The 72,089-nt window shown below is 41.1% G+C and overlaps 1 protein-coding gene and 1 long non-coding RNA gene across 5 annotated transcripts; one reads left to right on the top strand and one right to left on the bottom strand.

Moving 5' to 3' along the window:
• Positions 1–44,017: 44,017 nt before the first annotated feature.
• On the bottom strand, positions 44,018–49,200 carry LOC114297508 (uncharacterized). 4 transcript variants are annotated; one of them, XR_014336153.1, is made up of 5 exons: positions 47,720–47,891; positions 47,025–47,643; positions 45,984–46,074; positions 44,663–44,758; positions 44,018–44,441 (listed from the first exon to the last, which is right to left on the bottom strand). It is a non-coding gene; the product is annotated as an uncharacterized LOC114297508 (long non-coding RNA). The 4 variants fall into 4 exon arrangements; XR_014336154.1 differs by lacking the exon at positions 45,984–46,074; XR_014336155.1 differs by lacking the exon at positions 45,984–46,074 and having other exon boundaries at positions 47,025–47,638.
• Positions 49,201–52,170: 2,970 nt separating this feature from the next.
• Positions 52,171–54,161, top strand: LOC114294394 (DGCR14-like protein). The gene has a single exon (XM_028238524.2). It carries the CDS (start codon positions 52,506–52,508, stop codon positions 54,009–54,011), a length of 1,506 nt encoding a protein of 501 aa, XP_028094325.2. The 5' UTR covers positions 52,171–52,505; the 3' UTR covers positions 54,012–54,161.
• Positions 54,162–72,089: the final 17,928 nt, after the last annotated feature.

Genomic DNA, 72,089 nt, shown 5'->3' with positions numbered 1-72,089 from the left:
CAATATAACACACTAAAAACTCATTGGTGTATTTTTTCCAAACTTAACAATGTAGCACTAAAAAAAACTCTTTGGTGTACTTTTCCTAAACATAACGCTCCAATGTAACCCAAAAAAAAAAAATCTTAATGTATTTTTTTCAAATGTAACACTCCAATCAGTGTAATCCCAAACGTAACACTCTAATGTAACACGCAAAAACACTAAAAAAAAACTTATTAGTGTACTTTTTCCAACGTAATACTCACAATTTGAAATTATACATTTATCCAAACTTACTAAGGAATATTTGTACTCCTTTTGGAATGGTTTGAAGAATCTCACATTTTTTTTTATAGTGTTACATTGGAGTGTTACGTTTAGATAAAATATACTCTCTTTTTTTTTGTGTGTGTTACATTAAAACATTGTATTTGAAAAAAGTACACCAAAGAGTTTTTTTTGTGTGTTACATTAAAGTGTTACACTAAAATTTTTTTTTGGAGTATTATATTAAAGTGTTACGTTTAGATAGGGCATTAAATGAACTGAGCTATTCATGAACAAACTCGGTTTGGCTCGTTAAGGGCTTGGCTCGTTTAGTAAATGAGCCGAGCTTTAGCTTAACTATTTGACTCGTTTCGTAAACGAGCTGAGCTCGAACTCGTATAAGCTCGGCTCGTTTATCTTTATTTAAATTATATAATAAATATATTATTCATATCTTAATAATATTTTTTATTTAAATAATATAAATAATATTAAAAAAATTATCAAGCTAAGCCAAGTCGAGTTGAGTCGAGCTCGAGTTTCATTAATGCTAATAAGTCGAGCCGAGCCAAACTCGAGCACAATTTCTTATTGAGCTGAGCTCGAGCTCAATAAGTAAACGTGCTGAGTTCGAGCTAAGTAAAGCTCGGCTCGGTTCGTTTGTAGCCCTACATATGGAAAAAGTACACTAAAGAGTTTTTTGTGTGTTACATTATAATGTTACACTAAGGCGTTTTTGTATGTTACATTAGAGTGTTACACTAAGAAATTTTTTTAGAATATTATACTAGAGTGTTATATTTGAAAAAAATACATTAAGAAATTTTTTTGTGTGTTATATTAGAGTGTTACATTAAGAAATTTTTGTGTGTATTACATTAGAGTATTACACTGAGAAACTTTTTTGGAGTATTATATTAGAGTGTTACGCTTGAAAAAAATACACTAAATTTTTTTTTTGTGTATTGCATTAGAGTGTTACAATAAGAAATTTTTTTGTGTGTTATATTCGAGTGTTACACTAAGGAGTTTTTTTGAAGTGTTACATTTGAAAAAAGTACAATAAAGAGCTTTTTTATGTGTTACATTAGGATATTACACTAAGATTTTTTTTATTTTTTTTTAATGTTACATTAGAATGTTACGTTTGAGTGTTACATTGGAATATTACAGTTTGAAAATTTACAAAATAGTTTTTGTACTACTTTTGAAATGTTTGAAAAATCCCACATCCTTTTGAAACGTTTGAAGAATCCATATTTTAAATCATTTTTTGTATTCCTTTTGAAATGTTTTTCCAAATAAAAAGGATTTTTGTATAAAAATTCATTCCAAATTTAAATCTCATATATTGTGTACCTTACCTTTCTGGCACAGAAGAAAAAAAGAGAAGGAACATAATAGGAATAAGGGTATAATCATAAATCTAATTTTTAAATAATATATTAAATATACTTTTTCAAAATCAATGGAACTATTTAGTCTATAAGAAAATCCTTAGTACGAAATGGATCATTATTTCTCAAGATGAGATTTATAAGTTAATTTTCCTTTCATCCAAGGAAATTACAAAAGAAAAGAAAAAAATTTAGAAAGTTGTTAGCGTTACAAAATGTGTAAAAATATATATATAATTATTTTGAGATATTGTAAAGTGTATTGAGATTATTACTATTATTTTTTTGATATTTTTTTGTTTCCTATTAACCACGCTTAGGTTCGTTTAGAGAATTGATTTTTGGGAGTTTTTTGATAAATCCACTTTTTAAGAGCTTTATTCCATCCAACCCATATTCTTTTTGACTATTCCATTAGGTCCTATTTGAGATAAGATGACCAAAATATCATTTTCATCTACTTATGTTCCATTTAGTTCACATTATTTTCTTATGTTTCAATAAGTCCTATGGGTGACATAATTACCAAAATACCCTTAATGTGAATGTTCACACCGTCAATGTGAATGTTCATATCGTCAATGTGTAGGGGCCCGGCCCATGTCGATCCTCGTGGGTGCCCAGAAAAATTCGAGTCGGGCCGGGGCGGGCCCGCCCTGTTGACAATGTGAATATTCACATTGACATGTTAACATTCACATTAATAGGAGTGTAAAATTGGCCCGCGTCTCGTGGCGGCGCGAAACCCACCCGCGGCCCATGGCGGCCCGGGGCAGACCCGGTCCGGTCCGTTGACAATGTGAATATTTACATTGACATGTTAACATTCACATGGATAAGAGTACAAAATTGGCCAGCGGCCCGGGGCGGGCCCGGCCCGGCCCGTTAACAATGTGAATATTCACATTGACATGTTAATATTCACATTGATAGGAGTGTAAAATTAGCCCGCGCCTTGTGGCTGCCCGAAACCCGCCCATGGCCCGTGGACGACCCGGGGCGGGCCCGACCTGGCCTGTTGACAATATGAATATTCACATTGACATGTTAACATTCACATTGATAAGAGTATAAAATTGGCCAGTGGCCCAGGGCGGGCCCGACCCGGCCCGTTGATAATGCGAATATTCATATTGACATGTTAACATTCACATTGATAAGAGTGTAAAATTGGCCCGCAACCCGTGGGCGGCCCGAAGCCCGACCGTAGCCCGAGGCGGGCTTGGCCCGACCCGTGACAATGTGAATATTCACATTGACATGTTAACATTAACATTGATAGGAGTATAAAATTTGCCTGCTGCCCGAAGCTTGCCCGCGGCCCGGGGTAGGCCCGGCCCGGCCCGTTAACAATGTGAATATTCACATTGACATGTTAACATGCACATTGATAGGAATGTAGAATTGGTCCGCGGCCCTTGGACTGCCCGAAGCCCGCCCGCCCAAGCCCGACCTAAGCTCGAGGCTAAGCCCAGGCCCACCGGCCCGACCCGAGGCTCGATCCATCGGCCCGTCTAAAGCCTGAATACCCTTGTGCTAGGGCTTAGGCCTGGGCCTAATTTTTTGGCCCGGGGGCCGTGTCGGGCCGGCTCGGATTTTTTCGGACACCTACGAGGCTCGATGTGGGCTGGCCCGAGCCTCTACGCATTGATGATATGAACATTCACATTGACGATGTGAACATTTACATTATGGGTTTTTTGGTAATTATGTCTCCCATAGGACTTATTGAAACATAAGAAAATAATGTGGACTAAATAAAATATAAGTAGATGAAAATGGTATTTTGGTTTTCTTATCTCAAATAGGACTTAATGGAATAGTAAAAAAGAACGTAAGCTGCCCGAAGCCCGCCCGTGGCTTGAGAAAGGCTCGTTTGGACCCGGGCTCGAGCCTAGTCCGAGACCCTAGGCTAGGGCCCGGGCCATCACTTTGAAGCCCAGCCCGACCCATTGGCCCGGTTAAGGCCCATTCAAGGCTCAGTCCGAGGCCCGGCCCTCGCCGAGGCGTAGTGTCTTTTTTTGTGAAAAATAATAAAATTTTGGTAGAAAAAATTAAAAAGAATTAAAAGAAATGGCCAGGCCCGCCCAAGCCCGACCCAAGCCTAAGGCTAGGCTCAGGCCCATCGGCCCGACCCGAGGCTCGACCCACCGGCTCAGGCCCGGACCCAAACGAGCTTGTCCCGGGCTGTGGGCAAGCTTCGGGCAACCCACGGGCCGCGCGCCAATTCTACATTCCTATCAATGTGCATGTTAACATGTCAATATGAATATTCACATTGTCAACGGGCCCCGGGCCGCGGGCAAGCTTTGGGAAGCGGGCAAATTTTACACTCCTATCAATGTTAATGTTAACATGTCAATGTGAATATTCACAATGTCACCGGTCGGGCTACGGTCGGGCTTCGGGCCGCCCATGGGTTGCGGGCCAATTTTACACTCTTATCAATGTGAATGTTAACATGTCAATGTGAATATTCATATTGTCAATGGGCCGGGTCGGGCCCGCCCTGGGCTACTGGCCAATTTTATACTCTTATCAATGTGAATGTTAACATGTCAATGTGAATATTCACATTGTTAACAGGCTGGGCCAGGCCCGCCCCGGGCCATCTACAAGCCGTGGGTAAGTTTCGAGTAGCCACGGGGCGCGGGCTAATTTTACACTCTTATCAATGTGAATGTTAATATGTCAATGTGAATATTCACATTGTCAACGGGCCAGGCCGGGCCCGCCTTGGGCCGCCGGGGGGGGCTTTTGGCTGCCCATGGGCCGCGGGCCAATTTTATACTCTTATCAATGTGAATGTTAACATGTCAACGTGAATATTCACATTGTCAACGGGCCGGACCGGGCCCGCCCCATGCCGCCCATGGGCCGCCAGCGGGTTTCGCGCCGCCACGGGACGCGGGTCAATTTTATACTCCTATTAATGTGAATGTTAACATGTCAATGTCAATATTCACATTGTCAACGGGTCGGGCCCGCCCCGGCTCGCGAGCGGGTTTTGGGCCACCCACAGACCAATTTTACATTCCTACCAATGTGAATTTTAAAATATAAATGTTCACATTATAAAATTGCTAACCATTCAAAAAATATTTATAAGGGTATCAAAATCAAATATAAGGGTATAAGTATCCAAGAAAATAGTGTAAATCAAGAAAAAGGACTTTATGGAATAAAACTATACATACATGGGACTAAATAGGTTAAAAAATTCCTTCATGGACTTCTTGGGTTAAAACATTTCTAAATGGGATTTATCAATAAAAATCCCTTGATTTTTTTAATATGTTTACACATTTTTATTAAAAAACAGATCAAAAAAATATAAATAATTAATTAAATTTTTAACTAATTTAACTGGTTCTCAAACATAAATTTATAACTATCATTAGCAGGAACCAACTATAAACATAGTATATAAAATCTTTAAAATTTTAAAATATTTTTGGAAGAAAATAATTTTGTCATCTAATATGTATATATATTACTTATATATCAGGAAAATTCTATAATATACCTCCCTTTTGGGATGTAAATCATATGTTCCAATTATGATTTATTGTGAAATTAGTTATAATTAAATAATTTTTTAAATAAAGCTTTATGCAAGTCTAAAAAACTAAAAGATTATTCAGTCCTATTTTATTCCATTCCATTTCTGAGAGGGTAATTTGTGAACAAATTGGGCCGAGCTAGGACGAGTGTTCTTTGGAAGTTGGACCGCACAATGGGCCAAGGAGGTATTTTGTATTTCAGCTTTGGGCCGAGGTAAGTACCAGGACGGTTGAATGTGTTGCTGGAGTTGGGACCTATTTACCTTTTGACCGAGATTAGTAACAGGGCGATGGGCCAAACTGGGTATAGCTCGGCATGATGCCGACCTGTGACAGGGTTATCACGGCTCGCCCATGTTGAGCACAGAGCTGAAGTAACTTGGTTGACCGCAGTGTTAGTCGAGGTAAAGGGTTCAGCCATCTCATTTGGTTTGTAGTGATGAGGGTGTTATCCTTGGAAATGTGATTCCTAGAAAGACTTTTATAAGGAGAGTTTGAGTCCTACTAGGATTGTACTAGGTGAAATCTATAAAAGCTCATGACAGGACCTATGTACAGGCATCACAATTTTTACCCTCAAAGACACAGAGCTTTTTGTCTATTGTCTATTTTGCTGACTTAGGCATCAGAGAGGTATCCGGCACACACCCGCCGGCTAGCTTACATTTGTGTTTTCAGAAAATAAAGCGACGACATTTAGAGGAGTGCAAACTTGATCAATAGGATTATACGAGAAGATTATTTTGTCCTCATACAATTGGCGCCGTCTGTGGAAAAACAAAAAGAACAAAACCTTTTGATCGAGTTTTCCTCCTTAGTTGAAATCGATGGCGCACAATGAAGATTTGCTGCAATCTGCTATTGATGGGCAAACCTCGAAGGGGGGTGGGAGACGCAAAGTGTAGACACCCCATTTTTGACCGTCCTCAAGACTAAGACGTCATCGTTTGAACACTCGATGATCATCCATGTTCATGTTCGTTTTGAGTTCTCGAAGGTCTCGGTCGCGCGTCTTGCCTCAAGATCTCTTAACTTGCCTGTTCTGTGCTTGGTTTTGCACCAAGGACTTGTGTTTTGTACTTCTGAGGGTGGGAAGAGGCATGTTAGCTGTCCCTGAAACCCACCGACCGTGGCATGATGCCACCAGCCTTGCCATTTTGCTACCAACCAAATGTTTGGTCGGTCGGCACTTATGTTGGTGTATCGGCTCTTTGTGTGGGTCGACCAACCATTTATTTGGCCGATTGACTCCTTTTCTGGCCGATACCTCTTTTTTGCCTCTTTGAGGCATGGTGCATGCCAGCTATGCCAGCTGGAGTGCACGGACTTATCCTCCATACATGTATGGAGGAATTTGCACCCTTTGCACCCTTTTGGTCTAGCTTCTTGGGGAAGCTTGGACCTTTGTCTTAGCTTTCTCAAGAAACTTGGACACCTGTCTCAACTTCCTAAGGAAGCCTTGGCCCCTTTGCCTTGGCTTCTTTAGGAAGCCTTGACCCCTTTTGATAGCTTCTCTTGGAAGCTTAAGCCTCTATCTTGCTCTATATAAGGAGACCTTCCCTCTCCTTTGTGAGGTTGAACAAAAAAACTAGACCTAATACATATATATCTGATATATACACCTTCTCTCTCTATATCTCTCTCTCTCTTCATTTGTGTGTGTTAGAGAGCCAAAAAGTGTAGTTTGTTCTTAGTTTTGCACTAGAACACCTACTATTACACCATACTTTGACTTGGGAGGTGTTGAGAGGTTGTTATTGGAGTTTTGAGCTGGTTTTGATCATAAGGAAGAGGCTAAGGTTGCTGTTCTTCAAGGGTAACATTATTTGTTTTATATTCCTCAATCTTGCACTAGTTTTTAACCCACTTTGCATGCTGTTTTAGACTTTGTGTATAACTTGGAAAAGTCTTATATTTGCATGCTTAAGATCTTTCAGTAAGGTCATTTTGTTGTTTGGGGTCGACCTCTCCCTCTTAGGCCTTGTTTGGCTCTTTTTGTGCTCTCTTTGTTAAGTTTTGAATACTATTGTGTTTTGACCTTCTCACCACTGAAATCCAGTGGATTTTCAGTGGTGATGAAGAGGGTTTGAGGTCTTGCATAGGGGAGGGACACCCCTCTCTCTTTGTCTCTCTTTTGTTTGTATTTTTGGCTCATAAGGGTAGCATGCATGCTTAGTTACTTTTGGCTTCATTTCAAAGGTTTTTGGGTGGTATTGGGTCATATTACATCTCTATTTTTGGTTGGATTTATGCCCCTTTGCATGCATAATATACTTGATTTGCATTCCTCCTCTTTGCCTAGAAATGCATCTTGCCTTTAAGACCATCATGCATGCATGTTCTTGCCTAACTTTGTGAAGTTCTTGGTCATATTTCATCATGCTTGAGGTCTGTTAGGCACTGATTTGATCATATTTGCCATGTTTGGTATAACCACTTTGCATTTTGGCTTGTGAGCCTTTAGTGTGTGAGCCATGAGCATGCTTGAGTCGGGTTGTTTTAGTGATTTGGAATCATTTCTCATGCCATTTTAGTCCCTAATCCATGCTTGTATGCTTGCATTCATCATCCCTTTCATGCCTTGAAGTGTTGTTCTTTTATGCCTTGAAATAGGCCTTAAATGCATGCCTCTTGGTTTGTGTCCCTTAGTTGTCATATCAGTGGGTTTTGGAGGTCCTTTTTGCATGCTAAAACTTTGTTTTGTATTGAAAAGTTCATGCCATGTTTGCTTGGGGTAGGCGTTGAGTAATGCCCTCTTTCGTGCCCTTGAATGCCTTCTATCTTACACCCATCCTCTAGCATGTTTTGGCATCATTCTTCACATGCTTTTCAGAGTTTAACATGAGCGTTTAATGTCCATGTATATCACCTTTGAGTGTTCTTGAGAGTAGCCTTCCATGCTTGGGTTTTTGGCTCATTAGTGTGCATGTTTGCATGAGCACTTGTCCATCATTTTCGGCACTTTTGGCCACTGTCTTGGGGTGTGGCTAAGGCCTCCCATTTCAGTTTAAGACCACCCTTGTATATAGTTGCATACTTAGCATGTTACATGTTGCATTCCATTAGTTGCATGCTTGCATTATGTCTTGTTTGCATGTTTGCATATTGTTTAGTTAGTTGCATCACAGTCTTGTTGCATGCTTGATACGTTCATGTTTAGCTTGCATGAATAGGTAGCATGGCATTGCATTAGGTGCATTACTTTGCATTGTATATGGCATACATCGCATTATATTTTGCTTGGTTTGGGGTGTCAAACCAAGTACGAGGATTGAGAAGTGTTCGTACTTGAAGTGACGAAACGCTTTTCAATCCTCGGTCGCCAATGCCCTTGATCTCAACATGATAGGGCATTGGCACTCATTTGTTTTGTTGCATGCATTTACATTGATTGGCAAACTTGGTGTCTTAGGCCATCATGCATTGGAATGCGTGATTAGTGGCTCGAGTACCAAGGACCACACTCCCTTGAATCCATAACATGATTGGAAGAGTGGCCATGCACACATTTGCTTGAAAATTCCATGCCATACACTGCTTGCCCTCTGCTGCTGTCAACTGCAGGATTCTGCAGGAATAAATGGCCGACTGGCCATCTCTAGTGCCGACCGGCCAGCAGTGTCCAGCCGATGACACCATCTTTGGTCGATAAGCCTGTTCCCATGGCCGATGACCTTTTGTTCTGGCCGATGGCATTCCACAGCACTCAGAAGGAAGCTCAAGGCAGTTCTGGGGACTTTCATAATTTTCAGAGGGGTGAGGCAATGTAAACAGAGGCAACAGTGGCATGGTACCGGGTTTTCGGGCAAGGCGGAGCATACATCATCCACGCATCCCGAGGCAGGGCTGCGGCCACCTTCTTTCTGCATTTAATTTGTTAAATAATTACAAGTTCTGTAATAATTAATTTAGTAGTATTCCTTTGGTTGTGTAATATTTATTCAGACCCTCCGAGCGAGGGCAATTGTGTAATAAGTGTATGTGAGTGTGTGTATGTTTTCCAACCCCCACTTCTTTCTTCCCTTTTATTTACTAGCTTTCGATGGTTAGTATTAGGACATATTTAAATTAGCATACCTTATGTTATGCATGCGTGCATTCATACATTTGTCTTGCATGCACTGGGCTCGGCGTATCATGCTAACTGCATTGTATTTCAATTCCAAATTGAATACGTGTTATCTGTTGCGTTTCTGTAGACGTCCCCGAATGTCCCGGGAGGAAATCTCCCGTTTTGTTCATTGGGCTCACTACAGTTTAGGACTCAAAGTCACGGTCCTGTATCTAATCTCGCAGAGTGCAATGCAAGACCGATGAATCATCAAAGAGTCTAAATCTGACCAATCGTTTTTGAAAACAGATTTTTTGAAAGAAGTGCCAAACATGGACTGCTTTGCCAGATACATAGTCGTCACCTAAATGTTTTGTTTTGAGAAATTTAGGAAACCCTGACTCGTTTGCCTAAGGCCACGTGTCCGTTATCACCAAAGTTGCCTTGGCTCGGGAACTTGGGTATGATTGGAGAAGGTCACTTCGTGAGCACCCCCGCTCTCCCGATCAAAAATCGGCCTCTACTAACCATGATATCTAGTTTTGAAAACATTATGCGTTCTTATTCCGGTTATTAGCCTAGATTTACTATGTGATGCGCACAGTATACAAGTATAGACTGGATCGCCTGAATTGGAACAAAACATTTCATGTTTGTTTCGAAAAACGGTTTGTTACTCGCAAGTAGGCTAAAATGTGGATTTGCCACCCTCAGGTGGGCTTAGAAAACATGATGATTTGCCACTCCCAAGTGGGCTTAAAACTCACAATTGATGAATTGTTCCAATCCAAATAACCCAACCTTCACCCACAGGCATTCAGGCAGTTATATCACATAAGCAGTTAGCCTCATGGCGAGCATGCTATCATGGCAGTTACTCATACGCATGCAAGGATGCTAAAGCATAAGTACTTACCGAGTACTCCAAGCCAAAACAGAAGCTATGTTAGAAATCCATGTATGATCCTAACTATACAGAAATGCCTATGCAACACATGCAAAAATGCAACTACAATAAGCTCGGCTATTCTAAAATGACATGTGAAATGCTACAGCTAACAAGTATTTAACTCGGAATTGAGATACAAATGCAGTTAGTATGATGCGCCGAGCCCGGTGCATGCAAAACAGATGAATGATGTAAACATGCAAGCATAAGTATGCTAATTGAAACATGCCTTAATCTAACCATCATAAGCTGGTAAATAAAAGGGAGAAAGACGTGGGGTTGGAAGACATACATCACATGCACACACACTTATTACAGTTGTGCCCTTCATCGGAGGGTCCAAATGAATAATTACAGTCCGAATAAGTACAAAATCCTAATTAATTAACAACTTAACTAGGAAAGCGGATAAATTAGCATGCAAGCTATGGACCGCCTCAGCTCTGTTTCGAATGATGAATGATGCATGTTCGAGTTGCCTTGCGCGGAAATCCATTGTGATGCCCCGATTCGCCTCTGTTTACACTTAATCCCGGAATGCTGTGCGAATCTCCAGAAGGCTGTTGATTTCTGATTTGCTGCAACAGAGAGCAAGAAAGGGGCATGGCAAAGTATTTTTACATATGTATGCATGACTACTCTGCAGGGAGTGTAGTCCTCGATCCTCGTGCCACCAATCACGTATCTCGATGCATGATGGCCGAGGAGTCGAATTGCACTACTCGATGTGAAATGAATGCACATGAAACACAACAAGACCTAAACTCCATCATGGGTAATCCGGAGCGTCGGCGACCGGGAATTGAGACACGTTCCGTCACTCGGAGCATGAAACGTCCCTCGTTTTCCGTGCTTGGGCTAACTCCTATCCCAAACACGATGCAAATGAGATGGCATACACAATGCGACTAACATACAACCTAGCATACGCAATACTATGAAATGGCATACACAATGCATGATGGACTTACACCAACATGAGTGGACCTCAGCCACACTCACATTAGTGGCCATTAGATGAAAATGAGACAACCGAAATGTGTGCACACATGCACGAATACTAAGGACCGAACCTAAGGCATCAAATGCCACTCTACCAAAGCTTGGCAAGGGATGAAAGATGGCATACAAACATGTAATTTCCAGCACTGAAATATGATGTGCAATGGTACCGAATCATGGAAATATGGCACCCAATGCAAGCTAAGGGGCCCGGGTACCGAAACTAGTGAAGTGTGTTACACTAAAGGTACCCAAAGCAATGCACCAAAGGCAAAACCAACCCAAAAAATACCCTAGGCAGGTCTGAAACAGTGGGAAATTGACCTAAAATGATGACTCGGAATGCAACGAAATGGAGCTCATTCAATGGTCGGTAAATGGGGTATACAAGCCCGACTCTCAAACGCATTTAAAGAGATGAAAACATGGCAACATGGCATTCCAACAAGCTCTAAAATATGATGAATAATAGGCTTAAAACATGAACACACCTCAGTATATGCATGGAATGAATCTCAAAACTCAAAGCTAAGCATGGACCTTGAACTACAAGCATGCAAAACTAACATCATTCGACCACAAGACCCAAAAAAAGAGCTAGGGCAGTCCAAAATAAGCACATTATCAGTTTAAGGCATAGCCAAAATATGCTAGAATCAATGGCCTATAAAGCATGCAAAGAAAGCTAGTGAACCATGAGTTGTTCTACAACTATATGAAGCATATGAGGGCTCATCCAACCAGCTAAAAACAAAAGTATATCATGCCAAAATATGCCCAAATAACCACTGAAACACAGTCAATGCATGCAAAAATGATGAGCTCATTTAGAAGGCCATGCAAAGGGTTGCTCTACACCTATATGATGGACACATAAAAGGTCAAAACCACCTCTGTAAATGAGTTATGACAACCTTAAAACTCACCAAATAGGCCCTGGAATTGGTCTAGGAAGCATGAAATGAAAGGTCCCTTTGAAAGATCTTGAATAGGATTGCTCTACACATGCATCATAGACATAAAATATGGAAAAATGGGCTTCGGGCAGAGCTAATGCAGACCATAAAACTCACAAAATAAGTCCTGGAATGTGACTTCACAACATAAAAAATGGAGCTCCTTTGGAAGGCCAACAATGCTAGTAAAGAGAATGAGAGGTGAGAGGGTCACCCCTCTATGATTTTGGAGCTCAAAGACACATCAAAGCCACTGAAAATCCACTGGATTTCAGTGGCTAACAGGCCAAAACAAGGCCGATGCAAATGCTCAAAGCATGAGGAAATGAAGAATACAAGGAAGAAGATGACTCCAAACAGAAAAGTGACCTCAATCAAACTTAAAGATGAGGTCAAAACAAGACTTTCTTCAGTTTAGGTCGAAGTCCAAAAATGCTCACAAATAGGGCTAAGATAGGAAGCAAAATAATGTAAAAAATGGGGAAATAGAGACTCACCCTTGTAGACAATGACTCCAGCAGCTTCTGGACCAAGATAGTGAGCCTTCAACCTCTAGAAATGAGCTCAAATATGCTTGAATGGATGGTGGAGGTGGTAGGCTATGAGGTGTAGTACAAATGGTGCAAGAATATTAGGGTTTGGAGCTTTGGAGAAGAAGGCTATGGAGGGTGGAGTGTATATCCCTTGGCTAAGTTTTTCTAACCCTTGCAAATGGAGATGGAGAGTTAGTTTTATAGAGGAGATGAGCCAAGGCTTCTTGGAGAAGCCTTAAGAAGGGTGCAAGCTTCTAAAGGAAGCTAACCAAAAGGGTCAAGTTTCTTGAGGAAGCTAGACCAAAAAGGGTCAAACTTCCTCAAGAAGCTTGGCCAAAGGGTCAAGCTTCTCTTAAAAGCTAAGCAAAGGGACCAAAGCTTGCTTAAGAAGAGAAACAAAGGGCTCAAAACTCGGACAGTGGGTCAAATGCTTCATAGCTGGCACAGTTGTGTTGCACTTGAGAAGAGCAAAAAGCAGAAAGCTGGCCGGCCAGCTAAGGTGGCCGGTCGGCCACTCCCCCTGGTCGGCCGACCAGGGATCAAAAGGGTCAATGAGAAATGTTGGCCGGCCACCCCAGAAAGGTGGCTCCTAGGTGAGTGCAACACAGCTGTATGGTGGAAAACCAGAAAATGTGACCCAAGAGAGAGAAAAACCAGCTTTTTAGTAAGGTTTAAAAGGGTCAAGAAGAATTACTGGTCGGCCTACCCATATTGGTGGCCTCCCAGATGAGTACAACACAATGGTGGTATGAAAAGCCAGAAATTGTGGCTCAAAAGTGAGAAAAACCAGCTTTCTGTCAGAAAAACTGGCTTTAGGAGAGAGAAAAAAGAGAAAGCTGGTTTCCAAGGGGAAAAGATGGCCTCCCACCATACTACCACCTCCCTAACAATGAAAATAGGGTCCTTACCAAAAATGGACCAAGATGGATGCAAAACGAAGGTTCGGGGGCCAAAACGCGTGGTCCGAGACCCCGAAAATAGGCTGCTAGGCACCGGAAGTGGCGTATGACCACGAAGGTGGTCTCTCGGGCCACAGTGTCTCTCAAAAGAGAGGAAACAAGGTGTGTGCCAAAAACCGGAGCAAACGAAGGTAGTTAAGCGGTCCCGAACCGAGGCACACGGCCGACGGCTCTCAAAACCGGAAACTGGGCTCCAAACGGGAAAAATGGCCTACGACCACGAAGCGTAGCCTACGGCCACTGAGAGATGGTCTACGAGACCCCTCCCTCCTTTCGGGAAGAGAAAACAGAGAAAACAAGACTCGGTTCGCAAACCGAGGCAAAGCATAAAGGAGCCCTGAAGTTCGGAGGCAAGGCTCACAGCCGAGACTCCGCAACCTCAGAACGAGCACAATATGCAACATCACCGAGCGCTCAATTGGTGACGTCTGAGTCTTAAGGTCGGTCAAAAATGGGGTGTCTACAGTTTCACATGCCATGTTTAGGATAGCTGAGCCTGTCTAGATTGCATCTTTGCATATGTTGCATTAGCCATTTTAAACATGAACTAGGATCATGCATATGATTACTAACTAGTTTCTGTTTTGGCTTGGAGTACTTGGTAAGCATTTATGTTTTAGCATCCTTGCATAAGTGTGAGTGTTGCCATGATATCATGCTTACCATGAGGCTATATTCTTACGTGTTATAACTGCCTGAATGCCTGTGGGTGAAGGTTGGGTTATTTAAATTGGAACAATGCATTGAATACAAGTTTTAAGCCCACTTGAGAGTGGTAAAATTATATTTTCTAAGCCCACTTGAGGGTGGCAAAATTCATGTCTTAAGCCTACTTGCGGGTAGCACCATCAAACCATTTTCAAATAAACAAACATGACATGTTTCATTCTAATTTAGGCGACTTAGTCTATACTTGTTTGCTGTGCGCATCACGTAGTAAATCTAGGCTAATAACCGGAATAAGAATGCATACTGTTTTCAAAACTAGATATCATGGTTAGTAGAGGCTGATCTTCGGATCGGGCGAAAGGGGGTGCTCATAGCTGACCTTCCCCAATCGTACCCAAGTTCTCGAGCCGAGGCAACTTTGGTGATGATGGACACGTGGCCTTAGGCAAACGAGTCAGGATTTCCTAAATTCTCCCAAAATAAAATATTTCGGTGGCGACTCTGTATCTGGCAAAGCAGTTCATGTTTGGCACTTCTTTACAAAAATCTGTTTTCCAAAACGATTTGCCGGATTTGGACTCTTTGGTGATTTATCAATCTTACATTGCACATTGTGAGATCAGATTAAGAACTGACACAAATCGAGTCCGAACTGTAGCATGAGGCCCAAGGGCGCGTCTACACAAAGGCTTACCTTTTATCCCACCCATGGCAGAGTTAGACCCCCAGCGACGGAACTGCCGGAGGGACACACGGGAGAGACGGGGCTCCAGTCCTCATCGATCCCAAAGTCCTGAAAGGCAGAGGCGGAGGTTGGATCCTCAGGTTTTGGAGGATTATGTGAGGGAGCAAGACGAATTGATAAGGAGGATGGTGATAGACATAGAGACTATGAAGCGCCAGATAAATGGCAAAGGGGCGGCGGAAAAAGAGGTGGGCAAGAGTAGGGCTCACCCTCACCACTCAGAAGATCGTGACATGCAAGTCATACCGTCTCAGATGGAAAGTAGATGCCCAAGGACAAGCGATACACAATCACGAACCTTTAGGACTCATTACTCCAGGTCTGAGAGAATGAGAACTAAGAGGTCGTATACGGAGGGAAACAGTTATCGGCCCTCACACACGTACCAAACGACATCTAGGCACACGGAGTTGCCTAGGTCAACAGACCTGCGAACAGTGCTAGAGAAGAGGGCCCAATGGAAGGAGGACAACAGGGCTCGCGACCCTCGTAGAGTTTTAGCTCTACAGCGATTGGCACTTAGAACACATGAGAGTGTCGAGGTAGGGATGTCAATGCTGGGCCTTGCTTACGAACCAGCAGATAAAGTGTTAGCAAGGTTACAAAGCTCCCCGTTCGTTCCGACAATTGAGAACGCACTGCTACCCTCAGGCTTCCACCAATCCAAATTCACTACTTATGAGGAGAAGTCATACCTCTACATGCACTTAAGCCACTTTCGCCAAGTTATGGCTGTGTATTGACGAAACGAGGCCCTAATGTGTATCTTGTTTCCTTCCAGCCTTGGTGACCTGGGTTTAACATGGTTTGAAAGGTTGCCAGAAGGTAGCATAACCTCATGGGCGCAGTTGGCGGAGGCATTTGTGACCAGATTTAGAACAAACACCAAGACACCAGTGAAGATTAACCTGCTACTCTCCATTGACATGGGCGAGAAAGAAACGTTGAGGTCTTACAACAGTCGATATTAAGAGACTTTCAATCAGATTGGAGATTGCCCCACAAACCTCGCCATTGCACAGTACAAACGAGGTTTACCGGCCGGTAACAAGTTGAGGGATTCAATGACGATGATGCCACCCCTTACAATGGAGGCCCTAATGGAGAGAGTGCATCAGCACATCCGGGTAGAAGAAGATAGTGCCCGCGTTAAAGCAAAATCTAGCACAACAGCGATGCCAGATAGAATGACCGCCGCAAAAGTCAACACGGTTGAACAACTAAGCAAAAATGGGCGAGGTAGACGAGCCAACATGGAGGACTCCTAATCAAGGAAGTTCGGAGTCCGCACTGCCATCACTACGGTATTCAATAAACCTATCTACTAGATTCTTAGCAAGATACGCGATGAACCCTTCGTTCGACGGCCAACCAAGTTGGGAGAAACGCAGAGAGCCTACGATGAGAGGTACCGTTGCACCTTCCATGATGAAAAGGGGCACCGAACTGAAAACTGTATACCATTACAGCAATATCTGGAGGAGCTAGTGGCTGCAGGCCACCTGGACCAGTATATTGAAGGGAGAAAACAGCCAGCCCCCAGGACCGCAATAGGCCGAATGGGATGTCGGTCGATAGCCCGCCCCAAGGAATAATCAATGTAATACATGGGATCGTTGAACCTGAGCGGGTATGTGAACTCAGATGGATGATCAAAAAGGCTGAGCACATGAGGGAGGTACTAAGTGCACAACCTACCATCAAAAGGGAAAAAATGGAGGCAACCAACGTTATCTCCTTTTTTGACAAGGACTTAGCAAGGTTACAATGCCCTCACAATGACGCACTAGTAGTTACTTTGAGCGTCAAGAACTTCGACATCAAGCGGATCCTAATTGACAAAGGAAGCTCCTACAAGATAATGTATTACGTGACCTTCAAGCAACTAAAATTTGAGGACAGAGACTTGGCACCCGCAACATCCCCCTTAGTCGGCTTCAACTCAATGCCAGAATGGCCGGTGGGCAAGATAATTCTGCCAGTTAAGGCAGGAACGATGACGAAGCAGGTGGAGTTTTGGGTATTGAAAGTCCCATCTACTTACAACATAATCTTGGGAAGAGCATGGTTGCACGCCATGCGATCAGTGGCATCAACCTACCATCAGGTGTTACGGTTCCCCAACGAAATCGGTGTGATTGAAGAGGTCTTAGGAGACCAAATCATGTCGAAACAGTGCTTTGTCATGGTAAATGGTAGCCAGGCTGCAAAAGGGTTTGTACAAATGGTAGAAGAACCAGAAAGCAACGAGCTGTTTGTAGACGTCGGCAAGGCAGCTAAATAGAAGGTAGTAAAATACTTGGTAGAGGTAAGACTAGATGAAAAGAACCCAGAAAAGTTCTTTTTGCTCGGCTTGTCTTTGTCCAGCACTGAAAGAATAAAGATCATGGAATTTTTGACCTCTAATATTGACGTGTTTGCCTGGACATCGTATGACATGCCTGACATTGACCCTAACTTCATCTTTCATCAACTTAATGTCCACCCAACTGCCAGACCAGTGATACAACGAACTCGCCGATCGGCACTTCACCACGCAGAGATAGTAGCAGAGGAAATGAGAAACTTGCTGGAGGCAAGAGTAATCAGAGACGTACACTATCCCAAGTGGATCTCCAACACTATAGTAGTGCCAAAAAATAACGGCAAATGGCACGTTTGTGTGGACTACAAAACAGTTAACAACGCATGCCCAAAGGACAGTTTTCCCCTACCACGGATAAACCAACTGGTGGACCTGACAGTAGGGTATAACCGACTTAGCTTCCTTGATGCGTATCGTGGTTACCATCAGGTCACTATGTATGAACCGGACCAGGAGTTCACGTCATTTACAACACCCAGAAGACTATATTGTTGCAAGGTCATGCCCTTTGGCCTAAAGAACGCTGGGGCTACATTCCAACGGATGGTCACCAAAATGTTTGAACCATTGTTAGGAAAAACAATTGAGGCTTACATAGATGACATGGTGGTCAAAAGTAGAGATGAGAAGGACCATCTCAGGGACCTAAATGAAATGTTTCAAATTCTGAAGTCCCACAAGTTGCGTCTAAACGCATCTAAGTGCGCATTTGGCATAGAGTCAAGCAAATTCCTAGGCTTTCTAGTGACCAACCGGGGTATAGAAGTTGATCCCTCTCAGATCAAAGCCATCCAGGATCTAGAGAGGCCCAACAAGTTCAAAGAGGTACAACATCTTACTGGCCTAGTAGCCATGCTCAACCGATTCATAAGTCGATTGTCAGACAGGTGTTGACCATTCTTCCAAGCACTGAAGGCCAAGTTTGAGTGGGATGATGAGTGCGACCGTGCCTTAGAAAGTTTGAAAGACTACATGACCTCTCCTCTGTTGTTAGTAACCCTATACTAGGAGAAGAGCTCTTTTTGTACTTAGCAGTTTCCCAGCATGCAGTTAGCGCAGTGTTGGTCAGAGCGGAGGGAATACAACACTTGTTTATCTTTTATGTTAGCAAGACATTGCTGGGCGCTGAAATAAGGTACCTGCCATTGGAAAAGCTGGCCTTAGCTTCGATGATGGCTTCAAGAAAGTTGTCACACTATTTCCATGCCCACACCGTGATTGTTTTAACGGCTTTCACCTTAAAAGCCTTGTCTAAGAGGGCAGATTTTTCTGGATGAATCTTGAAATGAGCAATAGAGTTGGGCTAGTTCGATATCAAGTTTCAACCAAAAACTACAATAAAGGCCCAAGCTTTGGAAGACTTTGCGGCCGAGTTCACACCAGGAAGTCATCATGTTTACCAGATCGACTTGATCGATGCAACCGAAAGAAGGGGGGAAAGTGCCACAAGATTGCACAGCCCCCAAGGCAGGACGCCCAACTACATAGCAAGCCATATAGGCTTGAGGAGAGGAAATAAGGAACAGACCTTGGTATTCTCAGCAGGGACTCACCAAAAGGTAAGGACTCGAGGCAATCAGATAGTGAAGATCAAAGCCCAACGGCAGATATTAACCTGGAAGCAAACATCAGCAACACTCCTGATCCCAAGACGTCATCCGATCCCTCCACTTGATGGAAGCTATTCGTCGGAGAGATGTGGAAACTCTTCGTGGATGGAGCATCCAACAGGGACGGTGCAGGACTTGGCATAGTCTTCATCTCACTAGATGGCCTAACAATTGAACATGCAGTAAACATTGGCTTCCCAGCATCCAACAATGAGGCGGAGTATGAAGCATTGCTAGTAGGTTTAAAATCATTACTTCACATAAAGGCCACCGAGCTGATGGTGTACAGTGACTCCCAGCTGGTAATCAACCAGGTTTCAAGCGACTACGAGGCAAAGGATGATAGGATGGCTAAGTACCAAGAGTTGGTCAGAAAGGAGATCATGAAGTTCAAAGTAGTCCAGATAGAGCAAATCGGCCAAGAGGAAAATAGTAAAGTGGATGATCTGGCCAGTTTTGCGTCAATGGCAAAAACATCTATCCCACATCCATTGCTAATCGACTTCCTACCCAGACCAAGTATCGAAGAAGCCGAAGCAGCCGAGGCATGTTGTGCCGAACTAGGCCCTTCCTAGATGGACCCTATCAAAGTATTTTTAAAAGATGGCATCTTGCCTGAAGAAAAGAAAGATGCCAACAAAATTAGAGCAAAATCACAGTGGTTTTGGCTTTCTCCATCAGTAGCATTGTACAAAAAATCCTTCACAGGACCTTACTTGAAGTGTGGCCATCCCAATAAGGTTGAGCCATTTTTGTTCGAAATACATGAAGGCGTCTGTGGAAGCCACCAAGGAGGAAAATTATTGGCCTACAGAGCAATTTCACAAGGATATTAGTGGCCATACATGCAAACAGATTCAGAGAAATATGTCAAGAAGCGCGAGAAATGTCAGAAGTTCGCACACCAAATACATCAACCAGCCAGAGAGCTTTTACCATTGATCACCCCGTGGCCCTTTGTAATGTGGGGCCTGGACACAGTGGGACCACTTCCAATTGCGGCCGGCAATAGAAAATTATTTTTCGCAGCAACAAACTATTTCACAAAGTGGGTGGAGGCAGCAACACATGTATCTATAAAAGAGAAAGACGTTAAGAAGTTCGTCTGGCAGAATATCATAATTCGATTCAACATACCCATTGGTGATAGACTTCCTACCCAGACCAAGTATCGAAGAAGCCGAAGCATAAAAGAGAAAGACGTTAAGAAGTTCGTCTAGCAGAATATCATAATTCGATTCGGCATACCCATTGCTGATCAACTTCCTACCCAGACCAAGTATCGAAGAAGTCGAAGCATAAAAGAGAAAGACGTTAAGAAGTTCGTCTGACAGAATATCATAATTCGATTCGGCATACCCATTGCTGATCGACTTCCTACCTAGATCAAGTATCGAAGAAGCCGAAACAGCCGAGTCATGTTGTGCTGAACTAGGCCCTTCCTAGATGGACCCCATCATAGTATTTTTAAAAGATGGCATCTTGCCTGAAGAAAAGAAAGATGCCAACAAAATTAGAGCAAAATCACAGCGGTTTTTGCTCTCTCCATCACTAGCATTATACAAAAAATCCTTCACAGGACCTTACCTGAAGTGTGTCCATCCTAGTAAGGTCGAGGCATTTTTGTTCGAAATACATGAAGGCGTCTGCGGAAGCCACCAAGGGGGAAGATCATTGGCCTACAGAGCAATTTCACAAGGATATTGATGGTCATGCATGCAAACAGATTCAGAGAACTATGTCAAGAAGTGCAAGAAATGTCAGAAGTTCACATATCAAATACATCAACCAGCTAAAGAGCTTCTACCATTGACCAGCCTGTGGCCCTTTGCAATGTAGGGCCTAGACACAGTGGGACCACTTCCAACTATGGCCGATAATAGAAAATTCTTTTTCGCAGCAACAGACTATTTCACAAAGTGGGTGGAGGCAGCAACACTCGCATCTATAAAAAAGAAGGACATTAAGAAGTTCGTCTGGTAGAATATCATAATTCGATTCGGCATACCCAAGGCTCTAATATCCGACAACGGCACTCAATTCGATGGCAAAATCTTCAGGGGCTTTTGTGAAGAATACAAGATAGAATTCTACAACTTTACACCGGTGTACCCTCAAGCGAATGGCCAGGCTGAGGTTTCCAACAAAGTCGTCTTGGATGGTCTGAAGAAGAGGTTGGAAAGAGTAAAAAGCAAGTGGGCTGAGGAGGTTCTTCATGTTTTATGAGCTTACCGTACCACACCTCGGCGGTCAACTGGAGAAATACCTTTTTCCTTGGCCTATGGCATGGAGGCGGTAATCCCGCTGGAAGTAGGCCTCCCTATTATTAGAAGCGAAAATTTTGACCCAAACTTGAATGGTGAGGCCATAACCTTAGAACTCAACCTTGCAGAAGAAATGAGAGAAAGGGCATTAGTTTACATTGCCTCATACTAGCAAAAGTTATTCAGAAAATATAACAAAACAGTACACCCAAGGCAATTCAAGGTTGGAGATTGGGTACTGCGGAAAGTAATGGGCAACACTTTGGTACCTGGAGATGGCAAGTTAGGACCTAACTGGGAAGGACCATATAAAGTGATTGGTTTAACAGGAAAAGGGGCATACCACTTGGAAGATATGAACAGCAAAGCTGTTCCCAAGCCATGGAACAGGACCAACCTCAAACTGTTTTATTTTTAGCTTTTCCTTAAAACACTTGTAATTTTTCTTTTTTCAAATAAAGCAAGTAGTTTTTTCCAGTGCAATTCTTTCTACTGTAAAAGTTGTTCATAGTTATTGCCAACTAGGGGCAATCAACAAGGTTGACAAGTTTAACCAACATTTAGTTCTCTTCTTCAGCCGAGATAAGAATCTAGGCTGAAGAAAGTTTGGCAGGCTTGACCAAACATGTTTTGTTCTTCAGCCGAGATAAGGATCTAGGCTGAAGAAAGGTTGGTAGGTTTAGCCAACATTTAGTTCTCTTCATCAGCCGAGATAAGGATCTAGGCTGAAAGAAGTTTGGCAGGTTTCACCAACCATGTTTTGTTCTTCAGCCGAGATAAGGATCTAGGCTGAAGGAAGGTTGACAGGTTTGACTAACATTTAGTTCTCTTCTTCAGCCGAGATGTGGATCTAGGTTGAAGGAAGTTTGGCAGGTTTAACCAATCATGTTTTGTTCTTCAGCCGAGATAAGGATCTAGGCTAAAGAAGGTTGGCAGGTTTGACTAACACTTTTTCTTTCTTCAGCCAAGATAAGGATCTAGGCTGAAGGAAGTTTGGCAGGTTTTTTCAAACACCTTTTGTTCTTCAGCCGAGATAAGGATCTAGGCTGACGAAGTTTGGCAGGTTTAACCAAAAACATCTTTTGTTCTTCAGCCAAGATGAGGATCTAGGCTGATGAAGGTGGGTAAGATAAGGGAAAGCCGAGCTAAATTAAACCCGGCTAGGCTTGTTGAAAGTTAGTACATTTAAAGAAAAAGTATGTTAATCGAACAAAAAGTTGGGCAAAATAGGAAATTTCATTCATTTTTCATTCATTCAGTACAAGAGGAGGGGCTTGTAACCCGGTTACATTTTTTTATTGAAAGCATAAATTAGAAGAAAATTAGGCAAAAAGTTCGTCCAAATCAGCATCCAGATCAACCCGAGCTTCACTACTCGGTAGGTCGGTTTCAGCGGGTTCTTCTTGGGGTAGGTCACTCACAGGCGCCCCCTCGGTCGTACTTGGCACCGATCGGCTAAGTAGCTCCACCCGAGCTGTCTGAAGGGTTTGGAGACCGTGATCATTGTTTGTAGGCGGGGCATTGTTTAGATCAAGAGATCCTTCCTCATCCTCCCTTTCTTGGAGAAGCTTCTGTTGAATGGCGTTGGCATAGTCCACCATGTAACTTGGAATGAAGTGACAGGGAGGGTTCTAGAAGATCTCGGTGTCTTGCCCCTGATCGAGCTTGATAACAGCCATCTTCCACCCGCATTTAAAGAAGATGTCTTTAGCAGCTTCACACTACAAGACATAGGTGGCCTCCTCTTCTTTGTAGCCTCGGTCCTCAGCATCTTCCATTTTCTTTTTCAGCTCAGTGACTTCAGCATCTTTCTTCTTTTCTAGCTTGGCCAGTTCACGCAGGTAGCGGTTTTTCCTTTTGGCCAACGCCTTTTGCTTGTCGACTTTCGCCACGTTAACCAGCTCGGTGAGCCGTGCATTTTCGGATTCTAGCTCGGCCATTCTTTGCTTGGCCTTATTTAGCTCGACCGACTTAGCGTTGGTATCTACCACGGCCGATCGTGCTGTCTTGCGAAGTTCCAACATGCATTTATGGGCAACATGGTTCTTCTGCAAAGCCTACAGATAGGAGAGGTAGGGATTATGTTAAATCGAGCAAACAGATGGATAAAAGTGGAAACAAGTAGAGGGGAGAAAACTTACAAGCACCATTGACTTGGTTGCTGAGCGGATGGCCTTCAGCTCGGTTAGGTGGTCATGGTGCTCCATGTCTGGTGGCAGACAGACACTTTTGGAGAGGTTAAAGGCAAGTATGTAGTCCTTGTCAGCAACCACCGAATTCGTGGTGGTTATAGCACGGTTCTTGTAAGTTATTGATGGTGCCCATTCTGAAGGGCTTGTTAGGTCGGAGTGCTCAGGCACTGGGCTCAACAGCGTAGCTTCAGGAAGCACGGTGTCCTCCTCATCGACTAGGCGTTGCGGTTCAGTCGATGAGGTACGTGCACGCTTGCTCGGCCGAGATGTGGAGACCCTGGCAGTTAGATGGGCGACCACGGTTTCACGTTGTTGACCAGATGACTCTAGCCCGGTTGGCACTTCACTGAAGGTTTGCTCGGTAATGAGTGCTCGCACGGTCCTCATTTTGGCCATTTCTTCTTCTTGTGTGAGTGGAATTAGGTTGATTTGGGAAAGTGTGAGATCTGGCTCGGGGGAAGGTTCTAGGAGGAAGTCGGTGACTCTGGTTTTCCTCATTCTACTGTACCGGTAGGTTGGTTCGAGATTTAATAGCTCGGCCCAATCTTGGTAGCGGTATCGAAGTGCAGCTCGAAGGGCGTCCTGATTGGCGTAAGTATAGTGTGATTTAAGCTGACTTAAATATGCAAGAAAGAAAGACAAGGAACGAGTTAACATGGTGGGTTAGTTGGAACAGCAAAGAAAAATTGAACCAGAGTGTTCTTACTAGCAGTTCCTTTATTCCAGTTTATATTGTAGCCCAGTATCTGGGCTTCCTGATCTTCAAAATTACCAGAAACCCAAAGGAAGTCGTCATTATTCAAGTCTTTGTCCGGTGTGTGTTTTTATAATTTTTTCTCAACCTCTTCTTATTCTAAGGTAGTACACCCAGCCGTCGTCATTTTGGCCGAGCGAATATTGGTAAAATAGCTCAGCCAATCCGAGGTTGAGGCTGAGCCGGTGGTTTAGCTCCGGCAATGCCGTTTATTATTCTGTAAGTATTTGTGGAGAGTTGGGTTGGACACAATCTTGTCTGGTGAAGGAATTCGTATACAAGGGGCTGTACAAGGAACGGAAGCCCAGCTTCTACGATTGATACTATTGTAAAAGTGGTGAAGCCTGGTTTGTTCCAAGGTGTGGTGTCTAGCTCGGCTAAAGAGAGGTCGACGTCATCAGGAATATGGTAGTCTCTGCGAAATTCGGCCATGGCTCCAGGCGAGTCCACTAGGAGCTGGTATTTACCTATTAAACTTAAAAGAATGGTTTTTATTAAAAAGGATGTGACAGCCTAGCTTGGCGCTGGTGTGACTTTTGGTAATTCGGTTGAGCAAAAACGCCCGGGGGCAAAGTACAAAGGTGTACCTGGCTAACCTAGTCAAGTCTGCAAAGTGAAAATAAAGAGTGTTATGGCCAGATAACTGGACCGAGCTAAATAAATAGGCAAAGTAAATAAGCCTAGCTCGGCTACATCTGGGCTACGGTTAGTTTTCAGTTCGGCCGTGAAACGGGACCAACTCAAGGTTTATAACTCGGTCAGGACGAGCCTAAAAGTCACTAACAAGTACCTAGTTCGATCACAGCACGACTTTGGATCAAATATCATGTTTTTCAAATCCAGTTGGTAAGCCTTTAAGCTTGAGTATGAGGTTTTTGGTTTTTGGTATTTGTTCAACACTCTAATGCATATAAACACACATATGGAGATTAAATGCTGAAGGTATAGAAATAAATACAAAGGAACATCAGAAAGAGGTATTAAACAACTTACAGGTTTAAGCGTGAAAGCAAAATCCAACCAGCAAGAGAGCAAGTGAAGTAGAAGGGACTGGAGCATAGGAGGCACAGAAACAGGTCTCAAAAGTGCAAAAGAGAAGAAGATGAACAGTAAGGGTTTGATTCAAGAAATAGGCTTTGAATAGGCCCGAAAACGGCGGGACTGTTCAAATGTTTTTTGATAAATGTGGGATGGCTGTCACAGTATGAAAAAGTAATAGACGTGTGCCACGTGTCACAGACAGGACATGATGTTAGGTATGCGAAACGACGGGCTGTGACAGGCACAGTACTGAAGACCGAGCTAACCCAGCTCGGTGGGGTTGAATATTTTAATCTCGGTGCTGTTGCTTATTTTAGTTCGGTTCGTTTGAGTATTTTAGCACGGCTTGAAGATAATAATCCCAATCATGCTACGTGTAGACCGCCCAACTCCGCTCCGCGCGCGAGGGCGCGAATTGTGTTCATAGCTACTACAGTTCAGACTAGTGTCACGGTTCTGAATCTAATCTCACAAAGTGCAATGTAAGACTGATACATCACCAAAGAGTCCAAATCTGACAAATCGTTTTGGAAAATCGATTTTAATCAAGAAGTGCCAAACATGGACTACTTTGCTAGATTACAGAGTCGCCACCTAAATATTTTGTTTTGGGAAATTTAGGAAACCCTTATTCGTGCCTAAGGCCACGTGTCCGTCATCACCAAAGTTGCCTCGGCTCGGGAACTTGGGTACGAGAGGGGAAGGTCCTGAAATGAGCACCCTCGCTCGCCCGATCAAAGATCGGCCTCTACTAAACATGATATGTTGTTTTGAAAACACATGTGTTCATATTCCGGTTATTAATCTAGAATTACTATGTGATGCGCACAACATACAAGTATAGACTAAATCACTCAATTTGGAACAAAACATTTCATGTTTGTTTTTCAAAAATGGTTTGAAGTTGCTACCCTCAAGTAGGCTAAAATGCAAATTTGCCACCCTCAAGTAGGCTTAAAACATGATTTGCCACAAACAAGTGGGCTTAAAATGCACATTTTGCAATTCAAGCAATGAAGCCTTCATCCACAGGCATTCAAGCAGTTAAACACTTAAGCAGGTAGCCTCATGGCAAGCATGCTGTCATGACAATCACTTACACGCATGCAAGGATGCTAAAGCATAAACACTTATAGTGTACTCCAAACCAAAACAGAAGCTAGTTAGTAATCAATGCATGATCCTAGTTATGTCAAGAATGCCTAATGTAACACGTGCAAAAATGCAACTAAGATAGGCTCGGCTATTCAAAGATGTCATGTGAATACAACTTGATAACATGTATTTAAATTGATATTGAAATACAATGCAGTTTGTATGTGTCACGACCCAAACCCGCCCCTATGGGTTTAGCACCGTAACCGGCCAGTAATCCGAGATTACCGAAGGCCTGCTTAACAGTAATACAGTAAAACAGAGTACAGGGGCCTGGCGGAAGCTAATACAGTAAATAAACAATGTCCAATGAGCTGTGACAGTCTGAATGCCAAAAAGACTTTTTATATATACATACATATACACAGTGCAGAACAATATGTACAACATTTATAATCATTCGGATCAGGGACCTAATCCCTATTAAACAATACAGTAACAGTCTATACAGTTAACAAAACAGTTACAAAGACAGACGGGGGAAATTAAAACACCCCTAAGCCATAGCTTGACAGGCTCGGAACCTCACAGTGAGGCACAGTGGTTGGCTTGACAAAATTGGAGCTTACCCCAACGCTTCTAGCCGCGGTCTGGTGCCTGAACACCTACATATATATATGAGCAGTGAGCTAAAGCCCAGTGAATAACACAATGCGTAAAGAGGTTAAGAATGAATGTCCTTACAGTAATGAAAACAGTTCATTGATTCAGTAGATCAGTCATTCAGTCATATGTGGTACATCCATTAGCATAACAGTACAGTAAACGGTAGGTCTTAAAAGACCGAACCGTAAATGATGGCCATCAATCAGTAAACAGTAGTGGTTCCAACAAGGGAACCGACAGAGATCTCTGTAACAGTAACAGTCAGTAACAATAGTTGCTAAGGATGCCACAATACAGTTCAGAATAGAGGACATACATTCATTCTATTAATAGTATCGATTCAGAAACAGTACAGTTCGATTGTTCAGAAGATAATCATTTTTGAACATATCTTTACACAGTTGTTACTCACAGAGTTCTGGGCTACAGTAAAGCTAGAGTGTGTCCTCAGTCGCCAACCCTACACAATATACAGGTAGAACACACACTAAGCTACACAGTTGGGAAAGATAATAACTTAATCCCTAATTTGCCTTGGTGTGGTTCTAAATCTATATCCTCATTAAGATGCCTTAAACTAGGCCTAAGAATGCCTAGGATGCAATGAGGATGCAAAGATGCACTTTAAAAGCATTTTCAGAAAACAGGGGTTCCGCTCGAGCGTAGGTTAATTCGCTCGAGCGGACATGCAGACAAATATTTACGCTCGAGCGCAGACTTACCTGCTCGAGCGTAATGCAAAACAGTCAAAAGTGCTGGATAGGTGAAATTCACGCTCGATTGGGCACTCGACACCCGCTCGAGCGTAATACGCAAGGTCCCGCTCGAGCGTAAATTACCCCGCTCGAGCTGACTCAAAAACAGAATAAAATGCTGGGAGCATGATTTCCACGCTCGAGCGCCAGTCATCTCGCTCGAGCGTGAGTTCAAAATCTGGAATTCCCAAATTCGAACCTCAAGCTCAAAATCAAGTTTCAAACACCAAATTCGATCCTCTTGGGCTCATTTTCTGGAAAACACTTCAAAACTCACAGTTAAACAGGATTCAAAGCTCAATTTGTAAAATCAAAGCCCAAAGGAAGATCAATTAAACTTATTTTCAAACCAAATTTCAAGAATATAATCCAAGCATGACATGCATGAGTTAAAACCACTTCAAAGCTTCAATGCTAGCTCCAAAGTGCCAAGATGAAATCATGGACTTAAACATAATATGAACATGCATGTAACACTTTGCCATGAAAACAACTTAAAATGCAACAATACAAATATGCATGCATGAAATGAGCTTCAATTCAACATGCTAGAACTAAATCATGACTTAGCTCTTCAACTTGACATGAACCATGCAAGAATCAACTTAAAGACACAATTAAGAGGATAAAATTCATACCTAGGTTCCTTAAATACATGTCTAGAGGCTCAAGTAGGCAAATCTCTTACAATTTCTTCCAATTTCCAAACAAATCAACAAGTTGAACTCAATCTCTCACTTCCTCTCTCTCTTGGTCGGTTATGGCTCAAGGAAATGAGCTGAAGAAATGTTTTGTTGAATGATTAATAAGGCTCAAATATGTTATAATAAAGGGCCCACTCACAATGGCATTTCCATAAATAAGGCAACTTGTTTAGTTTAGCTTATTTTAATCTAATTTAATCATACTAAATCCCATTTCAGATAAATACATCATTAAATCACATAAATTCTAATGATCATGAAACACTAATCAATTTCTGGTTCGATCGCCGATAAGGCCTTCAATTTGCAGTTTAAACATAAAAACATAAACAGATAATCAAACAGTCAAACAGATAGAAATGCAATTCAAACAAATATATTCAATCAATCAGTTTCAGATTTCAGTCAGTCAGTTCAATATTTCAATCAGTTCAATTACTTATCATAATCAGTCACAGTTTAGTAGTAATCGATAGTTTATCGGTGAACAGTGGTGAGGGTTGTTACAGTCTTCCTCCTTAAAAAGAGTTTAGTCCTCTAAACTCGAGTTACCTTCAGTCTGGAAGAAAACAGTATTCAGTGGAAACAGTTCAGGGTATCTTTTGGCCATGTCCTCTTCCCTTTCCCTAGTGGCATACACGCTACTATGGTTTTGCCAGTCGACTTTCACTAATGGGATCTCTTTGTTTCTCAACTTCTTGATCCATCTGTTTACAATTTGAATAAGTCGTTCCTCGTAAGTGTAGTCATCACTCAGCACTACATGAGTAGGCTCTATCACATGGAAAGGATACCGGAGGTAATCCCTCAACATAGAAATGTGGAAGACGTTGTGCATATGCTCAATTTCAGGAGGAAACGCAACTTGATACGCCACCAGATTGATTTTCTCAATAATCTCATACGGTCCGACATATCTCGGCGCTAGCTTGCCTTTGACTCCAAAACGAGTCTGGCCTTTCATCGGTGTCACTTTCACAAAAACGTGATCACCCACTTCATATTCTCTGTCTCGTCTTCTGACATCAGCATAACTTTTCTGTCTACTCTGTGCAGTTTTCAGTCTTTGTTGTATCAGTTTCACTTTCTCAATCGTTTCATGTACAATCTCGGGCCCAAGCAAAGGCCCATCTCCAACTTCTGCTCAGCAAATCGGAGATCTACATTTTCTGCCATACAATGCCTCAAAAGGCGTCATACCAATACTTGAATGATAACTGTTGTTGTAGGCGAATTCAGCCAATGGCAAATGGCTTTCCTAGTTTCCCTAAAAATCAAGAACACGCATTCTCAGTAAATCCTCCTGAGTCTGGATGGTCCTTTCTGACTGGCCATCTGTCTAAGGATGATAAGCACTACTCAGTCTTAATTCAGTACCCAATGCAGTCTGTAGGCTTTGCCAAAATCTCGATGTAAACTTCGAATCTCTGTCAGAAACAATGGACACAGGCACTCCATGCAGTCTAACAATTTCATCAATATAGAGTATAGCCAATTTGTCCGCATTATAAATTGTCTTAACAGGTAAGAAGTGAGCAGATTTAGTCAGTCTATCAACGATAATCCAAATTGAGTCCATACCTTTACTGGAGCGAGGCAATCCCACAATAAAATCCATGGTGATATGTTCCCATTTCCACTCCGGTATGGGTAAGGGCTACAATAAGCCTGCAGGTCATTGATGTTCGGCTTTAACTTGTTGGCAATGAAGACATTTTGATACAAAATCAGCAATTTCTTTCTTCATTCCCGGCCACTAGAAATTCAGTTTCAGGTCTTGGTACATTTTCGTATTCCCCGGATGGATAGAAAATTTTGAATTGTGGCCTTCTTGCAGAACTCTTCTTTTCAATTCAGAATCATTTAATACACATAGTTTTTCTTGAAATTTTAGTACATTATTTTCAAATTTGAAACCCGGTCTTGGTTTAGATTCCCTTTCTTCGATGATCTTCTTCCAGAAGTCATCCAGTTGCTGTTTCTCTTTAATCTCTTCAATCAGTGCTGGTTGAGCAGAAATAGCAGCCAAGGTTCCACCTTGTTCTCGCAAAACGATTTCAATTTCAGATTTTTCAAGGTCACAAAGCAATTCCTTCTGCCCGGTAAGCAAACAGGCTAAATTTTCAATCGATTTCCGACTCAGTGCATCGGCAACGGTGTTGGCTTTTCCCAGATGGTACAAAATCTGTAGGTCATAGTCTTTAATTAGTTCTAGCTATCTCCGTTGTCTCATGTTTAGTTCTTTCTGTGTGAAGAAGTATTTCAGACTCTTGTGATCCGTATACACCTCACATGTCGCCCCATACAGATAGTGACGCCAGATTTTCAATGCAAATACCACTGTGGCAAGTTCCAAGTCATGGGTTGGGTAATTCTTTTCGTGCGGTCTCAGTTGTCGGGAAGCATAAGCAATAACTCTCCCATTCTGCATTAAAACACATCCCAAACCCTTATGAGAAGTATCACTAAATACAGTAAAACCATTCGTACCTGAAGGTAGGGTAAGAATCGGTGCAGTTACAAGTCGAGTTTTCAACTCTTGGAATGCTGATTCCCTTTGGTCAGTCCAGTCAAATGATATCCCCTTCTGAGTTAACTGAGTCAACGATAAGGCAATTTTAGAGAAATCTTTGACAAATCTTCTGTAATATCCAGCCAAACCCGAAAAGCTTCGGACTTCTATCACATTTGTTGGTCTAGGCCAGTTTACTACAGTTTCAATTTTCTGCGGATCAACAGAAATTCCATCTTTGCTAACAACATGCCCCAAAAACATAACATAATCAAGCCAAAATTCACATTTAAACAGTTTAGCATAATGTTTCTGTTCTCTTAGGGTCTGTAGGGCAAGTCTCAGATGATGTTCATGTTCTTTTATACTTTTGGAGTAAATCAGTATGTCATCAATGAATACAACAATAAAGTCATCGAGGTATGGTTTAAAGATTCTGTTCATGAGGTCCATAAATGCAACAGGTGCATTGGTAACTCAAAAGGCATAACTAAAAATTCGTAATGTCCATACCTCGTTCGAAAACCAGTTTTGGCAATGTCTTCTGGTTTAAGTTTCAACTGATGGTATCCTGATTTGAGGTCGATCTTAGAGAACACTTGAGCACCCTGTAACTGATCAAATAAGTCATCAATACGTGGCAATGGGTATTTATTTTTCACAGTTACCTTGTTCAGTTCACGGTAGTCAATACATAGTCTCAGTGAGCCGTCTTTCTTTTTCACAAACAAGACAGGTGCGCCCTACGGTGAAGTACTGGGCCTGATGAACTTCTTATCTAGCAACTCTTGCAATTAAACTTTCAATTCTTTCAATTCAGTTGGAGCCATTCGGTAAGGAGCTTTAGATACTGGCTGTGTTCCCGGAATCACATCAACGGTAAATTCAATCTCCCTGTCAATCAAATCCCTTGGCAGATTATCTGGAAAAACATCTGGAAATTCTCTGACTATAGGAATACTGTTCACGTTAGCATTATCATCAGTAGATACAGTCAATACAGAACACAGATATCCTTTACACCCCTTTCTAATCAATTTAACAGCTTTCACAGATGAAATCAAATACGGAGGAGGTACTACTCCAACCCCATTAAACACAAATTTGGGTAAACTAGGTGGACGGAAAACTACTTGTTTCATTACACAGTCTATAGTAGCATGGTATTTCATTAACCAGTCCATTCCCAATATTACATCAAAATGATCAATGTTCAGTGGCAGTAAGTCAATAAACAAATGTGCATCTCCAACAATAATTTCACAAGCAGGGTACATATATGCACAAGTCATGGATCCCCCAACGGGTGATGATACAGCTAACAGATAATTCGTGGGTTCTAATGGTCTATTCAGTTTTCGCGAAAAAGCATGCGACACATATGAATGTGTAGACCCCAAGTCAATCAGTACATAAGCATTTTGAGTACAAATAGAGAGAATACCTGACACAACGGTCTCGGTATTCTGCACATCTCCCGGTACTAGGGCGAACACTCGGCCCTGCCTCATGGGCTCTTTCCCGTTAGCTTTGGGGTTCGGTTTTGGTGCAACAGTTGATGCTACCACGCTTGGTGCGACTTTACTATTGGCTCGTGGAGCAGAGGGGCAGTCTTTAACCATGTGGCCCACCTTGCCACACCTGTAACAGTCTCCAGATATTTTGTAACAGACCCCTTTGTGCTTCCTGCCACACTCAGAACAGGGTGGAATGAAACCACTCCCTTGGCTGGGGCTAGTTGTTGACCCCGTATTCTGTTTCTTGTTCAACGGGTTATGCTTGCCCTTCTTGAATTTGAAACCCTGCCTTTTACCACGCCATTCAGACGCTGGTGTCTTAGTTTTCAGTGCCTCGATGTTCGATTCAGCCATCAAAGCTCGGTCAAGAACATTTACATAATTCGGTAATTCTAGAACATTTATTCTGTCGAGTATTGCAACATTAAGGCCGCCTTCAGACTTTCTGGCCTTCTTGTAGTCAGTGTCAAACATGTGCGGTGCATAACGGGCAAGTTCAGTAAATTTTGTCTCATATTCAGCAACGAACATTGTGCCCTATCTCAGCTGTTCAAATTCAGTTACCTTTCTGTCCCTAACACACTGAGGGAAATACTTTTTGAAGAAGGCTCCTTTGAATTGAGCCCAAGTCATAACAGTGTTGTCACCACGGATAAGCATCCACCACCTTCTAGCCTCTTCTTGTAAGGTGAAGGTAGCTAACAGTACTTTATGTGCTTCAGAGCACGGAAACACCTCAAATAAATTTTCAGTCTCAAGAACCTATGCTTCAGCTTTTAAAGGTTCAAGGCCTCCCTGAAAGGATGGCGGTTTCATTTTACTAAACTTTTGGGTGAGAGCAATTATGTCTCTATCATTAACATTCACATTTTGTTCCGGCAGTACCGGAGGAGGAGGTGGGGGCTGTTGATTCTGTTGTTGATCTAGTCTTTCAGTTATTAGTTCCATCATTTTTTCTAGTCTTGTCATTCTTGCCTCAGAAGATGAGGATTCAGATTCGTTTGCAGTTCTTGCATTATCCATTTCACTATAGGCAATTATAGCAGTTATCAACATAGGTAGTCATTTGTTTAAATAGATTAACACGTTAGCATATATTCAGTCATGTCATAGCCACACACTTATCATGCTCATGTAATGCCCTAATCGCTTTTCTAGGACATCCTATAGCTCATTTGGACACGTGTGTGCGGTATAACTCGTGGTAAGTATCGCTCTGATACCACTCTGTCACGACCCAAACCCGCCCCTATGGGTTTAGCACCGTAACCGGCCAGTAATCCGAGATTACCGAAGGCCTGCTTAACAGTAATACAGTAAAACAGAGTACAGGGGCCTGGCAGAAGCCAATACAGTAAATAAACAATGTCCAATGAGCTGTGACAGTCTGAATGCCAAAAAGACTTTTCATATATACATATACACAGTGCAGAACAGTATGTACAAGATTTATAATCATTCGGATCAGGGACCTAATCCCTATTAAACAGTACAGTAACAGTCTATACAGTTAACAAAACAGTTACAGAGACAGACGGGGGAAATTAAAACACCCCTAAGCCATAGCTTGACAGGCTCGGAACCTCGCAGTGAGGCACAGTGGTTAGCTTGACAAAACTGGAACTTACCCCGACGCTTCTAGCCGCGGTCTGGTGCCTGAACACCTACATATATATATGAGCAGTGAGCTAAAGCCCAGTGAATAACACAATGCGTAAAGAGGTTAAGAATGAATGTCCTTACAGTAATGAAAGCAGTTCATTGATTCAGTAGATCAGTCATTCAGTCATATGTGGTACATCCATTAGCATAACAGTACAGTAAACGGTAGGTCTTAAAGGACCGAACCGTAAATGATGGCCATCAATCAGTAAACAGTAGTGGTTCCAACAAGGGAACTGACAGAGATCTCTGTAACAGTAACAGTCAGTAATAATAGTTGCTAAGGATGCCACAATACAGTTCAGAATAGAGGACATACATTCATTCTATTAATAGTATCGATTCAGAAACAGTACAGTTCAGTTGTTCAGAAGATAATCATTTTTGAACATATCTTTACACAGTTGTTACTCACAGAGTTCTGGGCTACAGTAAAGCTAGAGGGCGTCCTCAGTCGCCAACCCTACACAGTATACAGATAGAACACACACTAAGCTACACAGTTGGGAAAGATAATAACTTAATCCCTAATTTGCCTTGGCGTGGTTCTACATCTATATCCTTATTAAGATGCCTTAAACTAGGCCTAAGAATGCCTAAGATGCAATGAGGATGCAAAGATGCACTTTAAAAGCATTTTCAGAAAACAGGGGTTCCGCTCGAGCGTAGGTTAATCTGCTCGAGCAGACATGCAGACAAATATTTACGCTCGAGCGCAGACTTACCCGCTCGAGCGTAATGCAAAACAGTCAAAAGTGCTGGATAGGTGAAATTCACGCTCGATTGGGCACTCGACACCCGCTCGAGCGTAATACGCAAGGTCCCGCTCGAGCGTAAATTACCCCGCTCGAGCTGACTCAAAAACAGAACAAAATGCTGGGAGCACGATTTCCACGCTCGAGCGCCAGTCACCCCGCTCGAGCGTGAGTTCAAAATCTGGAATTCCCAAATTCGAACCTCAAGCTCAAAATCAAGTTTCTAACACCAAATTCGATCCTCTTGGGCTCATTTTCTGGAAAACACTTCAAAACTCATAGTTAAACAGGATTCAAAGCTCAATTTGTAAAATCAAAGCCCAAAGGAAGATCAATTAAACTCATTTTCAAACCAAATTTCAAGAACATAATCCAAGTATGACATGCATGAGTTAAAACCACTTCAAAGCTTCAATGCTAGCTCCAAAGAGCCAATTCTTTTCAAAACAAGATGAAATCATGGACTTGAACATAATATGAACATGCATGTAACACTTTGCCAAGAAAACAACTTAAAATGCAACAATACAAACATGCATGCATGAAATGAGCTTCAATTCAACATGCTAGAACTAAATCATGACTTAGCTTTTCAACTTGACATGAACCATGCAAGAATCAACTTAAAGACACAATTAAGAGGATAAAATTCATACCTAGGTTCCTTAAATACAAGTCTAGAGGCTCAAGTAGGTAAATCTCCTACGATTTCTTCCAATTTCCAAGCAAATCAACAAGTTGAACTCAATCTCTCACTTCCTCTCTCTCTTGGTCGGTTATGGCTCAAGGAAATGAGCTGAAGAAATGTTTTGTTGAATGATTAATAAGGCTCAAATATGTTATAATAAAGGGCCCACTCACAATGGCATTTCCATAAATAAGGCAACTTGTTTAGTTTAGCTTATTTTAATCTAATTTAATCATACTAAATCCCATTTCAGATAAATACATCATTAAATCACATAAATTCTACTGATCATGAAACACTAATCAATTTCTGGTTCGGCCGCCGATAAGGCCTTCAATTTGCAGTTTAAACATAAAAACATAAACAGATAATCAAACAGTCAAACAGATAGAAATGCAATTCAAACAGATATATTCAATCAATCAGTTTCAGACTTCAGTTAGTCAGTTCAGTATTTCAATCAGTTCAATTACTTATCATAATCAGTCACAGTTTAGTAGTAATCGGTAGTTTATCGGTGAATAGTGGTGAGGGTTGTTACAGTATGATACGCCGAGCCCGGTGTATGCAAGACAGATGAATGGATGCACGCATGCAAGCATAAGGTATGCTAATCGAAATATGTCCTAAAACTAACCATTGAAAGCTGATAAGTAAAAGGGAGAAAGAAATGGGGTTGGAAGACATGCATCACACACGCACACTTATTACAACATTTCACCCTCTTGACGGAGGGTCCGAATAATAAGCTAACTAGCTAATCTAAGCTAATTAAACTAATTATTACAAAACGAAGCTAATTAACTAACAAGTTAACTAATTACAAACACAAATGAATAGCTAAGTGCATTAACTACTTAAGTACAAAACCAAATAGCTAACTAGCCAATCAAAGCAGTTAAAAGAAGTCTCGGGACGAGAAGTGCATGCATGCTCAGGTCGCCTCATTCGAAAATCCATTACTATGCCCCAACTTGCCTCTGTTTGCATTTGGCTTCAGAACACTGCACAAACCTCCAGATAATTTCTACTCCAACATGGAGACCTCCAGGAAGGCTGCTGACCACTTAGTGGTGTTGTAGACCACCTGTAGACCACCTAAGTATGCTGCAGACCAGAAAAAGTGGTCGGCCAGCTACTTTTTCTGGTCTGTATTTGCAAGGTATGTTTGCACAACCACCATCCCTATCATTTCTTAAGCTCAAAGGAGTGCGGTACTCGATTCTCGAGCCACCAACCGAGCATCGCAATGCATGATGTCCGAGAAGCCAAGTTTGCACAATTCAATGTCAATGAATGCACAAATAACACATAAGTGCCTCTACCTCTATCATGCTTGATCAAGAGGGTCGGCGATCGAGAAATGAGGCACGTTTTATCACTTCAAGTATGAAACGTCCCTCGTTTCTCATGTTTGGATTAACGTTCAATCCAAACACAATGCAACACACACAATGCAATACACGCACAAGACTCTATCATATGGACAATGCATACATGGCAAGTTTAGAAGCTTATGGCATCAAAGCTAGGAAAGAACATCTCACAAGAGGCATGCAATACAATGCTCAATGGACTTAAACCGAATATGGACAGACCTAAATCATGCCAAAACAGTGGCCAAAATACCCCGAAATGAGGGCATGAAAGGCAAGATGGTGATGCTCATGCAATAGCCCATCAACTAAGCATAAGAGCACAACTTTCAAACATGATTAAGAAGTGACAAACATAGAGGTGTGACAACACTATATGTTCTGAAATCAGGTGTGAAATGATGCCAACTCATGCACATGTGACAAATGAATCATGCTAGGAGACCTAAGGCACAAGGCTACAAAAAGGGATTACACAAGAGGTATGCAATGCATGGCACAAATGACTGAACCAGCCATCGACAGAGCTCAATTAGGTCAAAACAAAGACCAAAACATGCGAAGATAGGAGCTCACAAGTCTAGGCATGCATGCATGCATACAAGTTGGCCCACAAACAAGGCAATAATGCATAACCCTTAAAAGCATTCAAAGAATGAAAAGAGTGAGAATATGGCCATGCTATATGCTCTGAAAAAACATGTTAAACGATGCCAAATCATGCACATGTCACAAATAAAGCATGCTAGGGAGCCCAAAGCTTGAAACTAGCATAGGCACTTGCACTATAGCTATACAAAGCAAGCCCCGAAAGGCCAAGAACACCTAAAACAGTCCTAAAGCATGTCAAAACAATGCTAAAACATATATGGAGTATAGCCAAAACAAGCTAGCATGGTAAGCTAAAACATCAAGTAAGCTAGGCCAATGAGCATGATTACTCTACACTACCAAAACCAAGCATGAGATGACTTTACCAATAAAAATCAGAGTTGTAACATGGTAAAACAAGACCAAATATACACTGAAATGGTAGCCCAAAGGCCTAGGCAAGATGGCATACACATTGGCTCATACTAAAGGCATAAAACACCAACCCTCCAAAGCATTGAAAGAGTGAAAGATGTGAGTGTATGACAATGAAACATGATTTGAAATCATATATCAAATGATGCTAGATCATGCAAATAGCCCAAGCAATGCATGCTAGTGGACTCGAAACACAAAGCTAGTGAGCAAGAATGAACTATGGCTATACAAAGCAAGGCATGCATGACCTAAAACACTTAAAACAGAGCTTAAGCATGGCAAAACATGAGTAAAAGCTTACTGGAGTTTAGCCAAAAACATGCTAGAATGATGGTCAAAAGCATGATGCATGTTAAGCTAGTGAATGGAAATACACTACAAGTGCAAGGAGCATGCAAGAGGATATCAAACCAACCCTAGACAGAGCTATAACATGCTGAAATAATGCCTAAGACATGCTAAGATGGAGCCAAAACAAGCTTAACAAACATGCTACTTTGATAAGCCATCAACCAAAGCACACAATAGAAGAGGAGGGGGGACAACCCCCACCCATTTAGGGCCTCAAAACCAAGTTTCCACCACTGAAATTTCTCTGAGTTTCAATGGTAGGAAGGCCAAACAAAGTGATTACAAAGGCCTAAAGTGATGGCCCAAAACAAGGCCAAACAAGGCACAAAAGGGGGTAGAACACCCCCAACACCCAAGGAGCCTCAAACAAACATTTCAAACACTTAAAACTAAAGATTTTTACAGTTGAGAGTCAAGCCAAAATAAGCATGCAAATGTGGTCTAGTAAGCAACTACAACAAGGCTTTAAAAGGATTAGAGACTCACCCTTGAAGAATTAAAGCAAGACAGTAACTTCTGAGGCAAAAACCAAGCCTTGAGCTTCAAACAAACCTCCAAGAATCTCAGCTCAAGAATGAAGGTGTTTCACTAGGTGTTTGTGGGCAAAAGTGTAAAGAAATGGCACTTTCAAGCACAAATATGTAGAGAAAGGATGAAGTATAGAGATAGATGATATGTATATGCCCTAAGCAATTTTTCTGAACCTAAAGCAAGAGGGAGGAGGCTCCCTTTTATAGAAAAACATGTATTAAGCTTGTTAACAAGCTTGAAGCTTGAATCAATCCATGGAGGATGCTTTCTGTGCCCAGCAGCTGGCATGGAAAATATTTGCAGAAAGTGCAGAAAAGCTGCCGACCAGTTGAAGTGGTTGGCCAGCTACTTGCATTGTTTGGCCAACTAGAAAAAGTGGTCTGCAGGAAGAGAAAGTGGCCAACAAGAGGGAGGAGTGGTCTGCACAAAGAAAGCAAGGTGGTGGCATGGCTGCCGACCACTTTTGGTGGTCCACAGACCACCAAAACCAGTTGGTCGACCAGAAAACTGGCTGGCAGGGAAAAAAAGTAGTCTTCAGGGAGAGAAACTGGTCTACACCCCTTATTCCACCCTCCAAGCAAGGAAAACAAGGTTCGGTTCAAAACCAAACCAAAAAGGAAGCAAGACAAAAGTCCACGGGATAAGGCACGTAGCCGGAAGCCTCGAAAACTAGTCTACGGGTGCAAAAAGTGGTCTACGAGAAGGAAAGGTGGTCTACGGCCACAAAAAGTGGTCTACAGACCTCTATTTCCTTCTAGACCAAGGCAACAAGGCATGGTCCAAAAACCAAGCCAAGAGGAGAACATTAAGAGGTTCCGAGACGAGGCGCTCGGTCGAAGGCTCCGGAAACCGAAAACTAGCCTACAAGAGGGAAAAGTAGTCTACGACTACGAAAAGCGGCCTACAGGCCTCTCTCTCCCTCTAGGCAAGGTCAACAAGGCATGGTCCACAAACCAAGCCAAAACACAAAGAGTTTAGAGGCCCGGAGGCAAGGCACTCAACCGAAAACTCCAGAAACTCGAAATGAGCACAAACATGCGTGATCATTGAGCGCTCAATCGATGACGTTTGAGTCTTAAGGTCGGTCAAAAATGGGGTGTCTATACTACACAGATGGAATTAAAGGGAAATTGAGAGGGTAATTTATGAATAAATTAGGCCGAGCTAGGACGAGTGTTCTTTGGAAATTGAACCGCACAATGGACCAAGGAGGTATTTTGTATTTCAGCTTTGGGCCGAGGTAAGTACCAGGACGGTTAGATGTGTTGCTGGAGTTGGGACCTATCTACCTTCTGACCGAGATTAGTAGCAGGGCGATGGGCAGAGCTGGGTATAGCTCGGCATGATGCCGACCTGTGATAGGGTTATCACAGCTCGCCCATGTTGAGCACAGAGCCGAAGTAACTTGGTTGACTGCAGTGTCAGCCGAGGTAAAAGGTTCAGCCATCTCACTTGGTTTGTAGTGATGAGGGTGTTATCCTTGGGAATGTGATTCCTAGGAGGACTCTTATAAGGAGAGTTAGAGTCCTACTAGGATTGTGTTAGGTGAAATCTATAAAAACTCATAACAGGACCTATGTACAGACATCACAATTTTTACCCTCAAAGACACAGAGCTTTTTGTCTATTGTCTATTTTGCTAACTTAGGCATCGGAGAGGTATCTGGCACATAGCTGCCGGCTAGCTCACATTTGTGTTTTCAGGAAGTAAAGCGATGACGTTTAGAGGAGTGCAAACTTGATCAACGGGATTATACGAGAAGATTATTTCGTCCTCGTACAATTTCAAATCAGATTTTAAAAAATTAATTGTAGAGATATTGTTAAGTTCACTAAACTCAGGCCCCGTTTGGTAAAACTGTGGGAAAGTAATTATAGATTATAGCTTCCAGCTATGAAAATAAGTTGATAACTTGTTTGGTGCAACTGTGAGATTATGTATTTAAGCAGCAGAGTAGTGTTTGGTAAATAAGTTGTAAAACAACTTTTTGCTGTGTAATTGTCATTTTTGCCTTTATGGATATAAAAATTGTAATTTTGTCATTTTCTTCACTTTAAATTTTGAAAAAGTTATTTTATTAATGGAAGTTGATATAATTAGTACTTAATTTGCTACATATTTCCATTACCTCAATTTTTTATTTTTTATTTTTTAATATGGAGTTCATAAGGGAACAAGAAAATGTCATTGCAATAAAAATACAATAAATTACTATTAAGGCAATAAAAATAAAACTTCCTAGATATTTAAAGAACTCCTAATTTCGTTTTCAAATTGACATAAAAATATTATGTCTCCTCACTTCCATCTCGTTGTCATTAACTGCAACATAATTTTCATGGCGTGCTTGTTGAGACGAAGAACCTTCCTCTTCAATAGGCACGTAATCCATGAATCTATCATATGATGAATGAGTATGTGTGTAATCTCACTGATTATTAATAAGGCTTGTGGTTTTATTTTCTTTATTTCTTTATTTTTCATATTTTCTAAATAAAAATACTACAAGAAGAAAATAATTTTTAAAAGATAACTTCTTAAGTATTCCATAAGCACTGAGTTATTTTTCAAAAAAATTAAAAACTATTTTGAAGAACAACTTGCCAAACAAAGTAGTGCTCTAATAAATAAAAATAAAAAACAAAAGACAAACACAACCCAACAAACATTACACAGTTTATCCTCAATTCTGTCCAATAATCTGCTCGAAATAGGGCCACAATCATCTTCCCAAAAAGTTTCACCTCTCAACATACAAATCTCCTTTTGGGGTAATGAAACTCAAAACAAAATGAACCCCCCCAAAAATTAAAGACTTATTTTTCTCTCTCCATTGGTACACCTCATCTTTTTACACAAAACAGAACTTACTACAATGTTCGTCCAAAAGAGTACCAAATGAAGATTACAAAACAAATGAAACAAAAACAAATATTAATTTATATTTGCAAGACAAAATGATCACTCAATTTCATCAGTCCTCGTCAAACAAAAACAGGTATGGAACTAAAGGTGCATTTCCACTAACTTCTCCTTCAGTGGTAATCCCAGAAACTTTCCAACCCAAATGCTGCATGTAAACTTTGTCATAGGCTTCAATATTCAAACCCGAAGCTAGGAACAGTTCAACCTCATTTACAAACCGATTGGTTCTTTCGATTAAGAAAGGTGTTGCTGTTTGATAAACCAAGGCCTTGAAATGTTCTTGTTTTGTTTCGGGCGTAGTTGGAGACTTCTGGTCATTTCTGAAACATAGAGTGTTGGACGTAAATTCATGTAACACAAGAAAATATGAGAAAATGAACCCCAACTTCATTTAGAGAAATGAAATTAAAGAAGCAAACATACACTACAACAAAAAAGGGTTTTTACGGCGCGCAATACAAGCCGTAAAAACCCTTCTACGACATGCAGTGCGCTTCATATTATGACCAGTCATGGAAAGTCATTCACTTTCAATGACATGCTTCGTACGCCGTTAAAAACTATTTAACAACAAATTTTGTGCATCGTTGTTACTTTTTTACGACATGCTACAATACGCTCTCAAAAACTATTTAACAGCAGATTTTGTGCGTCGTTGTTATTTTTTTTATGACTACTTTTGCACGCCGTTAATTAGCAAGACAAATAATGATGCTAATTACGCGCCGTAAAATATGTAATAGGATGACTAATTATGCCTGCCGTAGAATATGTAATTTTTTTTATTTTTAAATTCATCAAGTTCTATTTGACCAACTTTGTATAATTTAACAAATATTACAAACAAGCATCACAAAACATCAATCAACCACCAAAATATTGTTTGAAACATAAAAAAGAAACTATATCCATAAATTATAAACATTCAACAATTGTCTATACATTCTAAACATTCGAAAACTATATCCTTAAGTTCTAAACTGTACAAAAAGCTTCAGCCATCCAAAACTATGCATATCTAACTTTCTAAATATATCGGCAATTATTAATACATTATCTAAAACTGCCAACAATAGTTCTTATAGCAGTTGCAGCTGCAGCTGTAGCAAATCCACTTGCCCCTATCACAGGGACGAGGGTGTCCAATGTAGGGGTGGGCAACGGTTTATCTGAACCGCTCAAACCGCCCAACTCGCATATAAATGGGCGGTTTCACAAACATAATGCAGGCGGATGCGGTTTGAAATATGACAAATTTGCGGGTTGCGGGCGGGTCGCGGGTTAAACCCGCAACCCGCAAAAACCGCCCGTACTTTAATTATTATTATTATTTTTTTTTATATACCAACTTTGTAATTTTAACAGGAGCACCATTATGTTCTCTATGACACTAGGATCCTTATTTTTAAGTATTTCTCAACTTTCTTAATGCCGTAGAATTATCAAGTCCTAAACTTAGTTTCTTATATGATTTTCATTGGTGACTCATCCACTTTTTCCTAATAAAATTCTCCTTCTAGTGGTCGATGGAACTTTTATTTTGATTATTGATTACTGAACTGACAATTCTAATTGAGTACAACCTTTAATGCATTGATATACCTTTTTTTAATGCATTGATATACATTTTTTTCATGGCAAAAATGCTAGTGTAGGGTCTCTTTGTTTTGGGTACTTTCATTTAATGCATTGATATTTAATTTTTATTTGTAAACTCATCAGAAAATTGTTGCCAAATGATCACAAATATATAAAATGAATCTGATGCCTAAATTCGATGGGAAAAAAAAAACTCAAAAATTAATTTTTATAGAAAAAAGTGTAAATCGCAAACCACCCGCAATCGTCCGCACATCTGCAAACCCTATCCGCACAAACCGCAAACCACACTGCGGGCGGTTGCGGATTGACTTTTTTCCAAACCGCATAGATGCGGGCGGGTCAAAACGGAACCGTAAACCGCACAAAATCGATCCGCAAGCACCCCTAGCCCAACGTATGTGTTAAGGCACCTAAATCCGCAGCAATAGCTAAAGCAACTAACCCTGTTGCATTTCTTGTCTGCATGACAAAGGAAACTTCACATAAGTACAAAAACCAACAACTCGGGGACAAAAATATTTCTTGAGGTATTAAGAAATGATCAAGAAATTTTAAAACATCAACAAAACATTTCCAAAATTAATAAGATAATTCAATGGCCCTATAAAAGCAATGTCATAATGAAAAATTAGCAAAAATTCAAGATCTCAATAGTCTCAACGTATGTGCAAATAAAATCCATATAAGGCAAAACCTTTTTTTTTCATACATCTAATAAAGTTGCCTCTAATGAAGTACCTCTTTTCCAAACTTTTTACCAGATAGCAGAATAAAGTCCAAGGATTGATGAGCATGTCATCACCTCAGCGAGGGGGTTTCTTCATGATGTCCCTATCTGGTGGCTGTCGCAGGATGTCCATCTGTGACAAGGTTGACCCACAAGGGTTGGACAGGGATTAGGCCTTCTGGGACCCCTAATGCCTCTGTTAAAAATATTGAGGCAACCTCACCTATATTTGAGGAGATCATGTACCTGCAATAGGGTGAAAACCACTCACAACATGAGCCCAATTGAAAGTTCATTTATGCTACAAGCAGGATTATGAATTACCTTTTTCAAAAAAAAAAAATGAGGATAGATTGAAAGTTCACAAAAGAAAGCTAGTTTGATAGATTCAAAAAAAAAATGAGATGTATTGGTGAATTTCTGGAACAATTAGGAACCTTAAACAATAAAAGTTATACTGCACATACCTGCAAAAAAATTATAGGATAAAGCAGACCCACAATAACATCCATTAGATATGAAGATCTTCCAGACTTCAAAGATGAGATAATGAAACGAAACAGCTGCACATATTAAGGAATATGAGAAGATCATCGGTATTCAGTTGAAAACAAGGAAGCCTTGATTAAACAAAATTCTTTAAAAATGTACCATTTCCAGCCACTTCACATGGACTAGTGTTTGGGTGTCATGACAACTAAAAGTTTTTACATTTTGTTGGACCTTTGGAAAATTTATGTTTTTAACTAATAACCCAAAAGCTGCACTGTTGACTTGAAATTTGGCACTGAAAGAAAACTGTGCCTCAAAAAATCACTACAAGAAGTTTAAAATATAAAGCAAGTAACAAAAGAAAACTTATGGAGTATATAGAAGTGTTTGCTTGATTTTGTGCAGAGTGAAAAATCAAGTTGTCAATTCATTTTACTTCATTGCCTTTGATAAGGATCCTTGAAATGGGGCTAATTTCTATTCTAAAAAATTAAAATTATGGGCAAAAAGTAGTATTACATGATGAAAAATGTTAGCATTTAAAAGTTCAAAACACAGTGTCCAATTCAGCTTAAATTTGACATAGCAGCTCAAGATGCACGGGGCATTGGGTGTTGAGAAAGTTTATGCTAGGATCTGCTAAATATTAATGAGATCACTTGACACTAAATTTTTTTTTTTTTTTTGATCGGTGAAAGTCAGTAATTAGTTAGTATATTAGAAACTTGGGAGAGTTGAACCCCCAATATCATTATACATCTCTCTCTGACTATAGACTTTCCCCTTTTACTAATCAAAAGTAAGGAAGATGTAGTATCATTGATTTATTTGACAAATAGTGTCATGGGTCAATTTTATTGATGGCCCAAATCATTGCTTGGTTGTATTCACTGTGAAAAAGAATACAGTGAAATCTATACTTTTATACAAAATGATTTGGTTGCCAAATTATTCTTTCATTTTCAAACAAAATACCCATTACTTAGGCTCATAGTTTCAAAAAATACTCTTGAGACCCCATTATGTTTGTGTACCATTTTACCTAAGCACCTTGTCTTTCTTTTTCAGCATGTTAGGCAATCAAACATGAAAAAAGAATATGGACAGTATGATATAATAGCTATTTGAATCATGGAGTTCAAAGTGTACCATTTACAGTTCATCCATGACTAATTTCATTGAATAATTCATCAATACTATTTATAGGCATCAACAAAAAAAACAGGAAAAACTACTTCATTAATGACAACAGTTTATACTACTTTGAGCTTGGTTTTGGTTGATTATAATTTGTACCCTTGAATGAGGTCACAAAATTTGGAAGTCATAAGCCTTCAAACTTCCAGAAGACATTTGAAGGATCATAAACTGCATCTACTAACTAACCCTGCAAGCAGCATAATCTTATTATTAAACCCACAAATTGAACACCCAATTATCAATGTTCAAAACATAAGTTCAGATTGTGTATGTGACTCAAACAAAAAGAAACTAAACCTTTGCAAGAGCTTCAGAAATTTAAAATTGATTACAACAATAAAAAATTGAACTAAACACCAATAAGTCCAAAACACAAGAGAACACAAAAAACGTTTTCCAAAAATATTTTTGTCCAAAACAAACGGAGCATAAATTTAATTTTAAAGACACGATTTAGTAAAAAGAAAAAAGAAATTGTAGTTATCTATACTATACCATATATAAATTTTTCCCCCCTAATTATCTTATAACATGAAAACTTTAGTCAGCTTTTTTTGCCTTTGGTCACAGCCTCTTAATAATTGGTAATTGCAAAAAATGATGAACTATGTTGTTGTATTATTAGTAGGATTCAAAACTGCAAAATATTGACTACAACAATAAAACTTGAACTAAACCACCACTTAGTCCCAACTTATGTATGACAATGTTTGAGCTTTACATGCATGCCTGTTTGGTTGCAAAAAAGAAATAATTTCATTTTGAATTAATTACTTTAATAAATTTTAATTCATAAACTATGATTTCACCCTCTCTTTTTTTCAAAATCATAGTAGTAGAAACTGTATTTTTATATGTTAACAAACAATCGTTATGATTTTTCTCTCACAGACATACGGTCAAACACTCGGTGTGCAATGCTAATGCAAGACATAACAAGTGGATTGTTCTCTCATGGCCATACTCTCTCAGACATAACAAAAAGGAGTTGCCTACTTTCTTACAGGCCACAGGCACACATTCTCTTTAAACAACCATTAGGAGAAAGATCAGAAGAGCATGAAGTAGAGCATCAAAAAACACCTCACACATCAAAACTGAGCATTAATTGGAAAAAAAAAATAGAAACAAGCATACCTTAAATGTGAACTGTATATGGAGATTTAGAGATGTTTCACCCCAAAATCAAATAACACAAAACAAAACAGAGACAATGGGAGAAGACATTGAACTGTAGATGCATTGACCCAAGAAGGAATTTGAGGAGAGAGAAAAAGAAATGAAAGAGCTCTGAAAAGCAACCATTGCGGCCATTGTTGCTGTGACTCTCGAAGATTGCTACTTCTGCAATGACGGAGGACATTTTCTCTTTAACATATTGTAACCTATCTCTTTGTGATCTTAAACTCATCAAACCCATTCATAAAATCTTCTTTTTTTTACAGAGACCTTCTTAAAAACCCCCAAATCAGGTTTTGTATTCGAACCACAATGTGATTAGGGGCTAATCAATGGCTCCGAAGATCAAAGACTCTCCGAACCCTCAATCTCTTCTTTCACATCCACTTTCTTCTCAATACCCTCCGGCGACAGTGTTGCTGAGATTTTGGAAAAGTCTGGAGAGGATGCCAGGGATAAGAGACGCCATTGTTGTGGTTGAAACAGGGCGGTGCCACCACGTCACCGTATGGGTACTGCACATAATGTTGCAGCCGCAAAAAGAGAGAGAAGCGAAAGAGACTAGGGCAGGACTGGGCTGGGAGTGAGAATGAATTAGGGATTTCAGATACACAAACAAGAAGAGAAGAGAAGCATAAGACGACGACAGATACCTTTGATTTGATTTTAGATACACAATCGAAGAGAAGATATGAGATAATCCTGGTAACCCTAGCAATTGATTCAACCTTCATCATCATTAGAGAGTGAGAGAGAGAGAGAGATAGAGAGATTGAAATCCTTGTGATGTTCCATTCTGATTAAAGGAAGGCAAATAGTTATTTTGGGGGAAAAAAAATTTTCTAATATATATTTTTTTTTTTGTGAGTGGCGCCCCAAATTTTATTTTGGCGCTTTTTTTTGTTCTTACAATTCACGACATGCATTGTGCGTCGTAAAAAGGCAATACTTTTAACAGCATGCGATGTGTGTTGTAAAAAGTACAATACTTTTAACGTCAAACGTTACGTGCACCGTGAAAAGTATTCACTTTTCACGGCTGGCGTATGTGCGTTGTGTATAATTGATGTATTAACGGCACGCCATATGCACGTCGTAGAAAGTTTTATTATTTACGACGTGCATTGCAAGCCGTAAAATATTCATCGTTATTACCATTCACGGCCTATGCAATAGATACGCCATGGTTAGAAAAGTATTTACGACGTGCAAAAAAAATAAGTCGTAAAAGTAAGAAACTACGGCGTGCATTTATTATATGCCATTGATGTGGTGCCGTAAAAAGTCAGTTATGTTGTAGTGATAGAGTAATGCAATTTAACATAAGCAAAAAAATAAAATTTTTAGGTTTGAAGAAGAAATTAAATATCTTTCTCAATTTAGAAGAAATAAATCATTCTTTTAAGATTCTGAGCATATCACTTGAGAACACAATAATATAGCCCCTAAGGACAGCTTGAAATCAAAACATATTACTCTTTAGAATTCAAAATATATACATACAAAGAACAGCTTGAAATCCTATTATCGACATATCCCAGCAGCTTGCCAATCCAATAAAAGCAAAAATCCAGCATATTATTCCTAATTGTTCAACCAATTAGTTATAGCAAGTTTCATAACAGGCAAAAACAATAAGTGTAACAATTGGAGGGTAGATTTGATACACCTTACTAAAAAGAAAAAGTTTTAGCAAATACGGGAACAACACGGGAAATTTGTGTTCCTGTTCCTCTTGAAATTGATCAGGTCAAGCTCACCTTCAACATGTGTGTTTGATCTGCATTCCACAACTCTCTCTCTCTCTCTCTCTCAGTGAATGATTTTCTAGAATGAATGGAAATAAGGAAGTGAATGATTTTCTAGAATAAAACATTCCAGATTACTAAACAAACCAACTCAAATTTTAAATTTTATGTTTATTCAACCAATTAGGAATTTTCTAAAATTCATTTCGCATTAATGCACAACTATTTGAGCAGTTGAAGTTGCATAAGAAACCTTTTGCAGTAGGAAGGTCTTTGTCGTCTCTTCTGTAGTATTCCCCCAGTGACACCAAAGTCTTTCCTCTGAAATCTTGAATTGTCACCCTTCTCTTCTCAGACAGCTACAAAAAAACAAATAAATATCAAAACTAGTAAATCAATTAAAAACCACAATCTCTCTCCCATCTTAAAACATAAAAATAAGACCCCAAAAAAAAAAAGAAACACTTACACACAATTTGGTAAGCATAGAAAGAGAAAGCCCAAGAAAATAAAACAAATTAATACTTGTACAACCCAATTGATCAATTCTCCACACAAAAAAAAAAAAAAAAAGATCCACACAAGTTAAAGGCATCTCCAATCCTTGCTCTTTACCCATTTATCAAAATTAAATTTGAGTAAAAAAATGCTCAATTCTCTCTCCACTCCTTTACTCAAAGTCATACCAAAATGAGTTTTACAATTGTGAAATTTAAGTGTGCCATTGGAGTACTCTATATCAAAAAGGATATTTTTACTCAAACAAATCAAAGGCACTGTCAAGATCATTGATAAAATAAATAATTACACAAATATACATACACACACATTTAGATTTATATGCAATACTTGTGGATTAGGGTTTACTTTCGGTTCAAACCACATCAAATTCTCTCTCACAACAAAACAAACAAGTACTTAATTAAAACCCAAGAAAAAAAAAAGGGTTTTTAAGCTGACTAACCCTACAAATGATGAGATCGCCATCGTCATCGTACTCTTTAGCATCATCTCTCTTCATTTTTCGCTGATCATTATCATCACCTTTTTCTTCTTCTTCTTTTTCTTCTTCTTCTTCTTCAGGTTCTTCGTTTTCTGCTTGTTCTGGTTCGGGCTTGAACTGTTGTTCTAGTTGACGATTGTTTTTGTGGGTGTCTGGTAGAGCTTCTTCTCAATCGACATAGGAGAGGAGAATAGAAGAGAAGAGTGTGAGAGGCGAGAGTTAGGGCAAGAGAGATCATCAAATAGTACATATAGTGGCATTTTCGTAAACAATGAAGTTTGGGAGGGACATTTAAGTCATTTCACCCCCCAACACCAGCTGCCCGCTTAAGTTGAAATATTTAAGCACCCCCTGACCAACTTTTTAAAAGAGTTGAAATTTAGCTTTATTTAAGCTATAAGTTGGTCAAGTTAAGCTGAACCAAACATAAGTTTTTAACTTAAATTAAGTTAAAAGCTGAAATAAGCAGTTTATAAGCTCTGCCAAACACCCCCTCAAACTTGGTATGATAGAGGATGAAAGTTCAGCCTGATACAAATATAGGCCCAATAGGTCCAGTTGACCCAAATAAACAAAGCCCAAAATCAAGGAAAATAGACTAACTTGATTGGACATATCAAATGAAATCGAGCTCAAATCACAAACTAATCTCTAATAAAAGGTCGATTGTCAGATCAAGAGAGATTCGACGGCTAACAATGATTACAAGTTGGCTACTATCAAAATGACCTCTGACAAAAGGTCGATCATCTGATCAAAAGAGATCTAACATCCAATAACAATATATCAATTGAGTATAAAAGGGAGACTGAGAAAACAGGTAAGGACATGAGAATAATCACACAAACATCTTTTATATTGTACAACTTTCTCTATATAGTCATGTCCGACCTTAGTATTGACTTGATCGTTGAAAGATTATCCCCGACCTACTTAAGTCGAAAGTGATCTCTAACTTTGGATTTCTTTTACAGATACAGGATAAGATGCATCGTCTCTCTAATCCCATATGGAGACAAATTCACCATTCACACTAAAAAATTCAAATTATTTATTTGTTGAACTCATTAAATAGAATATTTACATAAAGAGTAAAATACTAATTGCATGATTATCTGCCTTTAAAATTTTAAATTATTTACATTTTAAAATCATATATAAATATAAATATATATATATATATATTAAGAGTGGGCGTGGATCGGTTGCAGCCACGGAACCTCCAATCCGCCATCGTCCGTCAGATTGGCGGATTGGAGAAAATCAATCCGCATCCGTCCACCAATCTGGCGGATGTGGATTGAGCGGATTGGCGGTTTGGCAGATGGATGCGAATCGGTTTGGTGGTTTGAAATTTTATAAATTTTCAATATAGTTCAACTCGTGCACTTCCTCAAAAAAGAAGAAGAATAAAGTATTACAGTCAATAACTTAAAAAAGTATTACAACTACTGCATGTCTCATCCAAAGAAAGAAAGTTTGAAACTTTAGAATATCACAATCACTGCATGCCTCATCCACGTATTACAATCACAGTATGCCTCATCCGCATAAAGTATTATAATATGTGGTTCTTAAAATATAAAAACAATTCAAACCACCAAAACCATTAACAGAGCAGTAGTAAAGATTGTATGTCTCTGTATTGTTACATTTATATATGTTTTTGAAAACAAAAACCAACCAGCATATAACATATTTTCTATTTATTACTTTTAGAGTTAGATTTAAAAATCAAAAAATATAGATAAATAATACGTTTATTTTTTTCAATTCAAAAAATATATTCAAGTTGAAAACTTTTTTTCAACAGTATATTTAAACTATTTTTCAATTAAAAATATAAACAAAATATTTAAATAAATTGAAAACACAAATTCTTATAAATTACTAAGAGTACTCGCGGTTTGGCGGTTCGGTTGCGGCCAAAGGAACCTCAAATCCGCCATTCGTTTGCCAAATTAGCGAATTAGAGAAAATCAATCCGCAACCGTCCGCTCGTCATCACGCATCCGTCCAAAATGCGACAAATCGATCGGTCCAATTCGGTCAATTTTAACGAATCCATATATCCGCTGCTCACCCCTAATATGTATATTTTAAAAACAAACGAATCTTACCCACGTCTAATTAAAACAATTTTACGCGTGAATAACTCTTAAAACGACAATGCTAGGGAGCTCAAATTTTTGTGGCTCAAATGGCTCAAATCTGTCAAAACGACGTCGTTTTGACAGATTTTGAGTGTAAAACGACGTCGTTTTGACAGATTTGAGCCATTTGAGCCACAAAAATTTGAGCTACCAAACATTTTTCCTCTTAAAATACTAAAATAAAAATAATAATTGTGCTCAACAGCACCTTTGAGTTGGATCCAGCTGGAGAAATTTTGGTTCAAACCCGACCCGCAATATACTGGATTCCAAACCCGACCCACGCTGCTCTGAATTTGGCCGCCACCGCCACCACCACACGCTTCGTTGGCCAAAACTTCATATAATTGCTATCGCGAAATCACCATCGTCTTCGATCTCTCAACTCTGAGATTCCCAATACAAATTCATCTTCACTACCCAAACCAACCACCCAATTCAATCCTTTTTCTCTCTTCAATTTCCCGTCTTTCAATCCCTCTTTTGCACTTTCTCACAAACCCTAAATCCACACGAACCCTAATCACCAAGAACAATGCTTTCATCTCCAGGCCACTCACCACTCCACCTCTCTTCCCCATCCCCATCACCATCACTCTCTGAAAACCCTAACAATTTATCTTCTTCTTCAGCAAAAAACCCTAAAAACCAACCCATCGTCCTCGATGAAGACACCTATGCCGCCTCAATCGAGAAGATCATCGAGCGTGACTTTTTCCCTGATATCCCCAAGCTTAGAGACCGTCTCGATTGGCTCGAAGCTGTGCGGAGCGGTGATCCTGTTCAAATTCGCGATGCCCAGTTGAAGATTCTCGAGCGCCGAGGCGCGAGGGTTTCGTCGAATCCAGACGATACGATTCAAGGTAAGAGTCTAACGCCCGGGTCGACTTTTTTTAGAACAAGTACTCCTTTTGAATTGGATAAAACTCCTAGTGTAGTGAATAATGAGTTTTCGGGTGGTGGTGAGTCGAATGATGGGTCGGTTGATGTGTCGTTGACGCTTGATGAGTTTTTTAGGAGGCATACTAGTGAGGATAATGATAGTTTTTCGAAAATTATGGAGAAGGTGAACAGGAAGAGGAAGGAGAGGTATGGGTTTTTGATTGAAGGTGAAAAGGAGGAAGTGGGTTTGATTGAGGATGCAAAGAGGGAGCGAATTACGGATGGGTATGGAACGTCGGATCAGCCTCCGAGTACGTTGGAAGGGTGGAATTATACGGCTAAGAATTTGTTGATGTATAATCCGTCTGATCGGGGTGAAGCTCCATTGACTGTTGCGGAAAGGGCAGAGAGGCTTAATGGATTAACGAAGGAAATTAGTCGGTCTAATACCCGTTTCCATGGCAAAATGATGGATTCTAGGCCAAAAGAGGAAGACACTGTTGCAGTGCTTTATACCCCTGTTCCTGGGGCAACTCCAGTTCCATTCTTTTTCTCAGATAGAGAAGCAGATAAATTGAAGAGGTATGATTTGGAAGATTTGAGAAAGACCCCAAATCAATTTTATGTTGAATCATCTAAGAAAGCTGATAATGGTTATAGCTTTGTTAAGACTCCATCTCCAGCACCAGGCGTGGATGAGTCGCCTTTTATAACGTGGGGAGAAATTGAAGGGACACCATTGAGATTGGAAACTGAAGACACACCAATTGGTATTGGTGGTAGTGGCGATGGGCCTCATTTTAAGATCCCTTTGCCGCCTTCTAGAGATGTGAAGGCTCACTCATTATCAAGGGATGCTGCTCGTAAATTGAGAGAGAGGTCTAAGATGTTTCAGAAACCACCATTGCCATCACCGGTTAGAGGGGCAAGTGCTAGTCCGAGTTCAAGGACACTCTCTCATGCTGCCCAGAAGTTTGTGAGGAATGCAATTGCAAAGTCATCCCATTCTGTTGATGAATCTCTTCGTGCCAGTTACCGGGGTGCAAGCCCTGGCGTAGGTACTCCAAAAACTGTAAGGAGTCTGTCAAGGTTTGGAAGAGATGGAAGCTCAGATTCCAGGTCACCTTCTGTAAGCGAGGGCTCTAATCCCCCTTGGTAGCATATATATCTGTCCTTTTCCTGTGCTAGTTCCATAATGTTTCTGCAGTGCTATTCTAACTAGAATGTATAATATTTTATCTTTTGGGACTTGTAACACTGGTGAGATTAATGCAAGAACATTAAATAAAATACAAATGCTCTTACCGAATATTGTATTTGGAGGTTCTTGGCCCTGTGAAAAATGTTAAAGTTTGCTGCCCTATTTTAAGTTGCTTCACTGAATAGTTTGTATTCACAATTGCTGGTTAAGTAGTTACTATTTTTCAGGGGATGCTAAAAGGCCCAACTTTTGCTGATGGATTCTTGTTACCATGGTTACAGATCTGTGTTTTCATAATTTATTTGTTCCAGATGTGTTTATGTTGCTTATTTTCTTCCTTCCATCATTTTAGTTGGTTTAATAAGGATTTGTAAATACACCTCTTGGTGGCATATATTTGTAAATACTCATTTGTTTCAACATCTTTGCCATTGTCATCATTGATGCCAATCAGAGTTCTTACTTTTCATCTTGTAATTTTCTTGTTCTTTTTTACTTAAAGAATGCGGCAGTTGTTAGGAACTGCTATTATTTCAAGCTTATTGTTCAACCATGGGCTGAGAAATTTCTCTACTGGTCTATTGTTAACTAGGATAAAAATTATTGGAGTCTGCATTCATTACTCATTTTATGAACCCAACCCTTCCAACTTGGTTTTCTGGATTTCGTCATATTTGTTCTGCATCATTGTTGTGTTGTTTAACTGATATGCACCATCTTTAAGGGCATAACATTTTATATTTGTACTTCCTGAACCCAGATATGGTAAAATTCTGTTTCAGTGTTTTAGCTGTTAGGCAAGTTATGGGTGACTGAAAATAGAAATCGTGACGACCTCTGTTTTATGTTCTTAGATAATGGACTGGTTTTGGATAATGGAATACTTGGCTCCAAGTTGTAAGTAGCAACTGTTTTGTGGTGAATAGATTCAAAATCTTTGCAAACCAGATGCAGCTGCTATTTTTATGTTATTAAGGCTGGGACCAATTCTCCCTCTTATTCTTGCTCTCATTGAGTTTGCGGCGTCAATTATGAGCATTGCCACCAACTCACCTTGGTACTTATCAAAGTCAACTTTGGTCATATAAGACCTTTTAAACCATCATATTCTTAAACTTGTAGCTAGTGGGTGAAACATGTTATACGTACTTGCGCTAGTTTGCTTTCCTAATGTGGCACAAAGACTTTTTTTTTAAACCAACTCTGTCATTCAACCCCACCATAAAAATTATAAAAAAAAAATAGACGCGTGCATCTACAGAGAGTCAGAGAGAGAGAGGGGGGATATACTAGACATCCATGACATATTCTTGCATCCACAAACTTGTAGGAATGAATTTATGTAATCCATTTTTGCTTATAGGTTTTAGTTTTGCTGTGGTACATAATGGTCTCTCTCAAAATCTTCATTCTCTATTTCATTTCTTCTTGTTTGGCAATCTTTAGTATTAGCCGAAAAGTCACTATGTGGGTGTCTGGGAAGTGACTATTTTTTAGGTTTTTTTGGCTTTTTAACTATTTTAGTAGGCTATTTTAGTTTTTGTATTTGGGAAGATGAAATGAATTTTTATTTGAGTAGTTGTATTGAAAAATGTGTTTAAAATGATGTTCGAGGTTAAAATGACAAATTTGTCTCTAATTCCACTTTTTTCAAAATTGGTGTAAAGGGGCAAAAGTGTCATTTACTACCGGTGGGACAGCCTGCCAAGTGACAGTGGTAGGCTGTCAATGCCACTGGCTGTAGGCTGCCGGCTCATATTCTTTTTTTAATAGAAATCAATAGTTCAGCTACAGTAAAAGCTACATAGCTTTTTTGAAACTTGAGGCTAAAATAGCCTACCCCACAGCTTCCCAAACACCGCCTATAATTTGTTACATCACTCTTTTTACTTTTCTGTATATCTTTTCGTAAAAAGTCTAAAAGTTACTAAATTTTCAAGGAATGGTTTGGCAATGAGAGCATCCACTTGGGTAGGAAATTGGAGTAAGAATAAAAATCGTACATGGTGATGGAGTGGAACAAGAACAAGAGAGATGCTTATTTAATGGTTTTCAAGGTAGAAGTAGGAACCTGGGCATTGAATTTTTCGGTAACTTCTTCATTGATTATCATAATTTTAGCACAACATGAAGTAAACCTTTTTCTTTTTGGACAAGTCATGAAATAAACCAATCTATGTGATTATAAATGAGGAATTCTTGTTGAAGTTAGTACTGTGGAAAAGGCTGGGATAAAACAAGCTGGAGAGATGCTGCTAATAAATTATGGAAACAATATGGGAACCTTATATTTGGAAGAGAAAAAAAAACCATTGACATGTGGTAAGGTATCTTGCAGCTGCTTATATGGAGGAAAATGATAAAGATGGAGCTTGTACTCTATGCCTTGTGAAGAGACAGCAGTTATTTGCATGTTGGTCCATTTTAATTTTGAAAATCTGTATTGTTGGCATCCCTTTGCTACCACAAGTTCTGAACACCCAAAATTGAATGTCCACCACTTTTCCAACTAACTTCTGAGTTTCTTGCATGTTGGCCCACTTTAATTTTTAAAAGCAGCATTGTTGACATCACCTTTACCGCTGCAACTTTTGAATGCCGCCCAGCTCATTGAGTATCCACCACTTGCCTACACAGTACCAATGATTTTGTTATTGCCAGTTCTCTCCCAGATATACACCACTTATCTCTCCATTGCCTCTGATCCAATTATTTGGCTCTACGAGGTTTCCCATCAAGGTGCCTTTTAAGTTTTTGACTTTTGCTTTGTCTTAATTAGAAAACATTTGTGTTAGTGGGGATAATTGACGGTTTCTGCATTGGTACTGGATCAGCTGTCAATTGCTCTGGGTTGACAAGAGAGGATTTTCGGGTCGAATTTAGCATATTTATGTGAGGCTTACTGGCATGCCTCGTAAATTTTATGATGTTTTCCTGGTCTCAACTGGATTGAGTATTGAGCCAAAGAAGTTTTCTTTGATCAAAGTTTTGTTGGAATTGGGTAGCTTCTAGATTTTGTTGATAATATGTGGCATGGATTAGTGGCTTTGTACCTAGTGGGTGGTTGTGAACGTCATAAATATTTGGTTTGAGACCTTTTAGATGTGCATGCCGACAAATGGTACATATCTGACGTTGAAAGAGGTTTTCAAGAGCTTGGATTTAACTGGTATGACCTGAATGTTAGACCTTTCAGATGTTCATGCTGACTGGAAGAGGAGCTAATCTGAGTAAAAAAAAATTAATTAGGTCCAATAGTCCAAGATTAGTGAGCCCGAATTTATCACAAGTCCAAGATTGGTGGGCCCGGATTAATCACCATCAAACGGGCCGAATCGCTCTAAACCTCGAAAGGGTTCGGATCCACGAACTTAGAGACTTACTCGAACTCGGACTTGAAAGGGTTTGGATCCACGAACATAGAGATCCGAAGCACTTGGCTTCGAACGGATTCAAACGCAATCTAGAAGCCACTCCGTTAATGAGTCTCAGAACACTTGCGGGTTCGAAACTTTCCGAGATTTACACACCAGAACCATGGGTATAATGGAGTTTGAACAAAGGACTCGATCTCGAGGACGGTGAGTGGAGATAAATTCACTTTTTGATTAAACTAGCCTATACCCGGGTCGAGGTGGCACGACCCCAGGTGGTCCATGGAACTCGGCAATATTTAGCGGCGGGGGGGTCCTCTAGGACTACCTCGGCCCTTTGGGATGATTGGGGATCATTGGTTAGGTGTGGCTAAGAAGAAGGGTTCGCCGAGAGGTTGATCTCCTCTTCAGGGTTTTCTTCATCCTCGGAGAGGTCACCTCCTCGGACAAGGTGGTTAGAGAGAATATTTCCCATGTGCCTTGCACATGGGCTCTATCCTACATCATGAGATGCCTATAAATAGCACCCACCCATAGCTTTACAAGGGATGGATTTTGGAGAATTAACTCTTGGGAAAGAACTAATTTCCCTTCTCCATTATCAACCTTGAGAGTGGAAGTGGGAGATCCATGGGAAAGCCTTGCCATTATTCTCTCTCTAGCCATTTTACCTTCTTCTTCACCAAATCTCTTATCTCCATCATCTCCTTTACTCTTGCGTTCTTGAGTTGAGACTATTGAATAATCTAATCCTCTCATCATCTTCTAGAGAATTCGAAGTTGTTCTTCAAGGATCTTCGAAAATCTTCGAATTTTCCAACGATGTTCTTGAACCCTTTCATACATTTGGCGACTCCGCTGGGGAGGCGGATTGGTTAATGGTCTCAACGAGATCTGGAATCCACACAACTCCAACAAGGATGGCAGGAGAAGATGAAGTTCACCAACAAAGATTCTCTAATGGTGGTGATGACAGGACCATGGCTCCAGATCAACCACTTTTGCTTGAAGCTATTCAAGGACTTCAAAATACTCAGTAGGAGATTCTTACCACTCTTCAGAATCTCACTCACACCATGTTGGTGATGAGTTCTAATTTTGCACCGGCGCCAAACAGAAATCAAACTAGTGGTGGAGTTATTCCCGCCGGAGCGCAAAATCAAATCCAAGGAGAAGTAGGTCCCAGTTAGCCTATGGCTCATGGCAACACGGCCACAGTAACACATGCTCAAACCACAGTAGGCGGCAGTAGTTTGCCCACGCCCGGGCTCCATGGCTCGCCAAGCCAAGATCCAATGGTGACTAGGGGAGGTTCTGGTGTAATGAATGGCGTTCCGGCGACTGTTGATGTCCAGGCAAATATAAGGGGCATGATGGCACAAAAGGGAGCTCTGCCCGTACCTAATCTTGTTACACCACCAGTAAATGTTACTCAAGTACCAGGCGGGCCTCCTTGGGTGCCAACAACAAATTTGCAAGCACAACCCGATATAGCGGCGCCGTGCGGTGGACTTTACGGGCCTTAATTCAATGTCCCATCACCAACTGGCTTGTCTATAGGCGCTGATGGCCAGTATCATCAAATGTCCTCACCAATGATGAATTCGCAACACTAGAATGGCCAAGTCGCCCCTAGCTCAGTCTTTGGGTCCATAAGCCAAGTTTCGGGAATACCACCATCAAACTCTCTCCCTCAATAGTTTCTCACTCTCGCCGATGTACAAGCCATGTTCGATCTCTAACGGGGCAATATGACTTTACCCTCTTTGCCTGATCCGGATGTCAAGCCGCCTTACCCCATTGAGATGCTGAGCTATCCATACCCTGAGGGGTATACAGTGCCGAAGTTCATCAAGTTTGATGGCAAACAAGGAAATGCTCGAGAACATGTTGTACGATTCATCGAGACTCTAGGTATTCATGGTTCAAACCACGTCCTCCGGCTGAGAGAATTCTCTAAGTCCCTCACCGACCGAGCATATAGTTGGTATGTTAATTTGGCCCCAAACTCTGTCCGAAGTTGGGAGGAAATGGTTAACAAATTCCACTCTAAGTTCTTTCAAGTGGCGGAGAAGGTCACCACACTTACATTGGCCCCGTTTGGTGTAGCTGTTAAAATAGCTTATAGATTATAGCTTAACAGATTATAGATTACGACTTTAATCAGAAGTTGTTAATCTGTTTGGTGTAGCTGTTGGATTATAGATTTAAGTTGCAAAGTAGTGTTTGTTAAATAAGCTGTGAAATAGCTTTTTCAATTAATTTTTATTTTTTGTTTGTCTACATTTCTCATAAAAAATAATAATAATAATCTATAGTCCATTTAGGTCTTTTTCTATTTTTAAAAAAATAAAAAATAAAAAAATTTAAGAGTAGAACCAAAAATTAACATGTCCACAGCAGAAGCTGATAATCAGAAGCAAGGGTGAGCAGCTTCTCAAAATCAGCTTTTTTGTGTTAAAATAAGCTGTTAGAATCAGAAGCTGTTTGAAATAAGTTTAACCAAACAGTCTAAAATAATTTTTTTAAAGTTAAAAGCCACAAGTTAGCTCTGAAAAGCTGAAACAAACACCCCCATTGTGTAAAGAAAAGCAGCAGGAAAGTGAAGACATCCTTGACTACGTCAAAAGGTTTCAGGACAAGGCTGTGGATTGCCATGAAGCAGTGAATGAGAGTTATCTGGTCCAAATCTGTCTAGGAGGGGCATTGAGCAGGTACAAAATGTTTCTAGTTAATCACAAGCTACCCACCTTCTCGGCATTAATAGAAGCAGCCCGGAACATTAGCATTCCTCAGGCTCAGGAGTCTGAATTTAAGGCCAGTTACAAGACTAGCTTCAAATCGTCTCGTGGACCTATTGTTGCTGCTGCCTCTGCCCCAGATACCCGAAAGTCATAAGGAGGAGGTCATAGAGGCCAGAAGAGAAAGCAATATAATGGTGAAAAGGGGAATATTTCTTATTCATGTGGAATCGAGGAAGTAAAAGCTCTAGTTAAGGAATGGGTGGCCAATGGAAAGCTAAAATTGCCTTATGTCGAAGAAATGCCATCAAAAAAGGACCGTGAGAGCCCTGAATTTTGTGTCTACCATCGTACATTGAAACATCCAACAGAGAAGTGTTGGACTCTCAGGAAAATCTTCAGAGAAAAAGTCGAGGCAGACGAATTGAGGTTCAAAAAGCAAGGGACTCAAGATATCCGAGAATAACCTTATCCTCAGCACCGAGACAAAGGCAAGAATGTCGCTATGATAGCTTATGAAGGCCCGATGATTGAGGCTATCGTCAATCTCAATGATGTTGATTATTATCTGGACGACATCCTCGAGCCCGAGGGTGAGCAAGTTTACTATGGAAGTGCTCTCGATCCAGAGGGCAGAACCTTCATAACTCATGTCGACGATCCTTTTGATCCAGAAGGAGGAGACGGGTACTACGGAAGAGGAGGACACCATGTTTATGTGGCATCTTATTTTGAGGAGACCGAGGAGATAGTTAACTACGAGCCTCCAAGAGTGGAAAAAGATCCGGATCACTATGCCAAAACCTTGCAAGACTTTGTAAAGTTCAAGCAATTCTTCGACCAACTTGGACTTTCCAGGGAGGCAAGAACAGAAATCACCAAGTCTATCATCAATATAGCTGAGGCACACCATGAGGAATGCATGTCGACCGAGGGATCTATTCCGAGGAAGGCAAAAGAGCAATCTAGTGCCATTACTTTCTCCGAGACTGATCGGAAGTATCCCTTTTCTCATAATCGTCCGCTTTACGTGATTGCTTTTATTAACGGGGTTGAGTTCAAAAAAGCTTTTCTGGACAGCGGAGCCTCTATCAACATTATGACTCGCGCTACTCTAGAAAAGGTCGGAATCCCTGAAGAGCGCATTGTGAAACAACCGATAGTCATCACTGGCTTCGGTGGAGAAAGGAGAGTTACTATAGGATGTGTAACAGTTGATTTAGCCATCGGAGAGATTCGCTCGGCCACCAAGTTCCATATCATCGACTCTGAGGCAAATTATCACATCATTCTAGGGAGGACCTGGATGCATAGATATGTGGCAGTACCGTCAAGTTATCATCAGTGTGTTAAGGCTAAATAGGGAAAGAAGACGGTGACAATTCAAGCTACAGAAAGGCCTTTCAAGATCCATGAAGCTCATTATTCTGATGCCATCTACTTCGCCAAACTGGTTGTCGAAGAAATTCCCACCACTTCTAAGCCTCGGGGGGTAAAAATTCCTTGTTGGGAGGATATCAAAGATGACAAAGGAGCCAAAGGCAGGATCAAGTAAACGGGCAATGTCTCGACCAGAAAGTCTGCCTATTCCTCGGAAGGTAATGAAAGTCTGAGAAGGGGGCAAGATGGTGTACTATTTGTGAAGGTGCGGGGAGTCGGTTTCTTCGGCCACCGACTCCGAGTCAAAAGAAGAGTCTCCTGACAATGACATAGTAATAAAGCCTGAAGTGGCTCCATAATACATGCAAGATGGACCGAAGCCTCAGCCCAAACAACTTATTGAAATAGATCTGAGTGATGGACAAGATGCACCAAGGCCGATATTTATAAGTTCGAGCCTTAGCCCAGAGAAGCAGGAACAGTTGTTAAAGTTAATAAGCCGGTATTCAGATGTGTTCGCTTGGTCATATAAGGAAATGCCCGAACTAGATCCTAACCTAGTCTCCCATTATCTTGATGTGTTCCCAAACTCCAAGCCAATTAAGCAAGCTGCTCGAAAATATCATCCGGACCTCGAAGAGAAGATTAAGGAGGAGATTGAAAAACTTTAACAAGTAGGTTTTATCCGGCCAATACAGTACCCCACATGGTTGGCAAACATAGTGCCAGTAAAGAAGAAGAATGGTCAAATCAGAGTATGTGTAGACTTTCGAGATTTGAACAAATCTTGCCCGAATGATGAATTCCCTCTACCACACATCGACACCCTCGTGGATGCCACCTCGGGACACCAGATGTTCTCATTCATGGATGGATTCAGTGGCTACAATCAGATTAAGATGGCTGAAGAGGATGCATAAAAAACTGCTTTTAGAACACCTCTCGAAAACTTCTTCTATACAGTCATGTCTTTCGGACTCAAGAATGCCGGAGTAACTTACCAAAGGGCTATGACTGCAATCTTTCATGACATGATCCATCATGAGGTGGAAGATTATGTTGATGATCTAGTGGTGAAATCCAAGAAAGAAGAGGACCATCTCCGAGACCTTGAGAAGGTATTAAAGAGGTGCCAAAAATTCAAAATGAGGATGAATCCTCTCAAATGTGCTTTCGGGGTGACGGCCGGGAAGTTCCTCGGGTTTCTTGTACATAGGCATGGTATCGAAGCAGATGAAGACAAGGTCAAATCTATCAGAGCAATGCCTCTCCCGCATTCTCAAAAGGAGTTAAAGAAGTTCCTCGGGAAGGTGTCTTATATTCAGAGGTTTATCCCAGCACTTGCAGAGATCTCTACCCCTTTCAGTTCATTATTAAAAAGAGATGCCAAGTTCGAGTGGAACCAAGAGCACCAAAAGGCCTTCGAGAGAATCAACGCGGCCTTGACCTCACCTCAGACCATGATAGCCCCGCAGCCCGAGGTACCTTTAATGTTGTACCTAACCCCAACCCCCAAGTCCATAGGGGCATTATTGGTCCAAGATGTAGAAGGAGCAGAACGCCTAGTGTATTACACAACCGGAAGATTCGAGGAGCAGAAGTCCGATATACTCCGATAGAGAGACGTTGTTTAGCTTTGGAATTCACCACCCAAAAGCTCAGACATTACTTCTTAGCACATCAGATTCAGATTGTTACTAAAAGTGATCCAATCCGATACCTCCTTAGCAAGCCTGCTCTAACTGGGAAGGTGGCAAGATGGTTGCTAGCACTGAGTGAATTCGAGATCACATGTGTAGCTCCCAAGGCAATCAAAAGCCAAGCCTTAGCTGATCTCCTTGCTCAATTTCCAAGTGGTGACTATGAACCAGTAAATGAAGAATTAAGAGGAGAGGTGCATGCAGCTATGGCTTCCAAGGAAAGCTTTTGGACATTGAGCTTTGACAAAGCAGCAGCCGGAGGGAAATGAGGAACCGAGATAGTCCTTACAAGCAAAAGTTGGGAAAAGTTATATTTGTCTTATAAACTGGATTTCCATTGTTCGAATAATGAAGCCGAGTATGAGGCTCTTATTTTAAGCTTGATAGCAGTTGAGAAGCACAGTATCAAGAAGATTCGGATTTGAGGGGACTCAAAGCTAATAGTGAAGCAAGTTTCAAGACAGTTCGTCTTAAAAGAGCCTGCCTTGGCCACATATCGAACAACAGTCCAGAGGCTTCTTGACAAATTTTAGAAGGTCGAAATAGAGCATGTGCCTCGCTTCGACAACAAGTTTTCAGATGCCCTCGCAACATTAGGGGCAAGAGTTGATATTTCAGAGGAGGAGGCGACAATTATTATCAAGAAGAGAACAGAGCTTTCAATAATACCCGAAGACAAAGACCTTCCGGAGGACTGGAGAGGAGAAGTCCTCGAACAACTCAGAAGCAAAGTTAGAAAACTGACTATGGCCAAGCTTGCCCAATTCATAATTATTCAAGGTGAACTTTACTTCCGAGGAGGTACCAGATTCCTAGCCCAGTGTGTTGGCCAATAAGAAGCAAGCTTCTGACTACAACAAATCCATGAAAAGTCCTGCAGGGATGGGGATATCAGTCTGTACAGAAGGATCCAAAGACAAGGCTATTATTGGCCTGAGATGGAGAAAGCCTCGAATCAACTATAAAAAGAATGCCCCAAGTGTCAGTCATACATCCGGGAGGATCGGAGTTGCTTTGAAATTGATATCCCTGACTGGAGACAAGTCTACATTGACTATCTCAAAGAGGGAACACTACCTGAGAGCCCGAGGGACATTGCACACCTCAAGAGGAGAGCGAGGCGGTACTTTCTTGATCAGGACAAGCTTTACAGAAGAAGTATTGAGGGCACTCCCCTGAGGTGTCTCTCCAAGGAGGAGTCAGATCTAGTCCTCAGAAGAGCCCACGAGATTGAACATCAATGAGGGGCTCGGCTGTTCGAGCAACTTATACACCTTGGGTATTACTGGCCGACCATGGAGTCAGATGTGTCCCATCACGTGAAAAGGTGCCAGACTTGTCAGAAACACGGAAATTTGATCCATGCTCCAGCTGTAGACCTGCATAGTATCCGAACGCCATGGCTGTTCCATACCTGGGCTTTTGATCTGATAGGGCCCATCTCCACACCTTCTAAAGGGTACAAGTGAATTCTCGCAACTACAGAATTAAGCACAAAGTGGGTCGAAGCAATCCCTCTAAAGAAAGCTACGGGTCCCGCAGTGTCAAACTTTATCAAAGAATATATCATTTGCCGGTTTGGAGTACCAAACACCATCCTCTCGGACAATGGCACTCCCTTCATAAACAAATATGTGAAGAGCCTCCTAGAGACTTACCAAGTGAAACATCACAAATCCACACCCTACTATCCAAAAGGGAACGGGCAAGCGGAGGCCACAAACAAGACACTGATAAGGATTCTGAGCAAGATGATGGATGAATTTGGGGGGACTTGGTCCGAACAGTTGATAGTAGCCCTATGGGCGTATCGCACTTCAAAGAGAAACCCAACTCAAGCAACTCCTTACTCCCTTGTGTATGGGTCCGAGGCAGTGTTACCTATAGAGTTGGAAACACCATCTGCTCGAATGGCTCTCGCTTCGGGGATGGTACTGGAGCCTCGAACCACCAGATTGGAAGCATTAGAGGAAAAGCATGACAGAGTTGCAAAAGTCATGGAAAGGTATCATGAGTCCATCGCCCAAGCCTATAATCAGACTGTGGTGCCAAGAAAGTTCGAAGAAGGTGATCTAGTATGGAAGATTGTAGACCCAATCATGCGAGGACAACCATTTCCCAAGTTTTCTCCAAAATGGGAAGGGCCCTACAGGGTGGTTCAGGCAAGCTCAAACGGGTACTACAAGCTTGTAAGGGTTGAAGATGGCTTCCGAACTGGCCCGCTCAATGCAAAGTTTATCAAGCATTACTACCCGTAGTTAGACTCATCTATGTTGAAATTCATTTTCATTTTCCTACTTTGTCTAAAAGTTGTATTTCCCTTACGTTATGAAGAAGCTGGTTTTCTTTATGATGTATGTTTTATCCCATCACTTGCAGTGAATTTATTATACTTTTGTCAAGAAAGTTGAAGAATTAATGAGAATATTTCAGCTTTTATAAACATGTGCATATGATTGTTCTTTCCATTGTTTCATTCGAAATAAATATTTTATCAAGTAGAATAAGAAAACAATGCGAAACATCCAAACAGCAAAGATTTTGTCATTTCATTGCATTGTCCTAGATAAAATATTTTTTATCGAAAAGGGCAAGAAAGTAATAAAAAAAAACTCAATCTCTCCTAAAAACACCCTCGAAGAAGCTGCCCGTCACATCTACATCCGGAGGACAAACAACAGAGTGTGCCTCTAAAGTCTCCAAGGCCCGAGCATAGCCTGACTCAAGTTCACGAAGAGTTGTCTTTGTCTCATCTATAGAGGTCCGATAAGAGGCAAGCATAGACAAAATTTCCTCCCGATGACTGGCGTTTGAAGCTACATCCAGGCGCTTCCGAAGCCATGATAAATCCACTTGGTAACGCTCCATGTCAAAGATCCCCTGATACGCTGTCTCGACTACTTTTCCATTAAGGTCACACAGCCGTTGCTTGTCCAAGCTATATAAGATAGTGGCAAAAGACTCAAGAAGAGCAGTCTGAATGAGTGGGCATTGGCAAGCAAATGAAGCAAAGGTCTCCGGGTAACTCGAATGCACAAGCTGTAGAACTGAAGCAAACTCAGGAGCTACCCTATAATAGAGAAATTATACTTTGCCAGAAGCCGAAGGAGGAATTGGGGCTGGAAAGCTACTAGTCTCAGGAATCTCCCGAATGTCTATCGGGTTAGATGAACCACCCGGAGGGGTAACTTCCGGTAGAGGTCCCGAGCCTGAGAATGCAGAGCGATAAGCTGAAAGACCAAAAGCATCACCATCAATGTGGAAATCGCTGAGATTCAGATCCAAAACATTCGAAGGAACTGGCGATGAAGAACCTCTAGTAGTCGTCTCAAAGGCAGGTGTCTCCCCTTGAGGAGGAGAACCACGAGGAGTCACAAAAAGAGTCGGAGCAGAGTCTGAGGCAGGTGAAGGCAGGACCCTGGTGGCACCTAACACTGAAGAAAAGATAAGGAAGTCTTATTAGGGGTGAGGAACAGTAAGGCCATTTGAGTAAAGATTTCTCACAGATGGAAGTACATGACAAACTTCAGAAAGAAAGACTACCAAAAGGAGAATCACTATGCAAAGCCGGAGCAACTGAAGGGCTCCTAGCATCAACAAAGTCACTTGGCCGTACAGAGGGCACCTGATCGATCTTAATGTCTAATGAAGCCTGAACAGTAGCAGTCATCCCTGAAGAAGGAAGGAGGGCCGGAGGATAAGAATCACCATAAGTGCCAGAGCGAGTCTCAGAGATTTCTAGTACATCTACCTCCACACCATGCCTAGAGGCGCACCTCATCTCTACATTACTCCTAGAAGCATGGCCTGCGGCATCAATTTCTGTGGCATCAGTCCCTTCAGCAATCTCAACATCAGAATGGTGAGCCTCGATAACCTCATCACCAAGATAGCGCTCATCCTCAGTTACGATAGGACGGTGACGACGCATGCGTGGGATAAGGTTACAAAAATGATCGAAGGACTCAGCATCATCATCATCATCATCTATAGCCGTTATACGAGGGGTGCACATCTTCACAAGTCTTGTAGACAAAGGGAGGGTGTCGTCCAAGTCTGAATCCGGCTTCGTGGAGGCAACATGGCCAGTAGCCACGGTATTGAGAACGTCAGCAACCGTAGGGTCCTACACAACAGGGGAAAATAAAAATTGTTCATTTAAGAAAGTCTAGTCGCAAAAAGGAAAGTAACTTCAAATCAAAAAAAAATTTCAGGTACCGCATGAAGCCTTTTGGGAAGGCGCGGAAGGACTGGCATCAGAAGCCCTCTTGTGAACCATCTTCTTAAGGCGGGTCGTCCGAGGACCAGAGGCCTTATTCAAAGGGACTAGCTCTAGAGAAGCAATTGCCAAGCTAGAAGTAGACGCCCGAGCCGGAGGGTCAGTTGGAGTAGATGAAATAAAGAAACTTTCGTACATGTGATCAGATTTCTGGCTCTCAAGCAGCCGAAGAGAAGAGTCCTTCTTATAGATCGGCAGAGGCAAACATATGGTCGGTCTACTCTGGACAAATGCAATAAATGCATCGATATTCTTCCGCCAATATCGCCTGAAAGAGGGGGTGAAACCCCCTACTCAGCTCAAGCCTGGCATCGTCAAAGAGCCAGATATAGGAAACATGGTGTGCACAAATCCACGACTAAAGCGCCCGTAGCTCTCCGAAAATGATAATAAAGGAGGTGTTGGCCCCGGGGCACATTGATCAAACCTGAATTGATATGCTACATGGTCAGGTCTATAAATGGCACTATCAGCGCCTTCCTCATGCCATACCGGTAGCGAACCGGGACGGATCATTATCAGCATATCAACAAAGTGTGCAAGGATGTTCTTCGGCAAAGAAAAGGACACCGAGCGGGAGGAACCATGATAAATAATTGGTGTTGCCACACCCACCGGTGGGCATACATACGGCCGTGCCACAAAGCGCCGGGGATCATCCACCAGAGTATTCAAGGATAAGGTGGAAATGGTATGTGACCAACGTGTAATCAACAACTGGCAAGACTTCGCTTTCTCAAATGTCCAGACCCGTCAGTACTGAGCACGGGGATACCATCTTTATCCACTATCTCCCGAAGAACCTCTGCCTCGAATATAGTCGGAGTGGGGGCAAACTTTGGGAACCTCTCGAAGAAGAAACAAAGCAGGAACTGGCTGTGAATGAAGAAGATAGGCTCATATCGACCCACGGAACGAACCATGTCTCGATGAAGTAGATCCAACCGGTAATAAAGATTCCCAAGAAATAGCAGAGCTAAAGGAATCCGATCCCCTCTGAAGAGCCTAACTGCCAAGGGAAAGACAAAGGGATTGAGAGAATCCGGAGGTGTGCTTGGAAGAATGAAAGGAAACAATCCAGAAATCCCAATAAATAAAGCCTAGAGCCATACATCGGGCCAGCCTCATACTCCCGAGAATTGGGGTCAACATCTCTAGCCAAAGGCTGAAGATCCTTGAAGAAGTGGCGGATCCATGCGGTATAAGAGGCACGGTCCGTCCTTACTCGACTGGTCCTCCTCGCTGAACCATCAAATACAGAACTCCATCGGCCACAAGCTTGAAGATTTAGCTTCAGAGATTGGATAGAATCATCCTCGGGGGGTGTCCGCTCAGGGTAGAAGGCATCAGGGTCGGTCACTTCTAGATGCAGCAGCATGAACACATCCTCGAGAGTGGGCCCCATCTCGTGCTGGCCAAGTATAAAGGCGTGTGTCTCGGTGCTCCACCGAAGAGCCATGGCTTCAAGGCTGGCATTGTTGTGACGGATGGATAGGGATCGAGATATTTTCACTAGGATCAATAGTCGGGCCTCCTGAAGCCGCTGACAGAGGCTCCTGTCCGAGAGGACATCATCGACCCACTCCTGCCAACCAAAGGAGGGTTTGAGAAGGCCTTGAACGGAGGATAGCAATATGGAAAGTCCCCTCGCTCAATCCTAAAGCGTAGCACCGAAGAAGGAGAAATAAAGGCCTCATGTCCGGAGTCAGTGTCCTCAGTGAGACATAATGGAGCTCCCTTCGGAGTCAGAAGAGAAGTGGTGGAGGTAGCCGCCCGCCAAAAAGGGTCCTTCCGACCAAAATAAGGAGATTTCCTCCACTCAGACGCTGGAGGTACATCCCTCTTTCATGAGAGCCGGTTCTGATGACCCCGGGACAACGAGTTTCTTTCGAGAAAACATATGGCTGAAACAACAGGTATAAATAGCAAGGAGTTGACTGTATTAAAATTCAGAATATTAGAATTGAAGCAATACAAATTCGTAGGAATTCAAGTGAAACTTCGGCATCAACTATTCGTTTTTCAGAAAATCCATAAATTCAACAAATTTTATCAGGAATTTCTTTACATCAAGAATTCAGGCACGACGTCTACTATTCTAAAGGTTGCAACAATCAGTTATTTGATAATAAGATTTACATGCAACATGATGGGTTTATCAACAAATTCAACTTCGGATGTCATCAACAATTCATTTTCTCGGGGTATCCATGAGCCTGATGAATGACCATATATGGTTCTAAGAGTTATCATGACGTAATTATTTCAAGTAAAGTATTTACAAGATTCAAAGCGCTGGAGTATTTTTTTTTTTGGTTAAATATATATGGTTAGAGTATTTCATTATCTTCCTCAACACTACAATGATCAAATACTCGGCAACAAAATTTATGTTCAACATTATGAGTTTCATTACTGAAATCATTCCATCGAGCATCAACAACAACAACAAGAATTTTTGTTTATTCTACTCCTTTCAATACTATCAAACATGAAGTGATAATATATATATATATATACATATCAGCAGCAAAGCTACAAAGTTTGAGTTATGGGTTCAAGATTCAATGGGTCGTTATGCAAATTACAAGAATGTCCTTTCTAAAGTCCATGTTCATAAGCCAAGGGTTCTCTCTCTCTATGTCAAAAATGGAGCTCCATACTAGTCAACAAGTTATATTCGACCTTTTCTCAGTAATAAAATTTAACAAATTATATTCAAGCCAAGCCCCTCAATAAGGTTTCAAGTGCCACTGCATATTTCAATATGGCCAAAATCACAGTGCTTGAGCTAAAAAAAATGTCATTGGGATTTCAGATTTTTTTTTAAATAAGACTTTTCACAAAAATTTCCATAAAAAATATATATATTTATATATATACAAGAGGAAGAGGGAGTCGAATTTCATACTCACAAATTTGGGCAGTTAGACGGGTGAAGTCCGAAGTCGATGTTGGAAATTAAAGCTGAAATCAGAGAGGCTTTAGACTGTAATCAACAAGACTGAGCTAGGCTGGGCAAGACCACACACGTTGCGTTGAGCGGGCGAACGTGCGTGGTCGGCGTTGGACAAGTTGAGACCGGAGGCAACAATGGTGTCGAAAAGAAGTTGGCAACCACCCACGTCGCGTTGAGTGGGCAACAGGTGTGGTCGATGCTGGAATAACTGAAGCCGGTGACGAACTTGCAGCAGAGCAAAGCCAACCGTGTTCAACGGTGGACAGCTGAGGCAGGCGACATAGATTGCAGCAGAGAAAAGCCAATAATGGTAAAACACCAATGGTGAGGTGGGGGAATCAGCGTCACAGTGTCGTTGCAGTGACGTCACAGAGGAGCAGTACGTCGTCGGTAGTGGCTCGCGAAAGCTGGAGTTCACGAATTCAAAATGTATCAGAGCATGGATTCATTTTTTAAGCACAAAAGTTCATTAAAATAATAAGAAAGAATGGATTTTTCACAAAAAGCTTCCACCAAAATTAAAAAAAATTCTGAAATGCTAACCCACTGGTCTGAGAAAGCAAAGAGCAGATGCAAAACAAGCAACAATGATCAAGAAATAGATGGTGAGTATTATAATGCAAAGATAATGCAAAGCTGAATGATGCTAGGCAGGACCACACATGGCGTTGAGTGGGCAAACGTGCATGGTCGGCATTGGACGAGTGAGGCTGGAACCAGCGGTGATGTCGCAGCGGAGTTGGTGACCACACACGATGTGTTGAAAGGGCGACATGTGTGGTTGGCACTGGAGCAAACAGCGGCGTCGGTGCTGGTCAATTGAGGCCGACAATGGCAGTAGGACCACGGAGGAGCCCGGTGTTGGCTTGACAACGTTGTCACGACACCGGTAGTAGCCGAGGCTGTAGCCGCCACCGGTGTACAAAATGATGCTGGACAGACGAAACAGGAGCTTGGTCGAAGTTGGGACAGGTTGATGGCTGGGTTGCGACGCTAGGACAAATCGGTGACAGGTCTGTGATGTCTGTGACAGTCGGAACTGGGTCTTCAGTGACGACGGCGGCAACGGGGCCTGGAGTCGCGATGAAGGTCAGTGCACAAACGGAGCCATGTGGTTTGTTGAAGAAAAAGAGCACGGCAATGGCCTCTGGCAGTGTAGAAACAAAGCCTTCTTGAAAAAGAAGAAACTTGGCCTCTCGGTCTAGAGAGAGAGAGCGCCGCAACGACTATGCAACAAAAAGAATGATGGGCTATAGAATAGGGTTTTGCCCTTTCCTTAAATAGAAAAAAGGGGAGCGTTATCCATTGAATATGCTCTCAGAATATTCTAAACATGTGTATATATGTAATTGGTCTGCTGTGTTTGCCAAACAACAACAAAAAAAAAAAAAACGTATGTGAGCCTTGTATTTTATTTGTTAAGAATATGAAAAAAAGTGCTTTATTATTCTTTGGTTAGAATAAAATATATATATATATATATATATTTTTCTCAGATGTTATAAAATATATTTCGGTGGCAAAAAAAAAAAGTAAAAAAAATAAATAAAATTTTGCTTGTCAATTTTATCTGTAAATTACAGTGCGTCATCAACTTTATTCA

The sequence above is a fragment of the Camellia sinensis genome, chromosome 7 (assembly GCF_055761805.1).
Source record: "Camellia sinensis isolate YWXY chromosome 7, ASM5576180v1, whole genome shotgun sequence".
Lineage (NCBI taxonomy): Eukaryota > Viridiplantae > Streptophyta > Magnoliopsida > Ericales > Theaceae > Camellia > Camellia sinensis.
The sequence above is the reverse complement of the archived record's forward strand: the minus strand, read 5'-3'. Positions and strand labels throughout refer to the sequence as shown.

Excerpts from the sequence above, each read along its gene's own strand:
- LOC114294394 (XM_028238524.2), top strand. The coding sequence starts at position 52,506 with ATGCTTTCATCTCCAGGCCACTCACCACTCCACCTCTCTTCCCCATCC.